The following is a 64992-nucleotide window of genomic DNA, read 5'->3' as shown; positions in this document are numbered from 1 at the left end:
ACTATTCAGACCTGAAAACGTGTCAGAAAAAGTGCATGGGGGTGGAAAGAGGCATAATGTTAAAACCACCGTCTGGTTTCCCTAGACATTGTGCTAAGCTAGGGAGAAGGTCTTGGGAAATTTGGTGCTTCAGCAGCATCTGCTGGTGGAGGGAAGGGGCAGGGGAGGTGGGGCAGTGGGGGGGTGTCTTGAAACTGCCATTCTCCCTCAGAAACGCTGGTGAAAATCGATCCCTAGAATGGCGGGGATGGACAGTTGGTTAAACCAACCTGGGAAATGCAAAATGGAATCAGGAGAGGTTTGTCATTTCTCGAGGAAGACCTTGAATGTTTCTTCTGAAAGGCGAGGAAGGCTGAGTGGTCTCAGGGGTTAGCCCGAGAGTCCCAGGGGTTCAAGGAGAGGTTGACGGAAGGGTGCCTCAAAACCACAAGAGAGTAAAAGATTGAACTGTCCATTCAAATAAAGCCCTGAAAGGAGGGTTTGAAACCACTGAGGCAGAACAAGTGGAGAAGGAAAACCTTTAGGAGAATTTGGGTATTCTCGAAACTGCCAGTCTGCAGCTTCACTACCCCTGAGAGGTGATCGGGAAGGAAAGAGGATTTGACAGCACTGGGGAAGAGGGCGAGTGCTTCTTAGGCCTGCAGCAGGACAGAGAGAACTGGGATTCCTTGACAGCCACTCAGGCCAGTGATGTGTGGAATGGAGGTCCTGGAAACTGCCATTCAGTGGGAGGCACATGGTCAGTAGTCCCGGACAGGGGGTGGGGGTCTTGGGGGCTGGACTGTGCTGTGTGTGGCCCCATAGGAAGGAGGGGGAGCGGGGGGAGCCCCAGGAGGCTCAGCCTCATCCTCCATATCGCTTTCATCGCTGCCAGCCAGCTGGTCGTGGCCAACGAAGCCACACTTCTCCTCACTCATCTCCTCAGGCTCGGCCCACGGCTGCTTCTCTCCAGAAGCGAAGACCCCGTAGAAGATGACACCCCCATAGTGCACCAGAGAAGCGATTAGGAAGACGTACTGCCACTCCTCCCGAGTCTGCGGAGGGACAGGGGGGAAGTGAGGTCAGAGGACAGAGAAACAGAAGGTGGAGCGAGAAACTGAGTGCAGAGCAAGGGAGACAGGTCCAGAGAGAAGCAGAAAGAGACCAGGAGAGGGCAGGGATGGAGGCCAGCGAGGGTGAAGCCCAAACTGGGAGGGCGAGCTGGTCGGGGCCAGCGCACGGACCTTGTGTTTGGTCATGGCACCCACGATGATGGGGCACACCATGCCGGACAACGTGCCCACGCCGTTGGAGATGCCCATAAGGATGCTGGCGTAGCGCGGCGCGATGTCCAGGTGGTTCACGTTGAACCCTGGCGAGGCAAGTCAGAAGGCGGCACTCCCGATTGAACCTCACTCGAGTGACTCCTGCAGAGCCGCTCCTCCTCCCCCCATCGCAAACCCCACCCCCACCCCGTCCCTCCCGCTCTTTCCAGGCCACCTTCCTGAGCCAGGAAGTTCCCCACAGAGCTGTCCAGAGTCCGCCAAGCGCGGAGGCGGTTCTCACCAGAGATGGCGAAGCCGCTGAAGCCCACCGCGAGGACCAGGAAGGAGATGGCCACGCCCTTGGAGTGCGAGTAGCCGACCACCAGCAGCAGCGTGGCTTCCATGCCGAAGCCTGCCGAGGGCCGGGCGACCGTGTCATCTGAGCGTCGGCCGCCCCACACCGCCTCTCCAGCCCGCCTCCATCCGCCCCAGGCCGCCCCCCACTACACCCGTCCCTGGCTTGGTGCGGGTTCAGCCTGCCTAATCCCTCATTCTGCCCGCGCCCACCCTAACCCCGACCCCCACCTCCCTAATCCTCCCTAACGTCCTTGACCACGTGCGCACAAGAGTCCCCACCGCCCCGGCTGGGCTCTCCTTGGCCCCACTCCCTGATGAAGCCGCGCCCTGAAGACGCAGAGTCCGAGCCCCACCCTTGCACCTTACGCACCGTCCCTCGGTTCTCATTGATTAGTCACCGCGCCACCCAGACCTCTTCTCTCCGGGTGCCCCCCTCGCACAGCCCCTAGTTCCGGTCCCGCTGCGCCCAGTCGCGTGTAGGCCCGGTCCTGCCAGTTCCAATTTGGTCTCGCTGGTGCCCCACTCGGATCGTCACACCCACCCTGCCCTTCCACCCGGTGGGCCTCGAGAGGGCAGCGGGAGACCATTCCATCCACTACCGCCTCAACCCGGCTCCGCCTTTTTGGACACGCCCCTGACCTCATTTCAGTCCTCCCAGGGTCCTGCCGCACAGCCCGGCTGTCCCGTAACCGGCTCTCGGCTCCGCCCCACTCACCTCCGCAGTTCATCAACTTGCGCACGTTAGTGGTGGACATGATTCGGCGGCTCCTCAGGAAGTCCGCGATCTGGCCGCCGATGGGCACGATGATGGTCATGACCAAGTGGGGCAACGCTGACACCAGGCCCACCTGCACCAGGAGCGTACAGAGCGAGGCTCGGAGGCTCCCAGCCAGGCCTCTCCACACTGTTCCTGCACTTCTGGCTCCTCCCTGTCCCCCGTTCCAACCTCTTGGGATCCAGGCCTGGCTGCTCCATCTCCCCCTGCAGCGCCCCCTGCCTTCCCTTCCCGGGCCCCACCTTGCTGATCTCGAAGCCGAACACCTCTTCGAAATAGGCGGGCTGGGAGATAAGGAGTAGGTAGAACGTCCAACTGCGGCAGAAGTTAGCCACGATGATGGCGTAGACTGGCATGGACGTGAAGAAGCGCCGCCAGGGTGTGTTAAACTTCTGCAGGGCGGGGAATGGAGAGGAGAGGCCGCTAAAATACAGATGGGGCCGGGGGGGGGGGGCGCTCTCCTCGTCCCTTCAGGGACTCAATTATAGTCCCACAGAGACCCAGGATTTCCAACCTCATGGTGACGCTTTAGGGCTGCTAGGGTCCGGACCCCGCGATGACCCTCAGAGACCCATCAATGTGAGCCCAGAAATCTCTTTCCGTTCTATTATGCCCCCTAATTCCAGCCTCACTCACCCAAAGGTCTAAACAAACTCCCCACATTCTAATCCCGATTCTGCTGGTTTAAACACGCCCCATAGTGGTTCTGGACACTTCGCTACCTATTCCTGCCCTCAGCATCTGCTAATCCGTCCCCCCACCCCGCCCCGGGCTTTAGCTCCGCCTCCTGGATTCTAGCCCCGCCCACTGCGCTTCCCCATCCTGTCTCCTCTGAGAGTCCACAGGAACCCACCACCATCTACACACTGTGGAGGTTCGGAGCCCCCTTTTCTCCTGCCTCCCTGCCTGGATATCTTTCCTTACCCCACCACCCACCCCCGGCGGGCTTGGGCCCTGACCGTGACTGGGTTCATGAGTTTGGCGCTCTCGCCGATGGCGTCCTCGATATACTTGCGCTCCTCTTCGGAGATGCTGGGGTGCAGAGCCGGGGACTCATAGGAGACGAGCAGCCAAAACAGGTACCAAAAGATCCCGAAGCTGCCTGGGGGGTGGGGTCAGGAGGGGGATGAAAGCGAAGTGACCACAGGCCTCGCTCCGCCCCAGCGCCACCCGGACCCAGGCGTCAGGGCCCCTCACCGTAGACGTAGAACACAGAGCTCCATCCTGAGTACTGCACCAGGACCCCGGCGAGGGGCATTGCGACCACCGCCCCAGCATAGGAACCTGCGAGGGAGGACGCAAGATGCAGAACAGGCTCATCTATTCTCAGATCCGGGAACGCGGCCTCCCAGCCCCTGCCATTCTGGGACATAGAAGTACAGGTCACGGTCCCTCCTCCCTTAGACCCGAAAGTCTGGATCCCAGCCCCTTCCTCTCACCGCAAAAGGCTGTGGTTGCCAAGCGACTCCGCTCTAAGGGCGGGGCCCATTTGCTCCAGATGCCGTGGCAGGCAGGGTACGTGACCCCCTAGGAAGGAGAAAACCAAAGTCAACGAGAAGAGGCTGAGTCAGAATAGGCACAGGATCATATGGAGCAGGGCTTTACCTCTACCAACCCCTGCAGGATCCTCACGAAGATGACACAGCCATAATGGACTCGGGCAGCCGAGGGGATCAGCATGTTTAGAGTGGATGTGGCCACAATAGCAAAGCCGAAAACCCTGGTGGGAAGAGTCCATAGTACGATAACAGGGTCCAGCTATCCCGCCAGAGCTAGGATTCTGTTCTTTCTGCCCACACTGCACCAGGCCTTGTGTTTCCCTAGGACCCCTGCCCCCACCTCCTTTGTATCTCTCACCTTCCACAACCACAAGTCCCGCCTTTCTCTAAGACCCCGCCCCCGAACTCAGGCTCCTTCCACTTCTCCCTCCCAGTCTGCCGCGAAATGCCAGGCCACACCTGTAGTCTACCCACACACTTGTAGCTCCCGCCCACCTCGGGACCCCAGCCCTGTACCTGTTGGCTGCGAATTTTTGGCAGATAAATCCTCCAGGAATCTGGGTGACAATGTAGCCCCAGAAAAAGGAGCCGTGTATGAGGCCAACAGTCTCTGGATCCCAGTTAAATTGAGCTTTCTGCGGGCCAAAAGGCACATCAATCCAGAGGCCGGACCCCAGGCTCTACCCCTCCCCCAATCAGCGCAAAGATATTTCAGCCCTCAGCCAATCAACAACAAGGACCCCTCTTGCGCCCAAACCCCTGCCAAGTCGTCCTCCCTATTCTGCTCACCCAGGCTGCCAGGGCTGCCCTACCCTAGCAACGGGACCTGTCGCTGCCTAAAAGCCTAGCTCTGCCTGCTTCCTTGCATCGGTGCCTTCTTTGAATGTGGAGGGGCCCATCAATAGGGTGGGGACTCTGTCTCCACTTACTTCTCTTAACCAACTTATCACCTGTTTGCGGAGTGACTGGGTGGGGTCTAGTCAGGGACAGGAAGTAGCCAAAGGGGCAAGGTAGGCCAGTGCCTAAATCAGACATTTTTCCTGAGGCAAGGGCACCGCCTACACGGAATTAAAATAAGGAGAAAGTGGGAAGCCTAGGTGGCTCAGTCGGTAGAGCATGCAACTCTTGATCTTGGGGTTGTAAGTTCGAGCCCCACCTTGGGCATAAAGGTTACTTAAAATTTTTATATCTTTAAAAACATAATAATTAAAAATAGGGAGAAAGTCTGAGATAAGGTGGGCTTTAGGTAAAGGCCAGAGCAGATGAAGCAGGATTTAGCAGCGACTAAACTTCAGAAAAGCCCGGATCAAAATTCAGGGTGGAGCCTGCGAGGGGACTGGGATTAGGATGTAACACCGGGACAGGCGTGGGTGGCAGATGGAGCAAAGTTGCTAGGAGGCCTACAATGGAACAGGGGCAGCACGTAGGAACTCTAATGCCAGGGCAGAGTCTGCATTTGGAAATCAGGGACCTGAAATAAACAGGGGCGGAGCTTCATTTAGATCAGGGCCGGGCTTAGGAAGGGGAGAGCCGTGAGGCGTGAGGCGGAGGAGAGCCAGAGTGGGCGCACAGTTGCGCGAGGATGCTCAAGCTGGAGTTGGAAGGGGCTCGGCAGGGGGCCTCGCCCGGCGGAACGTGACGTCATCAGCGGGAGTGGGCAGGTGGGCCCCCGCGCGCCGGGCCACGCCCCCAACTACCTGCACCACCACGTGGCCCCCGCGGTGGGTCGTGCTGTTGTTGACCATGGAGACGATGGCCACGCCTAGGTTGCAGCGGATCCCGAAGCTAATGCAGAAGCCCAGACCGCTCATGATGGCGATAATGTAGCGGCGAGGGAGACCGAAGCAGGTGCAGTCCACTACCGGCGGGTCCCGGGTCTGCGTCGTCACGGGGCGCCCGTCAGCACTCAGCTCGAGCGTCTCTGCACCTTCCTGCCGCTTCTCCAGAAGGCTGCAGGGCCGCAAGAGTCAAAGACTCCCTAAGTCCAGGTCCCTGGCCCCCTCCTCCCCATGACACAGGAGTCCAGGGCTTTTCAAGACTCCCCCTCACTCCCTCCTTCCCCAGGAGTCCAGCCCCTAGTTCCCATCTCCCCCCAGGATCCAGGAATCTGGACCCCCTCTCTCCATCCCCTTCAGGCCAGGAAATCATGCTGCAGTGGACTCAGGTGTGGAAGCCCTCAATCCCCTTTTCCCTCAGCCGCTTTATCTCTCAACTCAGGAGTTTTAGACACTTTGTGATTCAAGGGCCTCTGCCCCAGTCCCCACCCCAAGGCCCAGAGACTCTCTCGGGCTCCTTCTCCCATATATGAGTCTATTTGAGGAAGCAAAAGGCACTAAGGAAATGCTTCAGCAAAGGTGTCAAAAGAACAGATGCTTCTCAGCCACGTCTGCTATATATACACCGACCGCCCTCCTCCCCTGCCCCCTGTGGCATTCCCTTCCCTGCTTCCAGGACCCAGGTGTGGGGCAGACATGCAGTCGACTCCCTTTGGACACGGGAAGCCCACTCCCTGAGGGTGGAGAGAAGTCAGGCTCCCTGGAGTCCAGCAGCCCAGCCAGACAGCCCTGGGGAACCTTGAGTTCAGGCTGTCAGCTAGAGGGTAGGGAGGGGGAGTGGCAAGTGGTGTCCTGGCAAGGGACAGATGGCCCTGGTAGGGGGATTGGCTCAGTCCCCAGCGAGGCTCTCGCCCCCGCCCGTTCTGGAACCAGGATTGAGTCTGTGATGACGGAGGGTATTTGGAGAGCCACCTCACACCCAGAGAGAGGCTGCTGGGAAAAAGAGGTGCCCTGAAACAGGTGTGGAAAGACCCAAAAGGAAGAGGGCGACAGAGATGAGAGATGAGAGGGGAGCAGAGGCTTTAACATGGGTGGAGACAGTAACCTGAAAGAGAAGACATAGATGCAGAGACCCAGAACACTGAAAGATGGAGAGACCGGAGGACAGAGGAGAGACAAGCTGGGGACGTGATTTGTGAGATGCGGCCCCTCTCTGAGGCGGGTACGCAGCCAGGGGATCGGGCTGGATCCCAGGAAGGGGCTAGAACAGATGGAGGCGAGGGAGACTGGGACGGGGGAGGAAAGAACAGCCAGACGGTCTGGGGGGGAGGAGGGTGGAAGAGATGAGAGAATACAGCCACCCTTCCCATCCTAGAACTTAAGGAGGTTGGGGGGGCAGGGGGGGCGGCTAAGAAACAGGGGTTGGAAAAAGAGACTGGGGGAGTGGACAGAACCTAGGAGGGAGGAGGAATGAAAGCCAGGGGAAGGTGGGAATAGATGACCCAGAATGAAAGTGCAAGGTGGTAGGGACTGCCCCCCACCCCACATCAGAATGGGCCACCAGTGTGATTAGACTTGGTCAGTGCGATTAGACTTTGACCCAGGCCGCTATCAGGTGCTATTTGACCCTGAAACTCAGGAGGTGATGGCAGCCCCTGAAATTTGATACTCCGTGGTTCATACTCCAGTGTGTCAGATCTCTGACCAAGGCTTTGTAAATGGGATGTGGCATGGGGCTCCGGGATCCCCCATCTATAAAATGGGGGCAGGGGTAGAATGTGAGGTTACAATCAATGAGGGAACTTCCAGGTGATACTGATCATCTTGGGATAAGAGAACCAGGGAGGATTGGCCCAAGGGCTTCCCAGAAGACAGGAACAGAGACAGGAGAGCCTCGAGGGAGGTCCTCCTGCCCTTCCTGGGTGCCTGGAACTCAAGTCTGAGGACTGGAGGAGGAGAAGCCGCGCTTAGGAAGCAGTGCACCAAAATGGAGGTGTCGCAATCTTTCTGGGCCTCTGTGTTTGCTCCTCTGGGGTTATCTGTCCGCTCCCCCTTCCCCCCAGGCCTGCCTTTATGTCCCTGGGTACTCTTCCCATTATACACCTAAGGAAAAACTGAGGTTCAGAAAGCAGGAGTAGCATGTCCAAGGTCACACTCCAAAGTCGTAGTGGATCCTGATGGTTTCCTGGCCCCCAGTATTGCCCCATCCAAGGCCTGGCTCTCTGAAAGGAGGCACATTGGCTCCTGTCTCTCCTGCATCCCCCTTCCTCCCAGGTCCTGATCACAGGTGGCTCTGGGTTAACATCTGTTTCCTGGGCTGAGAGAGTTCCCCACCCACTCTGGGATCCTGTATCTTGAGGAAACCAGCCTCAAAAGATGATGGCACTTGTATTTATCCATGGATTTCTCCCTCTTCTCAAACTGAGCCTCAGTTTCCCCAGCTTTGTCTAAAGGATTCAATGGAATCAGGGCGCTATGTCCAACACGGGGCATTCCTGTCTCTGTCCAACTATCAGAGTGAACTGCAAGGTTCAGACGCAGTGTTCTTCTCAAACTCCAGCTCTTTGGTGCATGGCCTGGTGGGAGCTCTGAGCTCTGGGGTCTCCAGGGGCTCAGGAGGCAGCTCGAGAGGTGAAGGCACAGAGGAGAGAAACCCAGACACAGATGAGAAACTGAGAAGCAGGGACTGAGGGAGGGGGCCTGAGGCACACATCCCTCCTGCCACCACCCTCCTTCCAGCCCCCTCCATCAGCACGTCTCTCTCCCTCTCCTGACTTCGCACTGATGTATTTTGAGAAACTCGTGAAAGGAGGCGAGAAAAAGGGTGGGGAGGGGCTGGAAGATTAGGAAGAGAAGGGGTAAGGTTATCTCCACTCTCCCCTCCCCACTGCATCATCCTCCTGCCCCCTCCCTTCTGTCCAGCTTACTCCCATCCCTCCAGTTCCTAGAGGGTGGGAGACCTATGGAGCTAGGAGGTGACCTGCAGTGAGCAGGACTAGTGTTTGTCTCAGAGGACTTGCATGGTCTAGGGAGATGGACAAAGGGTCAACTAAAGATGAGGTCGGGGCCAAGGGGACAGGGTCCAAGGGAATGGCAGCAGGGGCATGGTGCTGATGGGGCCATCTCCTCCCTGCACTGTGGCCAGATATTTTTAGGCTTCTCCGCAGCTGAGTAATTTCTCTGACTTGGAGCCAGGGATGGGGTTGGGGGTGAGAGGCTGGGGTGGGGAGGTGTTCAGACTGCCCTGGAGACACCCAGGTCACTGGGGTCATCTCCCTGGATGAAAGGAAGTCCTTCTTCTCTCTAACCTATATCCTCTGGAAAATCTGCCATACCCCAGGAGCCTAATTTCTGGCCTGCAACTTCTTTCTCCTCCAGAGACCCAGGATACCCTGCTTCCCCTCCCAGCTTAGCTCTCCTCAAGGACAAGGACCAATGGGCCCCAATCCGCTTTAGCTTCAGATTAAACTCTCTGAGAGGTGGAAACTGAGAAGACACAGGAAGATGGAGACACCCAGGGTGGGGGATAAAAACCCAGAGCGAGGGCAACAGACATCCGAAAGGGGGGGAGGGTCAGAGACCCACAGAGGGGGCAGAGGTCCGACAAAAAGAGGCAGAGTGAAGAGAAGTGAAGAGAAGAGACCCAAAAGTGGGGAAGGGGGTTAGAGACCCAAAGAGAAGGAGATAAGCGGTCCAAGGGAAAAAAGGAAAGAGTCTGGGATGGGGTGGGGCAGAAAAATGAACGAGATGATGGATGAGACCGGACCAGGGAGAGGGTACGGGAGGAAAAGAAGGGAGAAAACCGGACAGATGGGTGGAACCCCCATCCACGAGTATAGCCTGTCCATCTGTCCGTCTAGGCTCAGGTGGGAATGTGTGCCCTCGTCGGACACTCGGGCTCTTCCCCGCCCAGGACCCTCACCACGCTCACCGGTGCAGCCTCCCGAGGGCACGACCCGCTAGCTTCCGAAACTCCTCCTGACGGAACTCCATGGTGGCTGCCCCTGCCGCCGGTCCCCCTGCCAATCCCCCCGCCCGCGGGCCCGGGCGGCCGCGTCCGGGTTCCCGGGGTCCGCCCCGGCCCGGCCGGCCCCGCAGCTCCGCTCGGGGGGGAAGGAGGCTGCGTGTGCTGGCTGCCTAGGGGCTGTAGCGGGACTCAGCGTCGGGGGCGGGGCGGGCGGCTGCTAGGCCCCGCCCACCCGTGACAGACCACGCCCATATGGTTCTGGCCCCGCCCCTCGCAGCCCTCAGCTCCGCTCTGTCCCCGCCCTTCCATTCCAAGGCCACGCCTCTGGGCTCTGAACTCGCTCCCGTGAGTTGCATCGCCCCAATTCTCTCCCTTCCCGGAGTTACTACCCCCGTCCTCCATCCCCACCCCCCAGCTCCTTCTATCCCTTTTCTCTCCTCCCGAGCTCTCTTGTCCACCTGAGGTTTCCCTCTCCTTTTTAGTTCGCCCTAATTTCGTCCTTGCGTTCTCGTCCCCTACGGTTCCATCTCCTGCGTTTTCATCCTCCCAGCCCTACCCCTGCGATTTTCTGTGCCCTCCAGTTCCACATCCCGCCCCCCCGATTTCCATCCCCATCCATCCCGCACCATCCTCAGTTCCAACTTCCTCATCCAGAGGGTGCTTTTCTCATTCAGGGGATTCTTTCCCTCTCCCCCCGAAATCCGACCCGCATTTCGATCCACCCATCGTCCCTTCTAGTTCTTCCCTCATCCGGTTTCTTCCCTCTTGACTTCATTCACCTGTTTCCATCTTTTTAAAATTCTATCCCCTTCCAGTTCTATTTCTCCTCGGGGTGCGTGCCCCCCCTCCCCGGTTCCTTCGTCCTGGATTTCTTTCCCCTCTAAGTTCCAGCCCTGATAGTTCCACACCCGACCCCAGTAGCGAGCCCCATAATTCCCAACCACCCTGGAATCTGTATGGCCCTTTGGGGTTTGTCCCTCTCTCCCGAGTACTCTTCCTGCCCCTTGAGTTCTCACCCCTCCCTTGGGATCTGTCCCTGCCCTAATTTTTGCCCCCTTCCCCTGGAATCTGTCCGAGTTCAGTCTCCACCGCCCCCCAGGTTCTTTCCCTGCCCCCGCCCCCGTTGTATCCCCTCCTGCTGGGGGCTGGCCCCGCCCTCTTACTCCATCTCTGCCAGCCCTGCCCTTGGGGATTGAACCCAGACTATTTCTCGGGTTCTGGCGGACAGGTAGGTCCTGCCTCTGCTCCTTTCGCCACCCCAGCCCGCCATGCTCCCCAGCGCTGAGTTCCCCTCCAGATCCAAGCCCCAGGAGGGTGCGCTGCTTTCCTCACCACCTCCCTGAGTCGGGCCGCAAATGCATTTGGGATTAAATTTTCATGATGTGGCATAAGCCCTCAAGGGGGTTGGGAGGGAGCAGCCGGCGCGGCAGGCGGGCGCCACGGACCCAGTGGCTCAGCAGTCACTGCCCACCACGGCCTCCCGTTTCACGCCTTGTCCCCGTTTGTGTCTCTGGGTCTCGCAATTTTGCCCGTTTGCGAAATCCCCGGATTCTCAGGTAGGGTGTGGCTGGGGGCTGCGACCCCAGGGTCTGAGGCAGGAGGGACTGGAGACCCGGACTCTTGGGTCTGAGGGAGGAGTAGCCCGCGGAGCCGTCCACGAGCGCCACCCTGTGGCGGCAGAGTCCCCGGCGCGGGTGCGGAGGCGGCGGCCGCGGCTCCGGGCCAGGTGTGGTGGAGCAGATGGTGAAGAGGAGGGAGTAGGAGGGGAGCCTCGGCCGCTGCCAAATCCCGGGCCTTCGTCGGAATCATCACCATGGAGACCGAAGAAGGCGGAAAGGACCCAGCTTCATACTTTTTTGGGGACCTGGGAATGAGTTTCTCGGCCTCCCACGGAGGGTCCCTGTGTGAACTACAAGTCCCAGCGGCCACTGGACCTCACCGTTTGCTTCGGAAGAGCCGCGCTCACCGAGGGCTGCTAGGAGTTGTAGTTCTCTGAGACACCAGGCTGAGGCTGCAAGGCGCCCTCTGGTGGACACGGCGCCACTTCGCTCCTTCACAGGTCCATCTGAGCCTACCTTTTCACCTCCTCACCATCTACCCCTACCTCCCTACCCAATTCAGTCCGTTCTAACCACACTGATCTCGCTGTTCTTGCAATATTTACCACAGAGGCTCCTCCATTTACCTATCCTCCCAGTACTCATTATGGAAGGAGAGAGTTGTCAATCATTGATTAATGCAACATTCACTGAGTTCCTACTAACTCTAAAGCGACATCACACCACAGGGGCATACATACAATGAGGTAACAGTGGATACCAGACACTGATGGAGTAGGATGCTAACTCAGCCCGGGGAGATCAGAGAAAGCTCACTGAAAGGGATGACTTGGGAGGCAGGGGAGGGGGCGTCCACAGTACTTGCAGAGTCAGGAAGTGGGACACAGTTTGTGTGATGGTGATGTGAAAGCACCATCCCAGGAATGGGAAGCTTGTCAGGACGAGAGGTAGGAGAGGGTAGAGATGATGATGCCATGCATCAGATCACCAAACGGACTCAGGAAAGGGCAAGACAATTCGACGTTTCCTGGGTTTCACTGGAAGAGACAACACTGAGTAGAGGGAACAGCAGAAACTAAGAGAAGGTGCAAAACACAAATGTGGTCAGGATACCCTTCAGTGTGATGGGACTGAGTGAGAAGAGTGGGAATAAATAAGGCATAGGGGTGTCTGACAGCTCAGGTCATGATTTCAGAGTCCTGGGATAGAGCTCTGCATTGGATTCGCTGCTCAGCTGGGAGTCGGCTTCTCCTTCTCCCTCTGCCCCTCCTCTTGCTTGTGCTGTTTCTCAAATTAAAAAAAAAAAATCTTTAAAAAAAAAAGGGCATAAAGAGGGCCACACCAAACATGCCCTGGGTGCTAGGCTGAGGTGACCTGAAGAGGAGAGGGGATATTAGCTCTGGGACTGTGTGGGACACAAGGGGAGAGACTGGAGGCCAGGAGGCCAGAGAGAGGATCTAGAGGGGAGAGGCTGAGGCCATAGCCGGGGCAGTGATTTCTCTATGACTCCAGGACACAGTCCCATGTCCCTCTTCCCTCCCACTCCCCACATATTCCTAGCCAGACACAGAACAAAGGCAAAAATCTTTTATTTCAACTTTAGAGAAGCCACTGCCAGCCTCTTCTCCATGTGGAAGCACGGAAAGAAACACAGTCAAGAAGGCACCGACAGAAGAGGCATGGCCACCATCAATTGCTGAGGAGAGGCAGGAGAAACAGAGAAGGAGGATTCAGGAGTCTGGGCCTCCCCAGTGCCCCCACTTCCCTGCACACCTCCCCCTATCTCCCCAGGTACCTTCCTCTTCCTATGGAAGGCTGCCTTGCTCTCCTCAGAGTTGATCCGCAGGGGAATATAGGCATCGAGATGGTAAAGCTGCTGGGGGCCCCCCATCACCAGGCGGTTCTCCCCAATCTCCAGCGACAGCCCCAGAGCTCCATCCTGGGAATATAGTGAAATAAGCCCACCCTTCCCTGCCCAGCAACAGGACAAAAATAATACAGACCAGGTACCAAAGACTCCTGTGTTGGGATGCCATATTTAAAGGATCCAATCTGGGATCCCTGGGTGGCTCAACGGTTTAGCGCCTGCCTTCGGCCCAAGGCATGATCCTGGAGACCTGGGATTGAGTCCCACATCGGGCTCCCTGCATGGAGCCTGTTTCTCCCTCTGCCTTTCTCTCTCTGTGTGTGTCTCTCATGAATAAATAAATTTTAAAAATCTTTAAAAAATAAAAAAAATAAAAATAAAGGATCCAATCTCCCAGGAGAAGGGTGGTGAGAGATAGGAATTACAAGTCCCTATGACTGAGGACTTAGAGTGTCCCAGGCACCCTCAGGGCAGCTCCAGAAGTCAGCCTGAAAGACTCATGGGGCAGACAGCTGTGCTCAGGGGGCAGGGCTAACCAGTCTCGCACAGGTGTGACAGGGGGCCCCGCTCATTCCCCCTCAGAGACCACCAGACCCTTCTAGATCTCATTCCCCAGCACTGGCCAAGCACACACTCACCAGTTTGGGGAGGTCAATTTCAGCCAAGAGGAGGTCAGGGGCTTCCAGCCAAAGGTTCAGGTGAGGCTTTTCAGGGCTGAGGAGGAACAAGACCCAAAGTTGAGGAGAGCCCACCAGGTCCTTGCCGGGGCTAATCCTTCCCGAAATTTCCCCCTCCTATGAGCCCCGCTGCCTTGCGGGACTTTCTCAGTGGGAGTCCTGCTTCTCCCGGTCCCCAGAGCCCCAGGATACTGCTTCCTACAGGGAGAGAGACAGGAGAGAGAGAACCCACGGAAGGCCCACCCTTCCTCAGGTCTCAGGGAGTCAGGAGTATACAGGTTTCCCAGCTCCTGGATCCGAGGACGCTGCTGGGACCGGATATTTTGCTGGGAGATGGAGCCCAAGAAAGGCCGGTTCTTCAACATGCGCCATTCTGCGGGTAGGAAGCTCAAAGTCAAAGGTGGCACTGGTTAAGGGTTCCCTTCGTTCGCTTCCATAGGGGGTCTGGCATAGCAAGAGCTTCCAGGGAAAGGCTCCGCCCCTCCGAGGCAGCCAGGGACCTGGCCACACCCCGGCCTTCACAGGGTTTTTTTTTTTTCTTTTTTTTTCCCCCAGGGTATTCTCAAAAAAAAAAAATCTGTCCCCTGGAGATGCTCCTGGCTCCGCCCCCTGGCTACCTAGACCCCGCCCCTTACTGGTTCTTGGGCCAGCCCCACCCTCGGCTCCATCCCCAACCTTGGAAAGTTTCCCCTTCTCCCAGTCGTCCAGAGCCTAGGGACCAAGAAAATCCCCGCCTACCCTAGCCCCACCTTTCCCAAGCCCCGCCCCCCAGCTGCTCCCGCCCCCCTAGCTCCCGCCGGCCCAGGCCCCGCCCCTCACCTGGATTCAGCTGCAGACTGTATTTGTCCTCAAGGCCCTCCCTGGCGATGGTGACCACGAGCTCGCGCAAGAAATCACTGTTCTAGGAGTGAGAGAGGGAGGCTGCGGGAGGGCTCCGGGTGGAGGGAGAGGCCCCGGCCCAGGCCTCACCCGCAGCCCCGCCCCCAACCTGCATCCTCCGGTAGAAGTCGCTGTTGACGGCTACGTCGTAGGCGGTACAACCCTGGCCTTCTGTAGGGAGAGAAAGGGGGTGAGACCCCCAGCCCTCCGAGGGAACCCCACCGCCGGATACAGACAAGGCTAAACCAGTAAAGGCCAGCGGCCGCAAGAACCAGGGAGATCCAGAGACAATTACAAAGTAAGGCCTCAAGACTCGCATTTGTCAAGTCTGACTCATACCACTCTTGTCTCTTCCTCTCGGGTCCTTTCCCACCACGTCCCAGCGCTGACCTCGCCCCTTCCCTGCTCACAGCCCTCCCATGGCTCTCCAGTGCCACAGATAAAGGTCAGTGTCCTTCTGCGTAGTGCAGTGTTGGAGGGCCCATGTGGTCTGCTCTCCCCACCTGGAGAGATGCTCACTCCTCTGTTAGGTACCTGGTCCCTTTAAATTTCTTCTATCTCTCCATTACTGACCAACCTAATTCAATCACTCTCCAACCTCTGGACTTCTCTATCCCCTCTGCCTAGAAACCTCTTCTTTGTCTTGGCCTGATGAACTCCTCCTGTGCCTTCAAATCTTCTGATGCCTCTTCCTCCAGGAAGCCTTCCCTGACCCCCCACGGTATGGGGTGAAGCGCCCCCTCCAGACCAGCAGAAATCACACCGTCTTGCAATTGCATCTGTTTCCTCCACCCTCAACTAAGACGAGGAGTGTCTCAAGGGCACTACCCAAAGCTGGACCCATGAGGCTTCAGAGGACATATGTGAGTTGAAAAAACGAGCTACTGAGACAAACTCAAGCGAGACAGGTGAGTCAAGGCATAGAAATAGAGATGGGAAGAAAGGTGAAGGAGCAAGATTGAGAGCTGGTCCAACACCTGCCCAGCTCTCCCTTACCATGGGGTAGGGCAGGGGAGAAGTGCCAGCTTGGGCAGGTGGGCAGAACCAGGACTGCCCCACACAGAAGGTACTGGAAGCCCAGGAGGCTAAGTATATGTCAAGGGAAAAGGATAAGGACAGGAGGGCCAGATTTCTGAGTCCTGAGGAAGGAGAGTCCTGGATCTTGGATCCTCGGGAAGAAAGGATCTAGGGAACTAGATCCCTAGGTCCTTCAAGGGCACTGACTTGCATCCAGTTCGGCATGAGGCTCTCCCAGGCTCATGGGGATGCGAAACCCAGCTTGGTCTTCTTCCAGCATTTGAAGCAGCTCATCCTCAGTCATGTCAGCCGGAGGAGGGATGGAAGGAGAGTGACAGATGTTGATGAAAACCTTCCCTTCGGAAGAGTTGGTCTTTATGCAGAAACCTGTTAGAAATGGGTTTGTCCTGAGTGTCTGCATGCATCTCGATTTCCAGCCTTTCCCTCCTCAGTCTCCATTCTTCTCTTGATCTGTTCTCTGCTTTCTGGGTCGGCTCCCTACCCCACCCCTGGGATCTCTCTCTCTCTCTCTTTGTGTTTCTGTCCTCCTAGTCATGCCTGTCCTGCTCCTCTTCCTCTCTTTCAGATCTTGGTCCCTTCCCTGCTCTCTCTGGATTTCTGTCCCAAGCCCTTGCCAAGGCCTCTGTACCCCATTACTGTGCCTCTCTCTTGCCTCCTCTGTGTCCCCTGCCCCCAGTCTTTGTCCACCTCTCTCTGAGACTCCATCCCTCTCTCTCTCTGGGTTTCTGCCTTTCTCACCAGGTTGAGGTTGGATCTGTGTAGATTCTGGTCTGCTTGTCTGGACTTGCTGGAGCTCCTTGGAGGCCTGTGTAAAGGTAAACAACCTTCAGGCATGGCGTCTGTGCTATCAGACCCTCATTTGTTCTTCAAAGTTTTAAGAGAAAATTTTATGCATATAAGATGTGTGAAGAATAAAACATACCATGTCCCTCTCCTCCTTTGGGGACCCCTGAGAACAACCCTAGGCCCACTTGCATTTCTTCCAGAGCCTAGCAAACCCACAATCCCAAGTAAGTTGAGCATCCACAATCCCAAATTGAGCAAATCCACAACCCCAAGTAAGTGCGTTCTGGGCATGAAGTTCCATCTCTGAGCACCCGCAGGCATGCATGTGCATACACACACACACACACACACACACATCCCCTGAACACTCAGAGACCCAGGAGCCCATCACTCCGCACCTGCAGGAGCAGCTCCTCAAAACGCGCGGTCTCAGCACCCATCTTCTCTGCCTCCCTCAGCTCCGGCACCAGCAGCTTCGAGTCCGCCATGGCCCTACAGGAAGAGACCTAGGCGTCCTCAGCAACCCCGACGTGGCGCGGAAAGCCTCGCCGGGATCAAACTGTGGCCTGCGGCCAGGCCCACAACCAACTCCCGTGACACCCACTATTCTGTATGAAAATCTAAGAATCCGGCCTGAGACTATGATTCCACTCAGCCCAGATACGGTTGTCAATCTGTTGGGAGTCAATAGTTTCAGATGCTCTCTAAGTCCTATGTGCTAAACTTGTAAGTGACATGACAGCCAAACTTCCAGTCTGTAACCAAGGCCTTGGGCAAACCACGCTTCCGTCTACGGCGAAGGCTCAGACATCAATCCTACAACTTCATAACGTCCCGACCAATCACAGTCTAAGGCTGAAGGCACGCCCCTCACTTCAACCAATCAAAACGAAATTCTGAACCTAAATCTGAATGCCACACTTCCTGTGTCGATTAAAGCCATACTTCTCTTTTTTTTTTTTCATACTTCTCTTCTCCACGCATCTTGCCAAGCTACTGAGCAGTTCAGGTTGGCACACTTTTAAAACCTTAATATCAGTGTCCATCCTAAAGACTCCCTTCTGATTTCTGAACTATCGCTTCGTCCCAGAGCTCAACTAGATTCTCTAGCAAAGGTACTTCGGACGAAAAGCTTAAATTCCTGCCCTCAATATGAACAGAGTGAAGAGAAGACACACCAGTACGGCCGCCCTTCTAAATCTGGCGCCTTCCTATTTGCAAGGGACCCACATTTCCGTCCCGTCCCCGCTCCCCGCCCCGCCTCGGTTTGAGGACTGCGCATGCTCCAAACCACATTTCCCAGCTCGGGCGCATGGGCGGGGTCACCGGACCCAAGGCGGGCTTACACTCTATCTCCTGTAGCCCCGCCCTCTGGGCTGGAGGGGGCGGTGCCGCCCTTCGACCTCAAAGTTCCTCTGGGCAGAGCGCCCCGCACTCCTTGGTGGAAAGCGGCCCGCCCGGGTGATGGCTGCGACGCGTGCAAGGCCCAGCGCCCGAGAGATCTTCGCCACGCTGGAGTACGGACCCGTGCCTGAGAGCCACGCATGCGCACTGGTGAGGGCTTGCCGTTCGGCGCTGCCCATCCCCCCTCCGCAGGCTTCTTGGGTCTTGTTTTGCGCGCGGACTCCCGTGATCCACCGCGGCAGCCCAGCAGCTCCGCCCCTCTCGGCTCCTGTGACTCCGGCCACCGCTTAGGACCCACCCTTGAAGGGCGTTCCCTTGATCCTTTGCGGCTGCCCTCCTCTTCACCCTTGTTTCGGGGTAACCCTCGAACCCCCTGCGCCGACCTCAGGGCGGTGTTTCCCCCATTCCTCAGAGCCCCGGGAGGGGCTCCTGTGATTCTTCAGGGCCCCCGCAAGAACCTCCCGTGATCCTCCAGGACTCGGAATTCCTGTGGGGCACCCCCGCTCTTTCCAGGGACCTTGGGAATCGCCGTAGATTTCCTGTGATCCCTCGGAACTTCCTGTGGCTCCTGCGCCCCACCCCGCCGAACTCCCGTGGGGGCCCCCGTGATTCATCGGGGCCCTCATCAATACTTGCGGGGCTCTTAGGATCTTAGGAGCCCCAGGATACCTCACAACTTACCGTCATCACCCGCAGCCCCTCCGAATATCCCCGTGGGGCTCTGGGGCTCCCATGATCCTCCAGGGCCTCTTCAAGTCCTCGTGAGGCTCCTGTGATGCCTGGGGTCCCCCAGAACCTCTGTAGTTCCTGTGGATGAGTAGGGTGCTTCGCATTCTGTAATTACCGAGGCCCTTCAGAATCCACCCCAACCCCCAAGGGGCTCTCCTGAACCCCCCCCCCCCGGGGTCTTCTAGCACTCCGGAATGAGCAGCTTAGGCTTCTCTCTCTCTCTCTTTTTTTAAGATTTTTATTTATTTAGGGGATCCCTGGGTGGCGGTTTAGCGCCTGCCTTTGGCCCAGGGCGCGATCCTGGAGACCCGGGATCGAATCCCACGTCGGGCTCCCGGTGCATGGAGCCTGCTTCTCCCTCTGCCTGTGTCTCTGCTTCTCTCTCTCTCTCTCTTCCTCTATCATAAAAAAAAAAAAAAACACCTTATTTAAAAAAAAAAGATTTTTATTTATTTATTCATGAGAGACACAGGCAGAGGGAGAAACAGGGCCCCCACCCACCCATCAGGAGCCTGGACTTGATTCCAGCACTCTGGGATCACGATCTGAGCCGAAGCAGACGCTCAACCACTGAGCAACCTAGGTGCCCCGCTTAGGATTTTCTTCAAGGAGAGAAGAGGAGGCTGGAACAAGGGTCCAAGTGGAAGATGAGGCCAGAGCCTGGAGCGGACTGTGATGGATAGGAGCACCTCAGGCAGAGATAGAGGAGAAGCCGTGTGGGGGGTGGAGAGGGCAAAGCAATGTTTGGGGTCTGGCTGTCTCTGTCCCCCCTTCCCCACCGCCATTACCACCAGTAGTGAACCCAGGAGGGCAATGGTTCCAAGGAAGGGCCTTGAGCTTTATTAGCGCAAGGTGAGAGTGTGAGGGACCCGGGGACAGCCTCAGGCAGGAGTCACATGCTACTTGGGCTTATGTCTTCACCTCTGGAGACAGGGACCTGGGAGTCTCCAGTGTAGAAAGATAGCTGAACAGTGAGAGTGAGGATCTGGGATAGAGAACAGACAATTCTCACACTTGGAGGTTGGCTAGAGATGGAATATACTGAAATAGGGATAATGTGATCGTAGTTTATATTTCCTGGGTGCCCTCTCTGTGCCAGCTTCTGTGCACAGTGTGATCTCATTTAATACCCAGAACAGCTATGAGAGGGGATTAGTGTTATTATTTTAGTGTTAGCACACAGAGGCCTAGAAGGATAAGTAATGTGCCCACACTCAACAGTTTAAAAGGGATGAAGCTGAGATTGGAACCTGAGCCCTGGGATTCCACAGCCCACAGTTCCCACACCACCTCCCAAGAAAAGGTCTCAGACTTAGAGTGTGTGGGCCAGAGCCAACCAACAAACTGTTTTCTTTGGCCTGCACTTTATTTTTTTAAATGTGAATTAGTGGTCAAGCCCCTGCAAACATCCAGATTCCAGCTTCTTTTGAAAATAAAATCCCAAAATTTGGCAATGTTTGGCTCACATTCCCTGACAAAAATCATCTGGATTCAATAGTGACTATCTTTTTAGACAAATCATGTGTTCCCAGTTTCCACCAGCCCCTCTTCTCACACTATCATGACGTGCCAGGACTCTGTGGACATTGTTTTAGGGTTTTGTTTTTCTTTGGCAGGGGGCAGGTAAAGTTTACAAACTTCCACAGGGTACTTAATACTATGAACTACTTCTTACCTGTCACTCAGCTTCGGGAATCACCAACATTTGATCCAGTGTTGTCTTTTGTTTTTTTCTGGAATGATTTAAATCCCAGATGTCATGTTAGTTTCCCAGAAATATTTGAATCCCCATTTGTAACACATGAGGACTCATTTCATGACATAACTATCTAGCCTTTTTTTTTTCTTTTGAGAGAGAGAGAACATGCACCAGAGAGCAAGCATTCAAGCAGGGGAGTAACAGAGTCTTAAGCAGGCTGCACACCCAGCACAGAGCCTAATGAGGGGCTCAATCTCGCAACTTTAAGCTGAAATCAAGATTTGGATGCTTAACTGACTAAGCCACCCAGAGCACCCCTTCCTAGCTATTTCTCACTGTTCACATTAGTGGTCATTCTTAATATCCTCCAATGCCCAACTCAGATTCACACATCCCCAACTGTTTCAAAAATGTGTCTTTCTCTGGGGATTGTTTTTTTGTTTTTTGGTTTTTTTTAGATTTTATTTATTTGAGAGAGAGTGAGAGAACACAAGCCACAGGGAGGGGCAGTGGAAGAGGCAGAAGCAGACCCCCTGCCTGCTGAGCAGGGAGCCTGACTCCAGGCTCCATCCCAGAACCCTGAGATCATGACCTGAGCTGAAGGCAGACGCTTAACTGACTGAGCCACCCAGGCACCCTCTCTGGGGGTATTTGGATTTGAAACTTCTGACTCACCATTTTCCTTCAAAGAAAAATGAGAGAACCAATTGGCAGGGTAAGAGGAAAATTGGGAGAATGTGGCTTTGGGATGCTAAGAAGAGAGCAATTGTAGAAGGAAAAAGTGGAAAGTGTGTCTTGGATTTTTCCAGGATTTAGAGAAGACAGGATCAAGGGGAGAAACATGGAGCAGACATGGAAGGCTAGGTGCAGTAAGATTAAGAGGAAGTCCTACATGGTGCTGCTCTGAGTTTATTGTGTGCACTGATGCACTTAATCCTTGCCAGAGCCCTGTGAAGTAGGGAGGGGCTGTGATTATCCCCATCTTCCAGATGGCTTAGCCAAGGCCAGGGTATTATAACACCCTGGCTAGGGTTGCACAATAGTACCAGAGCCAGGATTCAAATTTGTAGCTCTAGGGACTTCATAGCAGGCTTACCATGCCTGTGTGCTATGCCTTGGGCTCAGGTAGACACATAACAGCCAAATAAGCTGTGCCTGGCAGGCCTGTGTCTTCTGTCCATATCACTCCTCAAAGTGATGACTGCTAAGGGGGGAGGGAATGGCATCACACCGTTGGATGCATAAGCCACCTGGCTTAAAAACCCCACCTCCTAAAAAAAGGACCTGATAACTGCCTGATACAGTGTTACGGGCAATGCTTCCAGGGTTGTGACAAGGTATGTGCCCAATCCCAGGAATGCAGAGCACTCCAGAAAGCCCCAATGCCTTGGCTTCCCACTGATATCTATGGCGTGTTCTCAATTGTCCTAGTCAGGTGTGGTGGACCATTCACGGGTCACTGATGACTGGTAATGCAGCTGAATTGTCTCAGGTTTCCTGAGAAATAGAAACCTGACCTGAGGTCATTTCTCCATGGAGGAGAAAGGGTTTTATTAAGCCACATTTCAAAGTCAGTAGGACAGCCATTACATGTTGCCGGTGAGGGGGTAAAACTGTGCAGCCACCATGGAACCCAGTTTGGTGGTCCCTCCGTAAGTTATACATGACCTAGCAATTCCCTTCCTGGGTACATAAGCCCAAAAGAAATTGGGACGCTTGGGTGGCTTAGTGTTGTGTGTCTGCCTTGGGCTCAGGGCATGATTCCAGATCCCTGGATGAGTCCTGCATCCGACTTTTCTGCGGGGAACCTGCTTCTCCCTCTGCCTGTGTTTCTGACTCTCTCTTTCTGTGTCTGTCTCACATGAATAAATAAATAAATAAATCTTTAAAAGAAAAGTGAAGACAGGTGTTCAAACAAAAACCTGTACATGCATGTTCCAAGCAGTACTATTCACAGTAACCAGAAGGCAGAAACAAACTGAATATGCATTAACTGGTGATAAATGGATAAACAAAATGTGACCTATCTAGACAATGGAATATCATATAGTCATAAAAAAGGAATGAAGCCTTTTTTTTTTTTTTTTAAAGAGAGAGAGCTGGGAGGGGCAGAGGGAGAGGGAGAGAGAATCAAGCAGGCTTCCAACCGAGCTTGATCTCAGACTCTGAGATCACGATCTGACCTGAAATTGAGAGTCAGGTGCTTTAGTTGACTAAGCCACTTAGGCAGGCACCCCAGGAATGGAGTTTTGATACAAGCAAATCATGGATGAACCTCAGAAACACTGTGTTGGATGAAAGAGACCAGTCAAAAAGTCACAGATTGTAAGGTTTCATTTCTGAGAAATAATCCAGAGTAGGCAAATCTGGAGAAACAGGAAGCAGATTAGTGGCTGCCAGGGACTAGTGTCAGGGGGAAGGGAGACCGAGTTTCCTTTGGAGGGGATGAAAATGTTCTGGAACTAGATCATGGTGATGGTGGCACAATGTTGTTAACATACTAAATGCTAAGAAATTATATGCTTTAAAATGAGGGGTGCCTGGATGGCTCAGTCGATTGGGCATCTGCCTTTGGCTTTGGTCGTGATCTTGGGGTCCTGGGATCAAGCCTCACGTCTGACTCCCCACACAGTGGAGAATCTGCTTCTTCCTCTCTTCCCCTTCCACCTACTCATGCTTGCTCTCTCTCTCTGTCTCAAATAAATAAAACCTTTTTAAAACATTTTTTAAAACTTTTTAAAAACTTAAAATGAGGGATCCCTGGGTGGCGCAGCGGTTTGGCGCCTGCCTTTGGCCCAGGGCGCGATTCTGGAGACCCGGGATCGAATCCCACGTCAGGCTCCCGGTGCATGGAGCCTGCCTCTCCCTCTGCCTATGTCTCTGCCTCTCTCTCTCACTCTCTCTCTCTGACTATCATAAGTAAAAAAAAAAAAAACAAAAACAAAAACTTAAAATGATTAATGTGATGAATTTTAGATTATAATGTATCTTACACTTTTTCTTCTACACAGGAAAAGAATTAGGGGGGCAAAGGGGTGCAGGTATCCCCCTCCCAGAGGATTCTAGGTGGGGATTGAGCTCCCCCATATGCCTCCTAGAGCCCTTTCCAAACCGTCTTCACCTCCCCCAGGCCTGGCTGGACACCCAGGACCGACGCTTGGGTCACTATGTGAGTGGAAAGTGGTTAAAGCCAGAACACAGGAATTCAGTGCCTTGCCAGGATCCCATCACAGGTATGAGGTGACCCCCAGGGGGAGAGAGGCATCTGTATCCCCGGCCAGCCTTACCTCCCAGCAACCCCCCATTCCCTTTGCTCTGAAGGCAGGGTGGAGCCAGTGGGAAAAAAAGGCTCTTCCTGTTAGCAGTCATCCTAATTACGTTCTATGTGCCTGTCAATGCTTTTTGAGATCACTCTCTACTAAGATCCTTTCCTTGATTATGGGGGACAAGCTTTTCTGCCTTGGGGTGCACCTGGGCTCTGGAAATCTGAGCCCCCTCCAGTTCTGACATGGGATCCCCCCACTCCTCTCATCTGGGGTGCCTCCATTCATCCCCCCAGGAGAGAGCTTGGCCAGTTGCCTCCAGGCACAGGCTGAGGATGTGGTGGCTGCAGTCGAAGCGGCAGGGAAGGCTTTCGAGAACTGGAGCGGACTCCCTGGAGCTTCCCGGGCCCAGCATCTGATCAGGTGATGGAATTGAGAGGTGTGGACCATGGGAGGTGGGAAAGGACTTCATCCTCCAGCACCCACTTGAAACTGTGAGGACCCTCTATTTCCCGATATCTCACTGAGTTACTTGGGGGCCCACGAGTGCATGGGCCTCACCGCGCTGCGGTCGGACCAGGCTGCATCCACAACACCCTCCACCGCGGAGTCCACATCCGCTGCCTCTGTCAGCACCAGCAGTGACTCGGTCCCCAGGGCCAGGCCCAGCTCGGCACCCTTACCTGCCAGGGTCCGCCGGAGGGCACGTCCTTCCTGTAGGACCCCCACCAGATTCAGTAGAAGGAGGGGCCTCCGGGCCTCCCAGCCACATCCTGTACCCTCCTAACCCCGAAAATACCTCGACAGCTCCACAGAAGGCCACCTTCTGGACTCTAGGCTGGGAGGCTAGGACAGGGCCCAGGGATGCAGGGCCACTGATCACATTGAGGATTCCTGGGAACGAACCTAGCTCCCCTGCCAGCTGGGCCAGCAGAAGGGGTGTAGCCTGAGGGTAGCTCAGGCTCCTATGCCCAGCATGCCTTGGTGCCTTTAGCAGTGAAAACATCCATACACCAGGACTAGTAATGAGGAAGTTCTAGTTCCCAGAATATCCCTGGGGTTTATCGATGCTCCATCTTCCAGCACACTCTTGGGCCACCTAGAGACAAACATTCCATTTTCTAGAATACGACTGAGATTAGAGGTTAAACTTCAATTTCCCAGCACCATTGGGGGTTGCGGGTGGCCCATATCATCACAGGGCACCCTCAGGCTTTGTGTTTTTTGGACTACGTTTCCCATGAATCTTTGTTGTTCCCCCCCCCCCCCCCCCCCCCCCCCCCCGGTAAATGACAGGGATGCCCCAGGAGATCATAAGGATTGTAGTCCAAGTACAGAGGAGGTGTTCCGGGACTGTGTGATGGAAGGGCAGTGGGAAATGACTATCCCCCTGGCTTTCTCTGCAGGCTGGCCAAGATGATCCAGAAGCACCAGCGGCTGTTCTGGACCCTGGAATCCCTGGTTACTGGGCGAGCTGTTCGAGAGATTCGAGACAAGGATGTCCCACTGGCCCAGCAGCTGCTCCAGTACCATGCAGTCCAAGCATGCACCCAGGAGGAGGTGCTGGCAGGCTGGGAGCCCATGGGTGAGAAGCAGGAGTCCTGGCTCCCAGCCCCTTCCTCCCTCACGACCTAGCAGTACCTGTCCCAGTCCTCTTATTTATTCTTACAGGAGTGGTCGGTCTCATCTTGTCACCCACATTCTCCTTTCTTGAGATGATGTGGAGGATTTGCCCTGCCCTGGCTGTGGGTAATTGATGGGCTGGGTCTGAGGGAGGAGGGAGCTGGGGGGCTGAACTCCTGGGTCTGAGGGATGAGGGGGCTCGGGGTGAGGACTTCCGTGTCTGAGGGAGGAGGGGCCTGGGGGCCCAAACTCCAGGGTCTTTGAGCTACCCACTTTTTCCAGGCTGTACTGTGGTGGTCCTCGTGCCCCCAGCCTCCCCGACACCCCTTCTGCTGGCCCAGCTGGCAGGGGAGCTAGGTTCGTTCCCAGGAATCCTCAATGTGATCAGTGGCCCTGCATCCCTGGGCCCTGTCCTAGCCTCCCAGCCTAGAGTCCAGAAGGTGGCCTTCTGTGGAGCTGTCGAGGTATTTTCGGGGTTAGGAGGGTACAGGATGTGGCTGGGAGGCCCGGAGGCCCCTCCTTCTACTGAATCTGGTGGGGGTCCTACAGGAAGGACGTGCCCTCCGGCGGACCCTGGCAGGTAAGGGTGCCGAGCTGGGCCTGGCCCTGGGGACCGAGTCACTGCTGGTGCTGACAGAGGCAGCGGATGTGGACTCCGCGGTGGAGGGTGTTGTGGATGCAGCCTGGTCCGACCGCAGCGCGGTGAGGCCCGTGCACTCGTGAGCCCCCAAGTCCTGGGACCCCTGCGTGTCCATCTCCAGACCTCAAAGCATCATGTCTCTCCACTGATTGTAGTTTTTGGTTCTTTGTGTCTCATATTCTCTCTCTGCACCAATACATGTGTGGAACTCCTCATCACTTTGGATTTCTGAATCTCCATGTCCTGGCTCTCCTGTTTCTGCAGGAGGCCCATGTCTCTTGTTCTTAAAGATTCCCTCCATTTTTCTGAGTGTGCATGTCCCTAGTTTTCCAACCTGTCTGCATTCTGAATCACCAACTTCTCTAACTCTGCCTCCTGCCTGGATGTGGGGCCTTGGTGAGTCTCTAGGGTCCCCAGCCATCCCTCCTTGACCCTCCTCTGATCAGTAGACATCCCCAAGTCTCAACCCTCTGTGGGGGCACATCCCCTCAGTGCTGGCCCTGACCTTGCCTGCCTTGACATCCCTTCTCCTGACAGGGGGGCCTCAGGCTCCTGATCCAGGAGTCTGTGTGGGATGAGACAATGAGGCGGCTCCAGGAGCGGATGGCACGGCTTCGGGCTGGTCGAGGACTGGATGGGGCTGTGGACATGGGGGCTCGAGGGGCTGCCGCACATGACCTGGCCCAGCGCTATGTGCATGAGGCCCGGAGTGAAGGCGCACAGGTGGGCAAAGGTCACAGACTCCAAGGTGCCAGGGAAGGGGGAAATCTGATTCCTGGGTCTGAGGGTAAAGAGATTGGTGACCTGGACTCCTGGGTCTGATGGAGGAGGCTGGGGGGCTGGACTTCTGGGTTTTTGGGAGGAGAGGCTAGAGATCTTGATTCCTGGGTCTGAGGGAGGAGAGATTGGAAGTGAAGTTGTAGATCTGTTTCTTTCTCTTTAGGTGTTTCAGGCTGGTGATGTGCCTTCAGACAGCCCATTCTTCCCCCCAACTTTGGTCTCTGACCTGCTCCCGGCTTCCCCATGTAGCCAGGCAGAGGTAAGCCCTCTAGGGCCCTAGAGATCCTGTTCCATCCACCCATGTGCAGCCAGACCTGGGCAGCAACACCACACCTGCAGAGGCCCCAGTGGGGGCTGGGTCTGGCGGCTGCTGATGACTGTTAGCCGGTTCCCTAATGGGTAGGGTGTTGGAAGGAGGAGCTGGCCAGGCCACCTGAGCTCCATCATCACCTCTTCCAGGTGCCCTGGCCTGTGGTGGCAGCCTCCCGATTCCGCACAGCGAAGGAGGCCCTGGCCATGGCCAACAGGACGCCCCGAGGAGGCAGTGCCAGTGTGTGGAGTGAGAGACTGGGGCAGGCCCTGGAGCTGGGCTACGGGTCAGTCAGCACCCACTGGGGCATGAGAGGCAGCCTGCGGGGGGGCCCAAGCTTCTGCTCCTTCTTTCAGCCTTGAGGTCTCCATCACATTCTCTCCGAGTCTCTGCCCACCCCAGCTCTGACTCCCAGGCCCCTATACCTTTGTTCCTGCTCATGTGGTGTCCATGCCCCCTCCCCCCTGCCCAGGCTCCAGGTGGGCACAGTGTGGATCAACGCCCATGGCCTTAGAAACTCTGAAGTGCCCACAGGTGGCTGCAAGGAGAGCGGGTCTTCCTGGCACGGGGGCCTCGACGTGAGTGAACCCCTCCTCCACCCCATCATCATCCCCTTTATCTACCTTGTGCCCACCTTGTGTGCTTTTGACACTACCCCTCTCACAGGGTCTGTATGAGTATCTGCGGCCCTCAGGAACCCCTGGCCGGGTGGCTTACTTTTCCGAGAGTATGAACTATGACACCTTTGGTCTCGCTGTCCCCTCAACCCTGCCAGCTGGGCCTGAAATAGGACCCAGGTGAGCTGTTCCAGGGGCTGCAACTCCCAGAATCCCTGGAGATGTGGAAGGGGAGAAGGGAAGTTATGGCAGGCTCCCTGTGGCCTGGAGGGGGATTTGGTAACACTGTCTTGAGGGCTCCCTGGCTGCTGCCCAGAATTGCATTCTGGATCTCTTGGCTCCACCACCTGTGCCTATGAGAGCCTCAATTCTGCTAAATGATGGACCGTGCTCTCCCAGAGGCTCACTGGGGTAGAGCATGGGGTATGAGTGGACCAGGCCCCAGGACCCACCTCCACACCTCACCCCACTCCAGCCCAACAGCCCCCTATGGGCTCTTCATCGGGGGCCGATTCCAAGCTCCTGGGGCCCGGAGCTCCAGACCCATCCAGGATTCACAAGGCAAACTCCACAGCTATGTGGCTGAGGGTGGAGCCAAGGATATCCGAGGAGCTGTGGAGGCCGCTCACCAGGCTACCCCTGGGTAAGAGGAATCACATGGGAAAACCCAGAGGTCATGGGGCATTAGAGAGGGTGGTCTGAGACCCCCAAGGGCTGATGGTATATGGGGTCTGGGTCCTGAGGACTGGTGGGCTATGAAATACAAGCTCCCAAGGCTGACACCCTTGCTCCCTTCCCCAGGCAGTTGGGCCATGGGGCCAGAGCCCCATGGCAGAGGTAGCAGACAGAGGAGGGATAACTGGAAAGAGCCAGGACCAATAAGCTAACCCCTAACTTGCACTGTCTCCCCTCCACCCCAAGCTGGGTGAGTCAGTCCCCAGGGGCCCGGGCGTCCCTGTTGTGGGCCTTGGCAACTGCACTGGAGCGCCGGGAGTCTGCCCTAGCCTCGAGGCTGGAGAGACATGGAGTGGAGTTCAAGGCCGCCAAGGTGGAGGTGGAGCTGAGTGTGAGGCAGCTTCGGGCCTGGGGGGCCCGCGCCCAGGCCCAAGGCCATGTGTTGCAGGTGAGAGGGTTCTGTGAATGGGCAGACAGGGTGGCAGTCTAGGGTAGGGGTTAGAGCAAGGACTTTGGAGTGAGGCTGACTTAGGTGGAGAGAATGAGAGAGAATACGAGCGGGAGGGCAGAGGGAGAGAGAATCTCAAGCAGAGTCTGTACTGAGTGCAGAGCCTGACATGGGGCTCAATCTCACAACCCTGAGATCATGACCTGAGCTGAAACTGAGAGTTGGATGCTCAACCACCTCAGCCACCCAGGCACCCCTTATTCCTAGGTTTTAATCCAAGAACAATGAAAGCATATAATCCATACAAGGATTTTTTTTTTTTAAGATTTAATTATTTATTCATGAGAGACAGAGTGAGAGAGAGAGAGGCAGAGACACAGGCAGAGGGAGAAGCAGGCTTCATTTAGGGAGCCCGATGTGGGACTTGATCCCAAGACACCAGTATCACGCCCTGAGCTGAAGGCAGGTGCTTAACCTCTGAGCCACCTGGGCGTCCCTAATTCCTAGGTTTTAATCCAAGAACAATGAAAGCATATAATCCATATAAGGATTTACACTCAAATTTTATAGCAGCATTATTCACAGTAGCTAAAAACTGGAAGCAATCTAGCAGCTTCTGGCTGGCTGAGTCAGTAGACCATGTGACTTGATCTTGGGGGTAGTGAGTCTGAGGCCCATGCTGGACATAGAGTTTATTTTTAAAACAAATAAATACAATAAGTAAAATAAAAAGCTGAAGTAATCCAAATGTCCTTTGATAGATTAATACATAAACAGTGTGGGGCGCCTGGGTGGCTCAGTGGTTGAGTGTCTGCCTTTGGGTCAGGTCATGACCCCAAGCTCCTGGGATGGAGTCCTGCACTGGGCTTCCTGCAGGGAGCCTGCTTCTCCCTCTGCCTGTCTCTCTGCCTCTCTCTCTCTCTCTGACTCTCATGAGTAAATAAATCTTTAAAAAAATAAAATAGAGTGTGCTACATCCATAACAGTAGCCTCCTACTCAGCAGTCCTACACTGTGGATGAATCTCCAAGTCACTGTGCTGAGTGAAAGAAGCCAAATAATGGGCAGCCTGCGTGGCTCAGCGGTTTAGCACCGCCTTTAGCCCAGGGCCTGATCCTGGGGACCCGGGATCGAGTCCCACATCGGGCTCCCTGCATGGAGCCTGCTTCTCCCTCTGCCTGTGTCTCTGTCTCTCTCTCTGTGTGTCTCTCATGAATGAATAAATAAAAACTTAAAAAAAAAAAGAAGCCAAATTTTAAAAAAATAGTGCAGAAATATGATTTTGTATCTAAAAAATTCTAGAAAATAGAAATTAACCTATAGTGAGTGGAAGCAGATCAGTGGTTGAGGACTGAGAGTGTTCAAATAGGAAGGAAGCATCACAAAGGTGCAGATGAAGATTTTGGGGGGTAAAGTTCATTACCTTGATTGTGGTGATGGTTTCACAGATACAGATAGATGTCCAAACTTATTAAATTGAGGGCATCTGACTGGCTTAGTCGGTAGAGCATACAGTTCTTGATCTCAGGGTCATGAGGTCAAGGTGTAGAGTTGCTTTAAAAAAACTATCAAATGTACTCTTTAAAATGTGTGTGGTTTAGTGAATGTCAATTATATTCAATAAACGGGTGCGTGGGTGGCTCAGCAGTTGAGTGTCTTTCTGCCTTTGGCCTAGGGCATGATCCTCAGTCTGGGGATCCATCCCCACTTCGGGCTCCCTACAGGGAGCCTGCTTCTCCCTCTGCCTGTGTCTCTACCTCTGTGTGTGTGCTTCTCATGAATAAATAAATAAAAATCTTCTAAAAAATTATATTCAAAAATAAATAAAAATAAATTAAAAATTATATTCAATAAAGTTTTTTTTTTAATAAAGATTTTATTTATTGATGAGAAGCACAGAGAGAGAGAGGCAGAGACATAGGCTGAGGGAGGAGTAGGTTCTATGCAAGGAGACTGATGTGGGACTCGATCTGGGGACTCTGGGATCATGGCTTGAGCCAAAGGCAGGTGCTCAAACACTGAGCCACCCAGATGCCCCTCAATAAAGTTTAAAGAAAAAAAAAATCACATACACACACAGAAACCAACCTGGGTCATGTTCTGAGCCCTCTACACACATTAACTTATTTCATTTTAACAATAAATCTCTGAGTTAAACACCATTAGCCTCATTTGAAAGATGGAAAGCTGAGGCCCAGAGAGGTTAAGTAACTCAACCAAGGTCACACAGCTGGTGAGTGGCAGAGCCAACCATCTATCTCCAGTCTGCTCTGCCTTGTTACCTGGTGAATCATCATTAGAATTGTTACAGAGAAGCAAAGATGGGGAGAGGAAGAAAGGGGCAGATGATGAGGCTCCTGTGCCCAGCCTGTGACCTCATCTGCTTGTCCCTGCAGGTGGCAGAGCTGAAGGGCCCCGTGCTCCGGCTGCGGGAGCCGCTGGGCGTGCTGGCCATCGTGTGCCCTGACGAGTGGCCCCTGCTTGCCTTCGTGTCTCTCCTGGCCGCCGCCCTGGCCCACGGCAACTCTGTAGTCTTGGTACCCAGCGGGGCCTGTCCCATCCCCGCCCTGGAGGTCTGCCAGGTACAACTGCTGCCTTCCTGGTGCTGCTCCCAGCAGTCCCTGGGGCAGCAGATGGGTGGAAGGTGCCCTAAGGCCTGCACTCACCCCACCCCCTTGGTAACCGCGGTAACCCCAACCCCCGGGGTCCAAGCCCGCATTGTTCATGGACCCAGTGACTGTTCTGTCCAGGCCTCAAGCGTTTGCCAGTCATGATCCTGATCCCATTCCTTCCAGGAGCCTCAAGGGCCCTCCCTGGATGCTCATTCCTCACCCAGACTGTTGCCTCCAGGGTCTCTGACACCCTTCCCCCCACAACTCTCTCTCCCATCCCCTAGGATATGGCCACCTTATTGCCAGCAGGCCTGGTAAACGTGGTGACCGGAGACCGGGACCACCTGACCCGCTGCCTGGCCTTGCACCAGGACATCCAGGCCCTGTGGTACTTCGGATCTGCACAGGTACGCTTTGTTGTGCTGTCTCTTCAGCATCTTAAACCTCACCTACAGCCTCTTCCTTTTCTGGAAGCAGAGCAATGCCCCCTCTAAGCTCCCGTTGCTAAGGAGGAGAGACTCCTTGGCAACCAGGTTCTGAGATCCCGCCCCTTTAGAGCCCCATTGCTAAGGAAGGGGATCTCCTTAGCATAGCAACAAGGGCCTGGTATCCTGTCCAGCCTAAAGACCTCATCTCATTGGACAACCCATTGCTGAGGACCACACCTCAATAGCAGAACCAGAGGCCCACATTCCACCCTCTGATGGTAACAGGGGAACTCCTTGTCACCAAGAACATTAGGCAGGCCCCATTCCTTTGAATGTAGGCTGTTAATGGGGAGGAAATCCCCTAGCCACAAAGGTCAGCCTTGTTTCCCTCAGCATCTGGAAGGTCTGCCGGTGACAGTTGAGCATTGTAAGCAACAGAACCTAGGTCAAGGAGTCAGGCCCCTCAGTGATAGTCCTTATTGTCAAGGAAACAGTTGCTTGGCAAGAAGCTTATGGAAGTGCCAATCCCCCCCTCCCTTCTCATACCAGGGCTCCCAGTTTGTGGAGTGGGCCTCAGCAGGAAACCTGAAGCCGGTGTGGGTCAACAGAGGCTGCCCTCGGGCCTGGGATCAGGAGGCCAAGGGGGCAGGCCCAGAGTTGGGGCTGCGGGCAGCACGGACCAAGGCCCTGTGGCTGCCCATGGGGGACTGATGCCCGAGTGCCACCTGCTCCATCTTGGACACGGGAGAGATGGACCCTGACAGACACCAGAAGCCTGGAACTTTCTTTTTTTATGACTCTCATGCCCTCCAATAAACTCTGTCCAACCTTGGCTGTGCTTCTGAGGGGAGGAAGTGGGGGAGTAGCAACTTCTGGTCTGTTTGAGGCCATTTGAGTTCTGAATCTCGGCAGCCGGGTGGGCTGGCTCCAGTACAACACAGTGTTTGTGCAACAGATAAAGGGAACTCTGAGAAGCCCCGGGCAGGGCCCCAGGGCCTCTTGTTTTCCTCTGGTCCTCTCCATCCTGCCACTCTTGCTCTTTGACTTTCTCTGCCTATGCGTTATTTCAGGACCCATGGTGTGCTGGTATAAAATAAAACACAGTGGCTCTCTGGGATAAAATAAAAGCCCTGGTAAGTAACATCTGCCAATTCCTGCAGTGTAAATGCTCCCATCATGTCCGATTGCAAGCTCTAGATGATTGAACAACAAACAAGCTGACAGAATTCCTGAATTTTTAGCAGTCACTCCATGAGCCAATCTGAGTGGCTCTGGCACATCAGTCGTAGAATTCTTTTGGATGCAAGGCACCCACTCCTGCTAGCTTAGGATAAGAGGGAATTTTCTGTAAGATGTTTCTTACAGAAAATAGAGCAAGACGCACATCTGAGGTGCCCCAGGTTCCCGAGAACCCAAATGTAGGCAGGAACCAGAACCAGTCTTTTGTGGGCACATGATCTTTGGGGTCTTTTTTCTTTCTTTTTCCTCTCCTTTCTTTCTTTCTTTCTTTCTTTCTTTCTTTCTTTCTTTCTTTCTTTCTTTCTTTCTTTCTTTCTTTCTTTTTTTTTTTTTTATTTTATTTATTCATGAGAGACCCAGAGAGAGGCACAGACATAGGCAGAGGGAGAAGCAGGAAGCAGGCTCCCTGTGGGGAGCCTGATGTGAGACTCGATCCTAGGACCCCAGGATCATGACCTGAGCCAAAGGCAGACTCTCAACCACTGTGCCACTCAGGTGCTCCTGTCTTTTTTACTTTCTTAAGTAATCTTTATACCCAACCTGAAACTTGAACTCCTGACCCCGAGGTCAGGAGAGTAGGATGCTTCATGGACCGAGCCAGCTGGATGCCCACCTCCGGTGTTTCCTAGCCCTACCTATCTGCCTCAGTCACTCCTTTCAGCGATGTGACTTTATAGGAAAACTGCTTCACTGCTCTGAGCCTGTTTCCTCATCTGTAAAATGGAGCTAATAGCTCCAACTGGACTGGTTGACTCCACAGGTACACGGGACTTGCATAGTGTTCACTGTTAACTAGAGGTTGATTCGGTCACGAAGCAAGTGAGAATAGGCAGCCTCCTGTCAGTATCTGAGGCTGGACCGAATAATTACCCTTCCCAGGATCTGGACATTTGTTTGGAAAGAAAAGACACCAGGATGGCAACGCTGGAGGAAAATCCCTGGAAGGTTCTAGTTCCTATAGTTTGACAGTTCCCGTTAGGATCCAATGGGCTGTCTCGGTGTCCTTCCTAGGAATCCCATTGCTTTAACAAGGCAACCACCAGGGGCCACACACAACACCCTTCTCCTTCCTCCTCCTCCTCCACCACTACTGACAGGTGTCTGTGGAAGTAGCGCGGGGAATCTGATTGGGCAGCGTGAGTCAGGCGTCCACCTCTGAGCCAATCATCTCTGGCCAAGGCAGGAGCTCCTAGTCTGTGCAGCCCTCCAATTGGACAACAAATACCCACTGAGCGTCCACTATGAGTGAGGCGCTGTTCTAGGTGCTGAGGGGACCCCCAGGAGCAAGACCACCTGGCCTCAGGAGCTGGTGATGTCCCAGTGGGCCAGAGGTGTATCAGGCGCCTGTCGCTGCTATAACAAAGTGACTTAAGTAAAACAATACAAATGTTTATTTTGCAGTCCTGGACATCAGCCATCTGAAATGTGGCTCGGTGAGCTAAAATCAAGGTGTCAGCAGGGCTGCGTTCCTATCTGGAGCACAAGGGGAAAATATATTTCCCTACCTTTTCCAACTTGGAGAGGCACCTGCTTTCGTTGACATGTGACCTTGTGTCACTTTTTAAAAGATTTTATTTATTTGAGAAAGTGAGAGTGAGTAAGAGTAGGGGGGGCAGGGCAGAGGGAGAAGCAGGCTTCCCACTGAGCAGGGAGCCCAATGTGGGACTCGATCCTGGTACCTTGGGATCATAACCTTAGCGCAAGGTAGACACTTCACCAGCTGAGCCACCCAGGTGCCCCCCCCCCCCATCACTCATTGCCAGCGATGGCTGCTCCCAAGGCATCACTCTGACTCTGATCCTCTCGTCTCTTTCCTTCACTTACTAACACTCAATCCACAATCATCTCCCCATCTCAAGAGAAGTAGGTCATATCTGCAAAAGCCCTTTGGCCATGTGAGGGAACATTCACAGGTTCCAGTGGACATCTTCAGGGGGCCATTATTCTGGCCCCCCACCATGAGAGGAGACAGATTGAAAACCAGTGAATAATAGGGAAACGTCTCTTCAGTGTGGTGAGGAAGGTAAGGCAGGCTGAACAGGTGAACAGGCGGTGAGGTGCGGAGGGCAAGGGGCAGAGATGGACGGTATAACAGAATGGGTCATTCTCTGCTGCAGCAACAAAGACCACACCTCTTGTGGTCGACAATCACAAAGTTCATTTCTTGCTCCCACTACCCGCCCATCAGGGGGTGGCAGGGGCCATCTGTTCATCAGAGCCACACAGGGACCTGGGCTGACGGGAACCCCATCTCCATGTGGCTTTGGCCATTAGAGTTCTGCTCCCTGACCTGGTAATCCCCACCCAGAAGTGACTTTTGTCACTTCCACTCTTCTTTCATTGGCCAAAGTGAGTCATGTGACCAGTGCCTGAACTCTACAGGGTGGGGTCTCAGACTCTTGCAGAAAAGGAGGGCCAGCGGATGGTGTGGACCAAGCAAGAGATTCAAAGAAGTGCAGATGTAGAAGGACCTTATAGTTTCTCATTTGCCACCTCAGCCCCCATTTTGGGGTTGAAGAGATTGGGGCTTAGTGAGGATAAGGAGCTGGCCAAGTTCCCACAGTGACCCAGCCAGAGCTAGAAGTAACACTTGCCAGGCCTGATGCAATGAGACATATCCCCTGAGTCCTCTTGCATGCCTGGCCCTAGAAGGGCAAAGCTGGAGGCCCAGAGAATGGTCAGACTCAGCAATGCAGCAAGCCCCCAGCCTGTACTGGGGAGACCCATAATCTGTGCAACTATGGAGGGGATACTTGGAGGACCCAGAGGAGGCCTCGTGCCAGGCTGGATTTGGAGCTGAGGATTGAGGATCTTATTAAGGGTTTTGGGGGGGTGTAGGGGATGGGGATCAGATAAAGTGGACAGGGTTGCAGAAAGGCTGGGAATTTGTACTAAGGGCAATAGGGAGCCACAGAACGTGTGTGAGCAGAGGAGAGGTAGGTTTAGCTCTGGGTGGAAGACACATACATAACCTAAGGTGACATGTACTATAATAGAGGAAGCTCGGGGCACTTGGAGCACCCAGAGATGGCACTCTACCCACAAGTGTGTGTGAGGGAGGGTAAGAGGGGTGGCAGCCACCTTCCCAAGGAAGATGCCATATGTGTTGAGGGTTTTTTCCAGCTTTATTGAGGTATGATTGACAAAGAGTATACATATTTCAGTTGTACAACATGCTTTTTAAGTGTATACAACATGATGACTTAATATACCTGTACATTGTAAAATAGTTACCACAATTAAGTTAGTGAACACATCCATCCCTTCACAAAGTTACCCTTTTGTGCCTGATGAGAACACTTAATATCCACTCTCTTAGTTCAATCAAACTGGAAACAAAATTCACATATATCCAAAAGCAAAACAAAGATAAGCTTCTCTCCTAGGGAATTTCAAATATACAATACAGTATTGATTGTTTTGTTTAGAGAACCTTCTTTTTTTTAAAATTTATTTATTTATGATAGTCACACACACACAGAGAGAGAGGCAGAGACACAGGCAGAGGGAGAAGCAGGCTCCATGCACCGGGAGCCCGACGTGGGATTCGATCCCGGCTCTCCAGGATCGCGCCCTGGGCCAAAGGCAGGCGCTAAACCACTGCGCCACCCAGGGATCCCTAGAGAACCTTCTTTATTTTTTGAGAGAGAGAGTGGGAGCAGGAGGCAGAGGGAGAGGGAGAGAGAGAATCCCAAACAGGCTCCACGCCCAGTGCAGAGCCCAATACTGGGCTCGATCCCACAACTCTGAAATCATGACCTGAGCCAAAATGAAGAGTTGCTTAACCAACTGAGCCACCCAGGCACCCCAATACAGTATCATTAATTATAGTCACCATGCTATACATTAAATCCTCAGAATGTACTCATAACTGAAACTTTGTGCTTTTTTAAAAGACTTTATTTATTTATTCATGAGAGAAGCAGGCTTCCTGTAGGGAGCCTGCAGGACTCCATCCCAGGACCCCAGGATCACGGCCTGAGCCAAAGGCAGACACTCAACCACTGAGCCACCCAGGTGCCCCAACTTTGTGTTTTTTTTACCAAAATCTCCCCATTTCACACACACACACACACACACACACACACACACACACACACAACCTCTAGCAACTACTACTCTACTCTGGCTCTATGAGTCTACTTTTTTTAGATTCCATGTATAAGTGATACCCTACAGTATGTGTCTTTCTCTGTCTGGCTTATTTCGCTTAGCATCATGTCCTCCACATGTTGCTACGTTGTTACAAACAACAGGATTTCCTTGTTATGGCTGAATGATATTCTATTGTGTGTAAATATCACATTTTCTTTTTCTGTTCATCTATTAGCAGACAGTTAGGTCTTATTTTGCTGCAGTGAACACATGAGTGCAGAAAACTCTTTGAGACTGATTTCCTTACCTTGGGATAGATACCCAAGAGTGAGATTGCTGCATCATAGGGTAGGTCTCTGATTTTTGTATTTTTTTAATTAATTAATTTATTTATTTATGATAGTCACAGAGAGAGAGAGAGAGAGGGGCAGAGACACAGGCAGAGGGAGAAGCAGGCTCCATGCACCGGGAGCCCGACGTGGGATTCGATCCCGGCTCTCCAGGATCGCGCCCTGGGCCAAAGGCAGGCGCTAAACCACTGCGCCACCCAGGGATCCCTGATTTTTGTATTTTTTGGAGGAAAACTTCATACTGTTTTCCACATTAGCTGCACCAACTTACCTTCCCAGCAGCAGTACCCAGGGTTCCCTTCTTCCCATATCCTCACCAACATTTCTATATTTTTTTCTATCATTTTTTAAAGATTTTATTTATTTATTCATGAGAGACACAGAGAGAGGCAGAGACACAGGCAGAGGGAGAAACAGGCTCCCTGCAGGAGCCCGATGTAGGACTCGGTACCAGAACTCTGGGATCACGTCCTGAGCCAAAGGGAGATGCTCCGGCAGCCCGGGTGGCTCGGCGGTTTGGCGCCGCCTTCGGCCCAGGGCATGATCCTGGAGACCGGGGATCGAGTCCCATGTTGGGCTCCCTGCATTGAGCCTGCTTCTCCCTCTGCCTGTGTCTCTGCCTATATGCCTCTCATGCATAAATAAATAAAATGTTAAAAAAAAAAAGGGAGATGCTCAACCGCTGAGCCACCCAGGCATCCCCACTTCTGTCATTTTGACGACGGCCATCCTAACTTGTGTGTGAGGTAATATCTCATTGGGTTTTTTTAAAGATTTTATTTATTTATTCATGAGAAACAGACAGAGAGAGAGAGAGAGAGGCAGACAGAGGCAGAGGGAGAAGCAGGCTTCATGCTGGGAGCCTGACGTGGGACTGGACACCAGGATCAGGCACTGGGCTGAAGGTGGTGCTAAAATGCTGAGCCACCTGGGCTGTCCCCCCATTGTTGTTTTGATCTGCATTTCCCTGATGATGAGTGATGATTGGACTGAAGCTTTATTTTTTTTAATTTTTAAAAAAGATTTATTAAAGAGAGACACATAGAGAGAGGCAGAGACACAGGCAGAGGGAGAGAAGCAGGCTCCATGCAGGGAGCCCAATGTGGGACTCGATCCTGGGTCTCCAGAATCAGGCCCTGGGCTGAAGGCGGTGCTAAACCGCCAAGCCACCCAGGCTGCCCTGAATCTTTTTTTTTTTTTTTAAAGATCTTATTTATGTATTTGAAAGAGAGAGAGAGCACAAGCAGAGTGGAGGCACAGAAGAAGAATCAGGCTCCCCAATAAGCAGCGAGCCCAATGCAGGGCTCGATCCCAGGACTCTGAAATCATGACCTAAACCAAAGGCAGACACTTAACCGACTGAGCCACCCAAGCGCCCCTGCACTGAATCTTGAAAGGACCATGAGGCTCTTATGTGGCTGGAGAGCATCTGCAGCAGAAGGGACAGCATGTGCAAAGGCCCAGAGGTGGGAAACACCCTGGCAGGAACTGTACTGGTTTGAATGGTGGTCCCCACATCTCACCCCTGGAACCTATGAATGTGACCTTATTTGGAAAAACAGTCATTGCAAATATAATTAAGTTAAGGATCTTGAGCTAAGGTTGTCCTGGGTTATCCAAGTTGGCCCCACATCTAATGACAAGTGACATCAAGAGGAGAGACGCTTCTAGAGAAGAAAGCAAGTGAAGACAGAAGCAGGGATGGAGTTATGCAGATACACCAAGGAACCCCGGAGCCCCCCAGAAGCTAGCTTTGCCCACACATCCAAGGCGGAGGTGGGGCTGTGCCCCAAGGAGCAGTCCCGGAGGCCAGGGCAGAGCCGCAGCAACAAAGGCAGCAGCAGGGGGGTCAGTGAACCCAGCTGGGGGTGGGGGTGTCCTCGGTTGGCTCTCTATGTACCTGTCACCTGCCCCCCACCCCAGCGCCAGTCTGTCTCTCCTTTTCCAGATCCCATTCGCCCCGGGCCAAAGCACAGCCCTCCTCCTCCTGGCTCCCGTGTGCATCTCGGACCGGCCTTCCCTGTTGGAGGCGAGGAGGCAGGGCCCCAGGCCGGCCCCCTTCCAGCTGAAGGCAGCCCCCCACTCGCCTGTGTCCCAGCCTCGACCCGCCTCATTGCTCTGGGGAGCGAGTCCCGCGGAGGCGCCCTCAGCAGCGTGAGCCGCCACCTGTCACCACCAGGTGGCGCCCCGTGCCTCAGCCAGATCCACCCCAGCTCGCTATCGCCCCCCAAAATTTCCTTTCGCTTTCGATCTCTGGCTGTCACCCGGCCTGGCCCCTTCCACGCCCAGCTGGGGCAAGCCTGGTGCGTGCGGAGAAACGGACTCCGGGTCCCCGAGGGGCGGGGCTGGGGTCCCCCTCCTGGCCGAGGGAGGAGGGATGGGGGTCAGGTCGCTGGGTCCCTGGCCTGGGGAGGGTTCCGGGGACCGGACGTCGGGGTTCTTAGAAGGGGAGATGCGTTTTCACCGTAACTGGGGCTCATGCAGGAAGCCCGAGGGAGTAGGAGGCGGAAACTTAGCCACATCAAGGAGTCAGGGGAGGGGTGGGGAGGTGAAGGGGCGGGTGAGGAAGGGGCTGGGGTGTGGGGGTCTGAGACTCCCTCTTCTGTCCCTTGCAAGATCTGACCATAGGCATGAGGGGCCTCCGGCCGAGATGATAGTGCTGGCGCCAGCCTGGAGCCCAACTGTGCGTATACCCGGGGGACAAGGCGGGGGACAGGCAGAGCGCTACCAAGCTGGGCAGAGCTGAGAGAGCAGACGGACAGAGGTGGGGGACGTGCGCAGGGGTGAGGGCAAGGGTGGGGACATGGGCAGAGGACGGGACATGGACAGGAGTGGAGGACATGCGCAGGGGGCAGGGGTGAGGGACATGGGCAGGGGCGGGGGGCATGGACAGAAGTGAGGGAGAGATGGACAGGAGTGGAGGACGTGCACAGGGATGAAGGACACGGGCAGGAGCGGGGAACATGGGCAGGGGTTGGGACATGCACAGGGGTGAAGGACAAGGGCAGGAGTGAGGGACATGGGCAGGAGTGGAGGGGGTGAAGGACAAGGGCAGGAGTGAGGGACATGGGCAGGAGTGGAGACATGGGCAGGGGCAGGGACATGCACAGGAGCGGGGGACATGGGCAGGGATGGGGACATGCACAGGAGTGAGGGACATGGGCAGGGGTGGGGTCATGGGCAGGAGTGGGGGAAAGGAACGGAGGCGGGTGGGTACACTTGGGGAAGGCAGGCCCCGGCGGAGGGCGGGGGCCAAAGCGGACACAGGGACCGAGAGGGCCAGGTGGGCGGCGGGGGGAGCCGGGCGCGCCGAGGTGAGCAGAACCGGGAGCCGACCCGGGAGCCCGGGCGCCGCCGGCCGGTGCTGAGAGCAGGCGGGGAGGAGCGGCACGAAGGCAGAGAGGGAACCGGGGAGGAACCGGGGAGGAAGCGGCGGGGGCCGAGCCCGGGACGGGAGGGAATGAGACCTGGAGAGGGTGGAGGGGGCAGGTGAGGACCGCGTGCGGAGCCAACAGGGGGCGCCCCCACCCCGCAGGCCTCCCTGTTGCTGCTGCTGCTGCTCAGCCCCGGCCTCCGCGGGACCCCCGACTGCTCCTTCAGCCACAGCCCCATCTCCTCCACCTTCGCGGCCACCATCCGCAAGCTGGTGAGGCCCCGTCCCAGCCTCCCGGACAGCCTCCCCGACAGCCTCCCCGAGGCCCGGGTCCTAGCGCGGGGACTGAGCTCCCCTGGCTCCGTGTCTCTGTGCGGCTCCCTGGGCCCCCTTCTGGGGGCCTGTCCCCACCACCACCACCACCACCACCCCCGTCTACTCCCTGTCCCACCTCTCTGGGTTCCTGTCCCCCCCTCTGGCTCCCTGTCCCTCACTCCCTGGGTCCCTGTCCCCTTCCCCCTGGGTCCCTGTCCCTCACTCCCTGGGTCTCCATAGTTGTGTTTTCTCCTGTCTTCGGCCAGGCCTGACCCTGTTTTCTCCCGCAGTCTGATTACCTGCTTCAGGACTATCCAGTTACTGTCGCCTCCAACCTGCAGGACGTGAGTCACAGATGGGAGAGGCTGGGGCAGAGGTGGAAAGGAGAGACTCTAGCGCACCACCCCTCAGGGGGCCAGGCCTCCCCCGGGGCTGTGGGACTCCTAGCCCCAGCCCCTCACCCTCCCAGCCCCACCAGTCCAAGCTCACAGTCCCCTCTGCTGGCACCCCCCTTGCCCCCTTCTCCCCACCCCTACTGAGCTGGGCGGTCTCGCTCCCAGGACGAGCTCTGCGGGGCGTTCTGGCGCCTGGTCCTGGCCCAGCGCTGGATGGTGCGGCTCCAGGCTGTGGCTGGATCCCAAATGCAAATCCTGCTGGAGGCTGTCAACACGGAGATACACTTTGTCACCTTCTGTGCCTTCCAGGTCAGCCCTGGACTTGGGGGACAGGCTAGGGGAGCGGGTCGCCTTCCTTAGGGCCTGAAGCTCTGCTGGGCATTACTGGAGATTTCTTTTGACTAGCAACCCGAGGGAGGTGCTCTAACCCGGTCCCACAGGTGGTGGGGGTGGGGTGGGGGTGGCGTTGGGATCTGGGGCCCAGTGCACCGATTCTGAGTGTATTTCCTAGCTGGACACCACAAAGAGGTCCTCCCTTCTGAGACCCAGCCCCCCCCCCCCACTTCCGCGGGGCCCTGTAGGCGTGGCCGGGCAGGGAAGGCCCTGGCCTGAGCAGACAGCGGGGGTGATGCCCTGGTGACATCTCCCTCCCCTGCCCCCAGCCCCTCCCCAGCTGTCTTCGCTTCGTCCAGACCAACATCTCCCACCTCCTGCAGGACACCTCCCAGCAGCTGGCCGCCCTGAAGCCCTGGATCACCCGCAGGAATTTCTCCGGGTGCCTGGAGCTGCAGTGTCAGCCCGGTAAAAGCCCCACTCCCTGGGCCCCCAACCCCCACCCCGCACACCCCTACCTTCCCTAGCTCACAGCCCCTCACCCCCTCTGCTCAGGCCATCCCAGACCCACCCTGCTCCCTCTGGCTGTGTGGCTTTGGGCAGGTTCCTCTTAAGTTTAGGCCTCAGTTTACCCATCTTGGGCAAGGGTAATTGCTCCCTGCTTCTCTGAGGCAGCCCTGTCGGATAGAAACAATGACAGCCACGTGCTTGAGTGGAAATATTCTAGTAGCCAAGTTTTTTTTTTTTTTAAGATAAATTCACTTTTTTTTCCCCTGGAATTTTAACGTTCATTATTTTTGGTAGCAAATGATTGGTTGTTTTAGTTGTATTTATTTTTAAAGATTTTATTTAAAAAAAAAAAAAAAAGATTTTATTTATGTGGGGCAGCCGGGATGGCTCAGCGGTTTAGCGCCACCTTCAGCCCAGGGCATGATCCTGGAGTCCTGGGATCGAGTCCCACATCTGGCTCCCTGCATGGAGCCTGCTTCTCTCTCTGCCTATGTCTCTGCCTCTCTCTCTCTCTCTGGGTCTCTCACGAATAAATAAATAAAATCTTTAAAAATAAACAAAACAAAAAAAATAAAAATAAACAAAACAAAACAAAAGAGGGTACAAAGAAACATATGAGGAGGTCCCAGACACCCTTTCCCCAGCCCTCCCCAGCCCCAGGGTTACATTTTGCTTAATGTTGCTTACAGCACAATAGCAAAACCAGAAATATGACATGGGTCGCAGTCCATGCATATAATCCACAGGGTTTATTCACATTTTACAAGTTATGTGGGCACACTCGCGTGCACTTGTGTGTGTGTTAGTTTGTTAGGGCTCCCCTAACAAAGTACCACAAACTGAATGATCTGAACAACAGAAGTGTTTGTTTCACAGTTCTGGAGGCCAGGAGTCTGAAATCAATGTGTGGGTAGGATTGGCTCCTTCTGAGGCCTCTGAGGGAAGGTTCTGTTCCAGGCTTCTCTCCTTGGCTTGTCGATGGCCATTCTCACGTTCACAGGGTGTTCTCGCTCTGAGCATATCTTCACATCTGGATTTCCCCTTTTTATAAGGACACCGGTCCTATGGGACAAAGGACCTGCCCTGATGACCTCATTTTAACTTGATTATCTGTATATATATGCTATCTCCCAATAAGGTCTCATTCCAAGGTACTGGGGGTTAGGATTCCAACATAGGAATTTTGAGGAACATAGTTCCCTTTTTTTTTTTAAAGATTTTATTTATTCACGAGAGAGGCAGAGGGAGAAGCAGGCTCCATGCAAGGAGCCCCATGTGGGACTTGATCCCAGATCTCCAGGATCATACCCTGGGCTGAAGGCAGCGCTAAACTGCTGGGCCACCGGGGCTGCCCCACAGTTCCCTTCCTAAAAGTGTATGTGTGTTTTTTGCAATGTTATCACGTGTGGCTTCTTGCAATCACCACCACAATCAAAATACTTTACTGGATCCCTTTGTAATAATTCCCATCCCTAGCCCCTGGCAACCACGAATCTGTTCTTTATGATGATGTTATTGGACTTAATCATTTTATAATCACTCTTCATAGTTAATCATTGAAATCATACATTTTTATTTAGCCAAACGTCTCTTAAATAGCGCTGTTTGAACACATAGCTAATATTTGATTTGATTTGATTCTATTTTTCTTTAATTTTTTATATTTTTTATTTTTATTTTTTAAAGATTTTATTTATTTATTCATGATAGTCACACACAGAGAGAGAGAGAGAGGCAGAGACACAGGCAGAGGGAGAAGCAGGTTCCAAGCAGGGAGCCCAACGTGGGATTCGATCCCGGGTCTCCAGGATCGCGCCCCGGGCCAAAGGCAGGCGCCAAACCGCTGCGCCACCCAGGGATCCCATTTTTTTTTTTTTTAATTCATGATAGACAGAGAGAGAAAAAAAGAGAGTCAGAGACACAGGCAGAGGGAGAAGCAGGCTCCATGCCAGGAGCCCGATGCGGGACTCGATCCTGGGTCTCCAGAATCAGGCCCTGGGCCAAAGGCAGGCGCCAAACCACTGAGCCACCCAGGGATCCCCAGATTCTATTTTTTTAAATGTAATCCTATCCCCAATGTAGGGCTTGAATTCACAACCCTGAGATGAAGAGTCGCATGTGCCACTGACTGAGCCACGTGCCCCTGAAAGGGATACTTAAAACCTCCCGCTCTGATTTTCTCACTTTCTCCCCACACTTCCGATCATTTTGCCATCTATTTTAAGCTTCACTTGTCATTTGTTTTTTTTAAATTTTTTTATTTATGATAGACACAGAGAGAGAGAGAGAGAGAGAGAGAGGCAGAGACACAGGCAGAGGGAGAAGCAGGCTCCATGCACCGGGAGCCCGACGTGGGACTCGATCCCGGGTCTCCAGGATCCGCCCTGGGCCAAAGGCAGGCGCTAAACCGCTGCGCCACCCAGGGATCCCTTCACTTGTCATTTGTACTTACATTTATGACGATTCATTTGACCACATTTTATTAGCCATCTCCTTGGTGCCTGGCTTTGGTGACATGGCTCAGAACAAGACCAAGTGCTTGCACATGTGGAGCTGATTGAGGAACAAACGTATTAGCAAATAATTAACAGGAAAAAATATCTGAGTGTAATGAGTCCTATGCAGGCAAATTACAACCAGGTGATGGAGTCATGGTCTGAGGTGAATGGCTTGAGTCACTGAAGGTTGGGAATATGAGAACAGCCAGTGCAAAGGCCCTGAGGCAGAAACATGTCCCTACATGTTTAAGGAACAGTGAAAAGGCTCATGTGGCTGGAATCCAGCAAGTGAGGGGAAGAGAGAGCTGGGTGAGGGTATAGAGGGAACAGAGATTGGGAAGGATCTTTGTTTTATTATCTGTCCACTTGTCAATTTTTCATTTGGTCAAATATTTAGTTTATGAAATTAAGCTATTATAAAATTATGTAACAAGCACCAAGTGGTGGGTTCTGGCAATAAATAAGACAGATAAAGTTCCTGTTGCCCACGTGAAGCCCACAGCCCACTGGAGGAAAAAGAGGAATAAACAAATTGATACAGAAGCACTAGAAATAACGTTGTCCAACTGTAAAAAAAAAAAAAAAAAAAAAAAAGGCAAGGGCACCCAAGCGGCTCAGTTGATTGGGCATCTGCCTTCAGCTCAGGTCATGATTCCAGGGTCCTTGGATCAAGTTCCACATCAGGTTCCCTGCTCAGTGGGGTGCCTCTTTCTCCCTTTCCCCCTCCCCCTGCTCATGGTTGCACATGCTTTCTCTCTGAAATAAATCTTAAAAAAGGGAAGCCCCAGTGGCCCAGCGGTTTAGTGCCACTTTCGGCCCAGGGCATGATTCTGGAGACCCGGGATCGAGTCCCACGTCGGGCTCCCTGCATGGAGCCTGCTTCTCCCTCTGCGTGTGTCTCTGCCTCTCTTGCTCTCTCTCTGTCTGTCTCTCTCTCTCTCTGTCTCTCATAAATAAGTAAAATCTTTACAAAAAAATTTTAAAAGAAAAGGCAAACTTACCAGATGCCACACTGTTCTAAGGACTGTGTGGTCACGTATTTAATTTTTGTGACCGCCTTATGCGGTAGGAATAATGGTTATCCCCATTTCACAGATGAGAAGACTGAGGCACAGAGAGGCCAGCAGCCCACCTGAGGTCACACAGGTTCCACCAGGCCTGCTTGGGTTTCCTCCTCTCCCCTGGCCTCACCAATCTCCTCAGTAACCCGGCCACCCTCTCTCCTCCCCTCAGACTCATCTACATTGGTGCCCCCAAGGAGCCCCGGGGCCCTGGAGGCCACTGCCTTGCCAGCCCCTCAGGCACCTCGGCTGCTCCTCCTGCTGCTGCTGCCCATGGCTCTCCTGCTGATGTCCACTGCCTGGTGCCTGCATTGGCGAAGGAGGCGGCGGCGGAGGTCACCCTACCCTGGGGAACAGGTGAGTCAGCAGGTGGACAGAGGGGATGGGCAGTCTGAGGCGGTGGGGCTGACCCTGTGGTGGCCACAGGTGACCTCCGCCCCCGAGTCTCCAGGACAGGCTGCCCCTGTGGCTCGTGCAGCACTGACTCATCCTGGTGAATCCTTTGGTGGGAGGACCTAAGTCTGCCCTGGATGAGGAAGGCCCCTCTGGGGCCATGACAGGGGACAGACTGGAGGCTGGGTGGTGGTCCAGGGAGAGAGGACAAGGCCTGAGTCAGAGCCAGGATGAGGACCATGGGGAGGCCAAGGAGCTGACAGGCAAAGTCAGGGGTCAGGGATCAAGGACAGGGCTGGAAGGGCACCTGGCTGGCTCAGTCAATAGAGCAAATTACTCTTGATCTCTTGGTTGTGAGTTTGAGCTCCACATTAGGTGTTGAGATTACTTAAAAACAAAATCTTAAAGAAGGACAGGGCTGGAGACTGACAGGCTTGGGCCAGTGACACAGATGACCCTGGGTCTGGCCCAGTGGGAAATCTGGGGGAGGATGGAGATTAGGAAAAGGTGAGCTCAGTGGGAACCTGGGGGCATGAGGGGGGCCAAGGGGAGGCATTTGGCTATAGGAGTCTGCAAGCCAGGAGACAGTAGTCTCCTGAAGCAGGGGGAGAGGACCACCTTTGCAAAGCCCTCCAGGTGTGAAAAAGCTCTGGGTGTTCCAGTAACTTCATTGAGCCTGGGGTGGGTGTGAATGTGGGTGCGAAAGATCTAGGCCTCAAACACCAAGCAGGGGAGCTGGAACTTCCTGCCCAGGGCAGCAGGGAGCCAGGGGAGGTGAGTGATGGAAGAAAGAACTGGGGGTGAGGTCAGGGGAACAGGTGTGGAGGCAGGAGGCAGGTGGCCAGGAGGGAGGAAGTTGGGGAGGCCCTACTGGGTTCTTGATGGGCCCAGTGTTCTTACAAGAAATATTTTGCAGTAATTGCTCACACATATAAGGCCTCAGTGATACAGGCCTTATGCTAGGGCTTTCTATAAATTAACTTAATTGAGAAGCTGGTACCATTATTATCAAATTTCATAGAGGCTGAAACCAAAGCACAAAGAGGTAAATAATTTGCCAAAGGTCATACAGCACATGAGTGACAGAACCATAGAGGCTGAAACCAAAGCACAAAGAGGTAAATAATTTGCCAAAGGTCATACAGCACATGAGTGACAGAACCAAGATTTGATTCTGGGCCTTCGGGACATCCAAGCTTTTCATTCTTCTGCCTCAGTTTCCTTATCTTTATAAAAGACTCTAATAATAGTCTTCCTACCATAGAGTTGTCTGGAGGTTAAGTGATGCAGGCAAAGGCATCAGTGAGGCTGTCCAACAGAAATAGAACACAAGCCACACATGTCATTTAAAACTTTCTAATATTGGGGCACCTGGTTCTCTCAGTTAGTAAAGCATGCGACTCTTGATCTCAGGGCTGTGAGTTCACGCCCCACATTGGGCACAGAGATTACTTAAAAAAATAAAAAACTTTCTAGGGGCACCCAGATAGCTCAGTAGGGTGAGCGTCCAATTCTTGGCTCTCAGCTCAGGTCTTGATCTCAGGGTCATGGGTTTGATCTGCGCTGGGCTCTACAGTGGATGTGAAGCCTACTTAAATAAACAAAAAACTTCTCCACATATTTAAAGTTCTTGAAATTTACATTTGCAAAAAAGTAGATTCACCTGCTCAAATGGTTCCAAACAAGTTTCCAAAAAGAAACAAGTTGGTTTTTGCTATTTTTTTAAAGATTTTATTATTTGAGAGAAGACAGAGCACCCACAAGTGGAGGGGGAGGAGCAGAGGGAAAGGGAGAAGCAGACTCTCCACTGAGCAGGGAGCCCATGGGATCATGACCTGACCTGAAGGCAGACACTTAACCAACTGAACCACCCAGGCACCCCTCCTTTTTTTCTTTTTTCTTTTTGATAAAGAGCAGGGAGGGGGGGACAGAGGGAGATGGTGAGAGAGAATCGTAACCAGTCTCCACTTCTACCATCAAATTGACTGGGGACTTGATCCCCTCACCCTGAGATCAGGACCTGAGCCAAAATTAAGAGTCAGATGGGGTAACTGACAGCCCCCCCCCCCGCCCCAGGATCAGTTTCTAAGTTTATTTTATTTTATTTTTAAAGATTTTATTTATTTATTCATGATAGTCACACAGAGAGAGACAGCGAGGCAGAGACACAGGCAGAGGGAGAAGCAGGCTCCATGCAGGGAGCCCGATGAGATTCGATTCTGGGTCTCCAGGATCGCGCCCCGGGCCAAAGGCAGGCGCCATCCCAGTTTCTTTTTTTTTTTTTTTTTTTTTAAGATTTATTTATTTATTCATTCAGAGAGCCCGATGCGGACTGGATCCCCGGTCTCCAGGATCACACCCCAGGCTGCAGGCAGCACTAAACCACTGTGCCACCGGGGCTGCCCGGGATCCCAGTTTCTAAGTTTAAATAATTTTTCACTTTAGCACTTGTTTCTGTACAATAATTTTTCAAAACAATTTTTAAATATTTTATTTATTTATTCATGAGAGACACACAAGAGAGAGGCAGAGAGGCAGGCAAAGGGAGAAGCAGGCTCCCTACAGGACCCCAGGATCACACCCTGAGCCGAAGGCAGACCCTCAACCGCTGAGCCACCCAGGCTTCCCTTGTACAATAATTTTTATTACAATTTTTTTTGAAAAGGTAATCCATTGAGAAGTTTTCCTCCTATTCTTGCTTCTGTCCACTCGGTTTTCCTGCTCTCCTAAAACACACTACCAGTTAAGTTTAAAGTAGGTAAGATGTAAAACTCAGTTCCTCAGTTGCACTGGCCACATTTGGAGTACTCAGTATTCACCCGTGGCTGCTCTGCGGCTGTGTGGGAGCGCAGGGATCTCAGGGTCTCCATCTTTGCAGAGTTAGTTCTCTTGGGCAGTGATGCCCTAACACACAGTGGGCACTCACTGGAAAGGGAATTGTTCTCAATACTGAGTCTGTGCCGAGCACTGAGCTTGGTGCTCTCCTTCCTCTCTTCTGTCCACGGATCCCCAGACAGTCCACTGAGACAGACACATCTCTCATCCCGTTTTACAGAGGACACTGAGGCCCAGCGAGCGGAGCCATCTGCCCGAGGACACAGAGCTGGGACCTGGAGGGAGTCAGCTAGAGACTGGTCCCTTCCTCGACCACGCAGCCCCGCTAGCTCCCTCCCCAGGATCAAGGCAACGCCCGCCCCCAAAGCCAGCCCCAGCCCCACCTCTCCCCCTCTGTACAAAGTCCTTGCCCCCAAGAAATTGTATATAAATCATCCTTTTCTACCAGCTCTCGCCAGGCCTGTCTGTAGATGGGACAGGATGTGGACGGGACAGTTTGGGTGCGGATCCTGGTTTTTCGGGTAATGCAATGCTTCATTCAGTCCCTGCTCTCTGAGGCCGCCTGGGGTGCAGAACCAGTGCGCGGCAGCGCCGAGACCCAGTCGGGGGGGGTCAGGACCCGCCGGCCCGGGGCTCCGGATCTGAGGGGAACAAGACCCTGGGCGCCTCCGTGCAGCGGCTGCAGTACAGGCCTTCGGGGCCCGCGGCGAGTACGCCCCCGGCAGCCTGAGATCCCGGGGGGCGCCCTGGAGGAGAGGACTCCTCCGCAGGAAAGCACTGGGACTGTGACAGTCTGAGACTTCAGAAGGTGGGGCTGGAGGGGAGGACATCCGAGGCCAGGGACGCAGCCGAAGCGAAAACCTCGAAGCCGCCTGGTAGTCATTCCCTCGTACGCTCTTAGAGCTCAGAGGGCAAACTATTTCCATCTGTTTTACAGACGGGGACACTGAGGCCCAGACAGGGTCTGGCGGGTGGGGGGGTGGGGTTCGGCCAAGTCACAGGGAGGCGGACCAGCCACTGGAATCCAGACCATTAAGCCTAGACTGCGCGGTGAAGAGAGAGCCCACTGGCCCCCTGCGGGCCACCGCGTGCCCTGCAACCTGCAGTCGCTTCAGCGAGTGACGGCGCTTCCCTCCGCTCCCCGCAGACACCCGACCAAGCCCCCAAGGCGGAGATTCGCAGCCCCTCAAAAATATGGCGGCCGAGGCTGGACAGTCCCGTCCCAGCGGAGCCGCATCATACCCCACGTGACCTCTCGCCCCGCACAGCAATGGCTGCTTAAGAGCCGACGAGGACTGGGCGCGGATTGGACAGTTAAAGACAACCCGCCTTCTAGCGGCTCCCTTTGCGCACGCGCAAAACACTCTAGCCAATGAAAACACGGAAAGCTGCCCGTACAGCCCATGCGGCGTCACTTCCTCCGCCCCTGTTTCAAGGGATAAGAAACCCTGCGCCGAGGCTTCCTCCTTTCCCAGGCGGCTGCCGAAGATGGCGGAGGGGCAGGTGCGGGCTCTTCGCGGGCCGGGGAGGCGTGGGGCCGGGTGGGTTCCAGGCCGGAATGGGGTAGGGCCCTCTTTGCCCTCATAAGTGTGTTGTGAAACCTAAACTCGATAATTGAACGAAAGGAGAAGCTTTCGGCCTAAGGAATCTGCAACGAGGAAGCAGGAGATAACTAGGATGGCTTCTTTTTGTCCGGGGCTGGCTAAAATGCGGCATTACCCCTTTTCTCTTAGGGGCATAATGGGGGCTCCCAAAATAGAAAGCTACTTTAAAAGTAGGGCTCGTTTGTCTTCCTCTCGGCCAGGCCTTGGCCGAGTTGGGCCCGTGTGTCCTTAGCGACGGGAAGCACGCGGAAAGCGCCTGGGCTGTGAGAAGCCAAGGATTGGCCAAAATGGAGGGCGCTACCAGCCTGCTCGAGGCGCGCGTCCCCTCGCCCTCGTGGGAGTTCTCACCCGCCGCCTGCAGCTCTGGACGCTTTCGTAGAAGGTCTTAGGCGGTGGGTCCAGAGCGTTCCTGCCTACTGGACGTCCAGGAACGAATTGCTCTTTTCGTTGCTCCTTGGGAGCAGAGAACTGATGAAAGGCTCCGCTGCCCATGGCCACTTGAGGGACACCGCAGAAGCGGTGGACTCCTTGTCTTGATTTTTTAAATATGAAAGCGAGGATGGTTCCGGAAAGGGTGTCCATGTGAATTTATGTAATGAGTCTGAGCGGTAAGGGGAGGAAAAGGCACGTTTGTGGAGTCAGGAGAGGTGGTAAGGTTCTCTGAACACGTGTTTGCGCAGTCAACTGTGCCTGGCACCATTGGGTTTATATTTAGTGTAATTCGGTTAACATACCATAATGTTCCTGAGGCAGATATTGTTATCCCCATCTTCCAGGTGAGGAAGCTGGAGATTTTTAGCCAAAGTCACATTGTCAGGAAGTCTGGCTTTAGATTCTGTATCCTTCTGCCTTCCAACAATCACAAGTATATAACAAGCACTGGGTAAGAGTGGGGACTTGACTCGTGGTGAAGAAGCCAAGGATTTGACTTTGAGAAGTTCGCCCAGGGATGCTGAGCTAAATTGGACATAAGATCTGGCACCGGCTCCTGACTACTCTGCAGAGCCTCTCCCACTAACTGGATCAATGGACAGACTGTTGCCAGCCTTTGTTCAAATCCCAGCTCATCCTCTCACCCTTGAATGTAATTGGGGCTTAAGACTTCCTGCCCTTTAGGCAGCTGAGATGTGAGGAAAGGCCTTTGTTTTGATTCTATTCACGGAAATCGTGAGTCAACCTTTGGTTTCTTGGCCACATCTGTTCGGTGGGCCTTGGGTCCTGGCTTTCAGGCCTGCTAGTGGATAGGGCACTCTGGGGGATAAGGTGACAAACCAGCAGCACTCGTTGCTTTGGGTGGGGAGTCAAAGCTGAAGATGCATCTAAGCCTTTTCATCATCCTATCTCCACCAGGTCCTGGTGCTTGATGGCCGAGGCCATCTCCTGGGCCGCCTGGCGGCCATTGTGGCCAAACAGGTGCTTCTGGGTAAGTCTGCTCTGCCCACAGTTCCTCTGGGCATGGGTCCCATCCAGCGGTCAGTGATGAGCAACAATCACCATCTTTCGTTTGAGTCTCACGACCATGAGATCAACCCCATGCACCGCTCTGAGACCTACCAGCTACTCCCTCTCCTGGGGTCTAGGAGTTCGAGATGGAAAATTTTCAGTCAGGCTGTAAATATAAGCATAAATCAAGCTCTGCTTGGGGCAAGAGGTTCCCCTGCAAGAGGCCTTGGCTTTCTTGAACGCTGTGGTCAGCTCCACACAGAAGGATCCATGTTCCAGGGTCTTCAGTAGGTGGGTGGTAACCAGTTTATATGTAGAGTCGTTTGTAGCCTTTGTTTGCACTTTCCTTTTCCTCTAGGCCGGAAGGTTGTAGTCGTGCGCTGTGAAGGCATCAACATTTCTGGCAATTTCTACAGAAACAAGTGTAAGTTAGGACCTGGGAGGAGGGCTGGAAGGTGGACCTGGGAGATTTGCAGTCTTCATTGGCTCCAGGAGCGAGCCCACTGGTGGTGGGAAGTGCTCATTTGCGTTCCCGAACAGGCCCAGGCCCTTGGGAGCATGGATGTGTGTTGGAAGAAGTTAGCCTTTGGCTGGGGGCTGAGGTTTCACACCCTCTCTTTCCCCAGTGAAGTACCTGGCCTTCCTCCGCAAGCGGATGAACACCAACCCATCCCGTGGCCCCTACCACTTCCGAGCACCCAGCCGTATCTTTTGGCGGACAGTTCGAGGTGAGCGGGGCCTGGGGACTGCAGGTGGCGAGGGGATGGGTGGCCAGTGATGAGGACTTCTCCCACTTGTATTCGAGTTCCCCGACTATGAGATGACTCCACATGCACTACCATCTGAGGCCACCACTGTGACCGTGGGGTGGGGTGGGGTGGGGTGGGGTTGGGTTGGGTTGGGGTCGGGTCCGGGTCCTCACCAGCCCTGCTGAGCAAGTCTGTTGGTCCTCCACCCACAGGCATGCTGCCCCACAAGACCAAGCGAGGCCAGGCTGCCCTGGACCGCCTCAAGGTGTTTGATGGGATCCCACCACCCTATGACAAGGTGAGCTCCACAGCCTCCTGTACAGCATTCATGTGTCTGGCGTCCGTGATGTTGCACAGTTGTACCTACATTGTTTGATCCTCATGAGAACAGCATTGGCTGAGACGCTGTCCCAGCAGCCTTCTTCCCTGTCTGTCCCTTATTCCAGGGCTCTTAAGCTCCTCTCCTTCTCTAACAGAAAAAGCGAATGGTGGTTCCAGCTGCCCTCAAGGTGGTACGCCTGAAGCCTACACGAAAGGTGAGTTCCAGGTTAGGTTGGGTACTCTGGATAGGGGACAAATCTGAGGTCCCTGAAACTGGCAAATGATGGCTCTTTCTCACGATGGTCTGCGGATGCCACAGTGGGCAGTGCCGATAATGCCAATGGCTAAGCTGATGCCAGGAGGAGCAGGGAGCCCCTTGGGGTGGCTGTATCTTTAGCTTATACCTGCTGAGAAAATTTGGGTCCTCCAGGACAGCTTGCCACCCTGGCTCCACTTGGCTTAGAACATTATTCTCCCCACTCCCACACAGTTTGCTTACCTGGGGCGCCTGGCTCACGAGGTTGGCTGGAAGTACCAGGCAGTAACAGCCACCCTGGAGGAGAAGAGGAAGGAGAAGGCCAAGATCCATTATCGGAAGAAGAAACAGCTCATGGTGAGGATGGGCTGGAACCAAAGGGTACCGTGTTCGTGGGCAGGGCCTTGAGGATGATCTCTCTGGACAGAGTGGTCTTTGTTCAGCCCCAGAGGCCTCTGCTTGAAGCCCGACTTGGCAGGGAGTGGAATTGGGCACCTAGGATGAGGAAGGTCTTGGGCAACACCCATTGACCATTGTCTGTTCTCTTACCCCACAGAGGCTACGGAAACAGGCCGAAAAGAATGTGGAGAAGAAAATTGACAAATACACAGAGGTCCTCAAGACCCATGGACTCCTGGTCTGAGCCCAATAAAATTGACTTATTCATCATGCTTGGCCTGGCCTGCCCTTCCTCCATCGCCGCCCTAGGATATGGGGGACTCCCAGGGGCTGCTGCCCTCATCCCTCAGGCAGCCTGGGGCTTACAGTACTGGGAACACAAGGCTTTAGTCACTACTGTTAAGGTCTTCTAAAAAGTTTAAAACAAAAAAACTCTTAAGAGTTCTGAGGCATAAGTGCCTGTGACTCGTTTCTGAGAGTTATTAGTGCCATTTCACTGTTCGCAAGAAAGATCTGGAAAATGGAGGGGAGCCCTTCATTGAGAATGGGGTGTATTTAAACTTGCCATGCACAGTCAGGCGCTATACTCGGCAGTTGTTAGGGTGTGAGGATGCTGGGGGCCAAGCCTGGTGTACAGAGGTAGTTCCAGATGCATAGATGGGGGAACAGCCAAGGGGTCACAGGCTCTACCCTTGTGCTATCCCTGTAATTCTGTGATCCAAACCTAATAAATTATTTTTAAAGAAACTTGGCGTCTTGCAGTGTGTGTCTGCTGTGGAGGCAGGCCCAGGGGAGTGAGGCCCTCAGCAAGAAAAGGGGCTGGGAGGATAGGACTGGCCATGCTGGAGTCCTTCCCACAACAGTTGCATAATAACCTGTTCTTCATGGAAGAGCTTCTGCCTACCAAGGAATTTTGAGTCCTATGTAGTTGAATTTCTCAAAACCATCATGGTTGCCCAGCAGATTGTCTAATTCAGCTGCAAAGTATGAGATTGTCACTTTTTAAAAAATATTTTATTCCTGAGAGGTTTCTCTACAAGGGGCCAATGTGGGACTCTTCCCTGGGATTGGAATTCCACCCCCCGCCACGAGCCACGAGCCACCCAGGCGTCGCTAAACAGTCCTCTTAAAAACAGTCTCCTCACTGGCGGTTGGTCTTGAGCCACAGCAGGAGGTTCATGAGACAGGAAACATTGAAATTAGCATTAGCCACGGAACTAGGAATATGAGATCTAAAGCTTTTATAAAGCTAGATTTGGGAGGGGGTGGAGGGAGATGGAGTCTTAAGCAGGCTCCACACCCAGCATGGAATACAAGGTGGGGCTCCATCTCACAACCTGACATGGCCTGAGCCAAATCCAAGTCATGCTTACCTACTGGGCCACCCTGGTGCCCCTAAAATTACACTAATTAGATCTGTAAGGCTGAAGAGCTTTGAGCAGATACCAAGCTTTCCTAGTCGTCTGTTCTGTGCTGCCCTTGGGATTAGTGGGTAATAATACTTGGAAATTTTAAGATTTTACTTCTTCATGAGAGACATGGAGAAGCAGGCTCCATGCAGGGGGCCAGATGTGGGACTCCCAACCCAGGACCCTGAGCTGAAGGCACTCAACCACTGAGCAACCCAGGGGTCTCAATACTTGGAAATTTCTAATTTAGGAGTTAAGTATTCAAATGTCTAACGACGCAAAAAAAAACCTAGTTGAATGTGATACATATTTGACTAATTCACAGGGCATTCCACTTTTTTTTTTTAAGATTTATTTATTTATGATAGACATAGAGAGGCAGAGACACAGGCAGAGGGAGAAGCAGGCTCCATGCCGACGTGGGATTTGATCCCGGGACTCCAGGGTCACGCCCTGGGCCAAAGGCAGGCACTAAACCGCTGAGCCACCCAGGGTATACCCTCCACTTTCATTTAGGGGGCAAATTACAACTCACATGTTCTGTCATTCATCTCCCCAAAGTGTCCAAGATACCATGGTGACATGTTTTCTCTGAGAATCCATTAATAAATGGGTGCTATCTTAACCCCTCCTGGGGCTCTCCCTCTACCACAGGAGCTGCCTCCAGAAGCAGCTAAAATTAAACACTTAAAATCTAACAAAACTGCCTGTTAAAGCAGCATAATATAGTCCCACCCAAAGCACAATCCCTCAAAAAGATAAATTCAGCTTTACAAACACGTAAAAACTTCCCACTTCAAAAACAAACCACAGACTGAGGAAATATTTGCAAGGACTACCTCTTTTGAAGAACTTGTATCCTGGGTATATTAAAAACAAAAAACAAAATATTCTCAAAACTCCACAATAGGGATGGATGCCTGGGTGGCTTAGTGGTTGGGCGCATCTGCCTTCAGCTAGGGCGTGATCCTGTAGTACCGGGATCGAGTCCCACATCGGGCTCCCTGCATGGAGCCTGCTTCTCCCTCTGCCTATGTCTGCCTCTTTCTGTCTTTCATGACTAAATAAATAAAATCTTAAAAAAAAAAAAAAAAACTCCACAATAAGAAAAGCCAAGTAAAGACTGGGCAAGAATTTGAAGAAATAGTTCACCAAAGAAGATCCACAAATGGCCAATCAGCACGTGAGAAGGTGTTCAACATTGTTCACCATTAGACGATGCAAATAAAATCTCTGGGCACCCCCTTAACCCTTCCTGGAGGGCAAATATGGAGACTCATAGAGCCTCTGGATCATTAGCAGGAACATTTTCAAAGCTACACCTTGCGCCTTACCCAACTGCCCACCACCGAAGCACCCTCCCAGTGACCGGGTATGCCTGGCCCATCTCTGCCTCAGCCTCCAGGGATTTTAGCACCTCTTCCCACCCTGGTCCATGGGCGGGGCACAAGGGAGGGTCTTACTTTGCTAGGCATCAGAGTGCATATGGGAGCATGAGCTTCTCCAGGTCAACCAGGGCTTGCGTTTTCTGACACTGCAGAGCAGAAAATCAATGTGGTGGGTTGTAACCAGCCTTAAAAAATTTTTTTAAAGATTTTTTATTATTATTTTTAAAAGATTTTATTTATTCATAGACACAGAGAGAAAGAGGCAGAGACACAGGCAGAGGGAGAAGCAGGCTCCATGCAGGGAGCCCGATGTGGGACTCGATCCCCGGTCCCCAGAATCACACCCCAGGCTGCAGGCGGCGCCAAACCGCTGTGCCACCGGGGCTGCCCCCAGCCTTAAAATTATAATGAAATTGAGTAGAAATGAAAAGAAAAAAAAAATCAGTGTATTGCAGGAAGGAAAGGAGAAAGTTGAATTAGAAAGCAAGAGGAAGAGGGTGCCTGGATTCAGTCAGAAGAGCATATGACTCTTGATCTGGACTGTGGGCTGTGGTCATTAAAAGTTGTGGACCTAGGGACACCTGGGTGGCTCAGTGTTGAGCGTCTGCCTTCAGCTCAGGTCGTGATCCTGGGGTCCTGGGATCAAGCCCCACTTCTCCCTCTGCCTATATCTCTGCTGTGTGTCTTATGAGTGAATGAACGAATAATAAATATTAAAAAAAAAAAAGCTGTGGACCTAAGTATCTCCAAACTGCCCCCACCCTTCACGGTGAAGCAGTATGTATTTTGTTTTGTTTTGTTTTGCTTTTCCCTTATCATCAAAATCTCACCAGCTATTCTGAGCAATTTGCAAAATACTGAGCATTTAAAAAAACAGAGAGGAAATAACACCTAATCTCACCACCTGGAGATGCAAACCACTAGGGGAGTGTCATACATTTCCTTCCAGGGTTTTTTCTAAGTCATCTTTGTACATAACACACATTCCAAATAACAAATGTGGGGCCTGCTGTTTTTGTTTTCTTTTTCTTTTTTTTTTTAAACTAAATACCATAAATCCTTATCAAGTCGTTCAAAAACTCCAGAAATTACTTTTTTCTTCAAAATAAAGCTACTACAAGGTCAGTGGGGTGGGGGGAGACATAGGTTTTAAAACAGAAAAATGAAAACTCCTTCCCTCTTTTAACACTACCCCCAAAGGGACTGATGCAACTACAATTAAAAATGTTTCATTCCGGGGATCCCTGGGTGGCTCAGCGGTTTCACGCCTGCCTTTGGCCCAGGGCGCGATCCTGGAGTCCCGGGATCGAGTCCCACATCGGGCTCCCTGCATGGACCCTGCTTCTCCCTCTGCCTGTGTCTCTCTGCCTCTCTCTCTCTCTCTCTCTCTCTCTCTCTCTGTGTGTGTGTGTGTGTGTGTGTGTGTGTGTTTCTCTCATGAATAAATAAGTAAAATCTTAAAAAAAAAAAAAAAAAAAGAAAATCAATTGTTTAAAAAAAAAAAAGTTTCATTCCGGGGCACCCAGGTGGCTCAGCAGAGCAAGAGACTCTTGACCTCAGGCTTGTGAGTTCCAGCCCCACACAACAATAAAATGTTTCATTCAGAATTCACAAAGCTATTAAATGTAAAAGGAATTTAAGGGGGCACCTGGGTGTCTCCGTGGTTGAGCGGCTGCCTTTGCCTCAGGTCATGATCCCAAGGTCCTGGGATAGAGTCCTGCATCGAGCTCCCCGCAGGGAGCCTGCTTCTCCCTCTGCCTAGGTCTCTGCCTCTCTGTGTCTCTTATGAATGAATAAATAAAAGATCTTAAGAAAAGAAAAAAAAGAAGAGTCAGTGGTTGGAAACGCCAGGGCTTAAACTCAGGGATTCCTAAAAGCCAAACATGGACTGTCTCACTTAACTATACCCTGTCACACAATTTGAATTTAAATAACCACGTGTAACTATTGTCAACATTACTGAATAATAAAGTCTGTGATACTTACAAGGATACAGTCCACAATTACATCACGTAAGGAAATTTTTTAAAAAGGCAGTCATCCTACAGATTGTCAATAAATATTTTTTAAAGATTTTACTTATTTATTCATTCATTCATGAGAGACACAGAGAGATAGAGAGGCAGAGATACAGAGAGGGAGAAGCAGTTTCATGCAGGGAGCCCAATGCGGGACTCAATCCCAGGACTCTGGGATCACGCCCTGAGCCCAAGGCAGGTGCTCAACCGCTGAGCCACCCAGGCGTACCAATCAATCAATATTTTTTGAATAAATGGGTCGTATTATGCCTTCTGTTCCACAATTTGCTTTGTCCACGTACAAATTCTACCAAAGGTAATATAGTGTGAAGGACACATTGGAAACTAACAGGATGACAGCAGTGGCTTCTGGAGAGGGAATACTGGGTGTGGGTGTCTGGGGAGAAGAGCAGGAGGGAGGTCTATTCACTTTAGTACTTTTTGAATTTTGCACCTTGGGCATGAAATACCTATTCAGAACTAACTACAAAAAACATATATTTTTAAAGAATTTATTTATTTGACAGAGAGAGAAAGAACACAAGCAGGGGAGAGGCAGGCAGAGGGAGAGGGAGAAGCAGGTTCCCGCCCCAAGCAAGGAGCCCAATGTGGGGCTGGATCCTAGGATCCCGGGATCATGACCAGAGCTGAAGACAGGTGTTTCACCGACTGAGCCACCCAGGCGCCCCACTCATTGCAAATTTAAAAATGAAATATGGCCTGCAATCTTTTCATTGATCAATTGATCTACCTAAAAAAAAAAAAAAAAAAAAAAAGATCTACCTAACGTTCATTAACCACTTGCATAGTATTCCATGGTGGGGCTATGGCTTTATGGATTTATAGAGCTGCCTGTAAGGATAGACATTTTGGTATATCCTAATCCTCTGTTCATTTATTTGGTTATTTAGTCAATTAGAAGAAATTGGGCACTTACATGACAGCTGCCAGAAGCCCTGGAGAGAAAGCAGGTACAAATTCCTGCCTTCATGGGATGCCTGGGTGGCTCAGTGGTTGAGCGTCTGCCTTTGACTCGGGGCATGGTCCTGGAGTCCCAGATCGAGTCCCACATCGTGCTCCCTGTGTGGAGCCTACTTCTCCCTCTGCCTGTGTCTCTGCCTCTATTCTCTGTGTCTCTCATAAATGAATGATTAATTAATTAATTAATTAAATCTTAAAAAAAAAATCCTGCCTTCACTCTAGCAGAGAAACGGAAACAGGATAAGTAAGAATACACCGGCATGTTAAATCCAGCCAGCTAGCAGAGCTATGAAGGAAACCTCATGCTCTTAATAGTGGGTCACAGTGTGGATCCTGGGGGGCAGTTTCCATGGGAGCCTGAGAGTAGGCTCTGAATAAATAATTCAATTGAGGGAACCACAAGTTGAAAGGTCCCAAGGCCAGAAAAATCTACAAGTTTTAGAAGCCGCAAAGAAGGAGGAGAGGAGATGCATTCAGATGTAAGAATGTAAAATAAGGGCACAAGGGAGGATTAGTGAGTTAAGCATCTGCCTTCCGCTGGGGTCATGACCTCAGGGTCCTTGGATCCAGCCCCACATCAGGCTCCCTGCTTAGCAGTGTGTCAGTCTCCCTCTCACTCTTTCTGTGATCTTTCTCTTTAAATCTTTAATTTTAATCTTTAAATAAAATCTTTTAAAAAATGTAACACAGACGAGCTGCATCACAAGAGAGTAAGGCCCCTTTTTAATCTTTTATTTTAATTTTTTAAAATTTTTATTTAGTTATGATAGTCACAGAGAGAGAGAGAGAGAGGCAAAGACACAGGCAGAGGGAGAAGCAGGCTCCATGCACCGGGAGCCCGACGTGGGATTCGATCCCGGGTCTCCAGGATCGCGCCCTGGACCAAAGGCAGGCGCCAAACCGCTGCGCCACCCAGGGATCCCTAAGATTTTATTTTTATTTATTGAGACACACACAGAGAGAGAGAGAGAGAGAGAGAGAGAGAGAGAGAGAGGCAGAGACACAGGCAGAGGGAGAAGCAGGCTCCATGCTGGGAGCTAGTAAGGCCCCTTTAAAAAATTTTTTTTTATTTACTTATTCATGAGAGACACACAGAGAGAGGCAGACACATAAGCAGGGGAAGAAGTAGGCTGCGGAACTCGATCCCAGGACCCCGAGATGATGCCCTGAGCCCAAGGTGGAGGCTCAACCACTGAGCTACCCAGGTGCCCCTGAGTGAGGCCCTTTATTTTTTTAATTTTTTATTTATTTATGATAGTCACACAGAGAGAGAGAGAGAGGCAGAGGGAGAAGCAGGCTCCATGCACTGGGAGCCCGAAGTGGGATTCGATCCCGGGTCTCCAGGATTGCACCCTGGGCCAAAGGCAGGCGCCAAACCGCTGCGCCACCCAGGGATCCCGAGGAAGCCCTTTAAATGTAGTCTGTGCACCAGGGCCCCATGCTACAGGATAAGTACACAAATTGAGAGGGAGCATTGGGACACTTTGATAGCAATTCTTTGTCAGTTGAATCTATAAACAAACAAACCTTTTTTTTGGGGGGGTGTAGAGATTTTATTTATTCATGAGAGACACAGAGGCAAAGACACGAGCAGAGAGAGAAGCAGGCTCCCTGCGGGGAGCTCTATGCGGGACTCCACCCCAAGACCCTGGGATCACGACCTCAGGTCAAGGCTGACGCTCAGCCTCCACCCAGGCGTCCCAATTAAATCTAGTAACGTTAAACAGAGGGCAGCCCGGGGGCCTCAGCGGTTTAGCGCCGCCTTCAGTTCAGGGCCTGATCCTGGAGACCCAGAATCGAGTCCCACGTCAGGCTCCAGGCAGGAGCCTCCCTCTGCCTGTGTCTCTGCCTCTTTCTCTCCGTGTCTCATGAATAAAATCTTAAAAACAAAACAAAACAAAACACTAAACAAAGTTAAAAATTCAGGTCCTGTCTCATGCGCATTTCCAGTGCCAGCTGCATCCGTGTCTGATGGCTCAGATATAGAACATTCCATCATTGCGGGAAGTTCTACTCGACGGTGCTGTTACAGACAGAAAACCAGCAGAAGGGTTATGTTTTTGTTTTTTCACTAAACCATTGGGGCTGAAATAGGGCATAAAGGACAACAAACTTCATTAAACTTGAAAAAAACTCATGGTCAATGCCGGCCCCTCACAAATATGGCGGCGCCATTGCTCATGCTCCTAAGACCTTCCGAAAGGCCGCCCCGCAAAAAGATGGCCGCCACCGCATCCCTTTTGGATTCTGCAGAAACACAGCCACGCGGTCCCCCTACCCCCACGTGATCTTCACTCCACCGAAAGATGCCCGCCTTCCTATAACTCTCGCGATAACGCTGGCCTCGCCTTCCCAACGTGAACTAACGGACCCAGCGCGTTCACCGCTTGACTTTCTCCGGAGGGCGTCGGCGGGTCGCGGGCTCCCGACCCGCGACCCTTCATCCTGTGCGGCGTCCGCTTAGTCTCCGAATCGAGTGCGGAGTTTGGGCCGCCCGTTAATCACAGTCGCGCCCGAGGCTCCAAATCGTGCTCCCGCCCCCTTTCGTCACTTCCTCCCTTGCCCCTGTGCAGTCGATAAGGAAACCCGGACGCCCTTCCGGCTTTCCTTTTTCCAGGCGGCCGGGAAGATGGCAGACATTCAGGTTCGTGCTCGGGGCCGGCGCGGATGCTTCGGGACCCACCCCCGGCCTCAGGGGCGCGTCCGGGAGAGAAGGACGCCCGAGCCCCAGTGTGGGGTTAATCCCAGGCAGCCTAGACACCCCAGGCCTTAATGCGGGAGCGCGTGTGTTTGAATTAAACTAGGTTAGCGCCTCCTAAATCCCGGGGGCTCCCCTTAGTGGAGGCTCAAACCTCTTAGGAGTTATTTTCTTAAAACTCAAGGTTTACGGGGTGGTTTTTCTGGAGGCCTTGGGCCATCGAGTTAATCCTGTTAGAACGGAGCCCTAAGGGCTAATCCAGGGAGCCCCGGGTTTGGTATTTATTTCTGAAGTCGCCTACGTTACATAAGGAGAGAATTCGGGGGGGGGGGTATCCTTATGGCTTGGAGAAGAAGCATTGCTGTAAGGTGTCCAGGTTAGAGGAGTGATTGTGCCTGGGTTTTAAGGAATGACTTCTGCAGGTGATGGGACGTATTTGGGTGCACAAATGCTGAAGTAATTCTGGCTCATAATTCGGACTCCGCTCAATTTCAGGGAGTGTTTTAGATGGTAATTATCCAGGCTCGGGAGGCTGCCATTTGGGGACCAAATGCTGGAGAGGATGGGGTTGGGGTTTCTGGGAAGGTTTCCAGGCCAGGTTGCCCGCCCCAAGCTCACCAGCTTCCTCCTCGTCCACCTAGACCGAGCGTGCCTACCAAAAGCAGCCAACCATCTTTCAAAATAAGAAGAGGGTCCTACTTGGAGAAACTGGCAAGGAGAAACTCCCGCGGTACTACAAAAACATCGGTCTGGGCTTCAAGACGCCCAAGGAGGTATGGGGGGATGGTATTCTGGGAAGGAAGGAGACCCCTGTGCCCCAGCACACGTGTGCCCAGACCGGGTTACCCTGCTGGCATCTGAGTGACTGATCCTGGGGCTGATGGGAATTGTAGTTCCTGTCCCTGAGCACCACCACCCCCGCGGTGGTTTCAGGAACAGCTTGTTCAGGGCTCACTCCTTTTTCTCCCTTACTCAGGCCATTGAGGGCACCTATATTGACAAGAAATGCCCCTTTACTGGCAATGTCTCCATCCGAGGGCGGATTTTGTCTGGTGAGTGAGGACTCTGGGAGCTTGGGTTCAGATTTTTGGGTCTGAGGGAGGATGGACTGGGGATGCTCAGATTCCTGGGTGAGGGGGGTTGGCAGCTTTCTGGGTCTAGAGGGCACTGGCAGATGATGTCTTTTCACAATGGTCTTCAGATGCCCACCGCGGGCACTGCTGAAAAAACCACTTGGCACAGCTGATGTCAGCGGGGCTTGGGATCCCTCCTTGGCAGCTCCCAATTCCCAGCATGCTCTGGAAGTGCCCAAGGCTCCCCTTCCCCAGGGGCTGACCTGCAATCCATGCCCTCTCCCCAGGTGTGGTGACCAAAATGAAGATGCAGAGGACTATTGTCATCCGCCGAGACTACCTCCATTACATCCGAAAGTACAACCGCTTTGAGAAACGCCACAAGAACATGTCGGTGCACTTGTCTCCTTGCTTCAGGTGAATATGGTGGGTGGGCCATCAGGTTCCCAGGCCGAGGGGAAAGAAGTGGTCTGTCCCCGGGTCTGAGGGACATGGAACCTGGCTTGGGTTGACAGGGCTCTCTGGCTGCTGTGTGGGTAGTAAACTATTGGGAGACAGTGTGAGGAGACCGGTGTGACCAAGCAGATAATTCTCAGGAGCCTCCAGTCCGTGTAAAGTGGAGGGGATTGAGAGAGGGTTTCTTTTTTAAGATTTTTTATTTATTTATACGTGAGAGAAGCAGAGGGAGAAGCAGGCTCCATGCAGGGAGCCCGATGCAGGACTCAATCCCGAGACTCCAGGATCACACCCTGGGCCAAAGGCAGATGCTAAACCTCTGAGCCACCAGGGATCCCTGAGGGAGGGCTTCTACCCTGAGAAGTCGCCAAAGGGGCTGGAGTATCCTCTGTAGAGCTTTGGGTTTGATATCTTGCACAGAGTTTTGTCCAATAAATAACCCAGGGAGGGGAGGGCAGGTGGAAATGGAAAGTGGAGCATGGGTAGGGTTTAGTGGAGCCAAAGCAGAGGCCTCAGCCTTTAGTGGCCTGCGTGGGACAGTCCAGCCTGTAACAGCCTCTGCCCACCTCTACAGGGATGTCCAGATCGGCGACATTGTCACAGTGGGTGAGTGCCGCCCCTTGAGCAAGACTGTGCGTTTCAACGTGCTCAAAGTCACAAAAGCTGCTGGCACGAAGAAGCAGTTCCAGAAGTTTTGAGGCAAGACTTCTGTCTACACCCCTGAAGAAAATAAAACTGTCTACACCCCTGACTCCCAGGTCTCAAAAACTATTTTCCCAGTTATGGGCTTGGCCCAGTGTATCTGTACTTTTGCTAGAGGGATTTTTTTTTTTTTTAAGATCTCATTTATTTATTCATGAGAGACAGAGGCAGAAGAAGCAGGCTCCTCAGGGGAAGCCTGATGTGGGATCAGGACTCCAACCTGAACCAGGGATCACTCCTTGAGCTGAAGGCAGATGTTCAATCGCTGAGCCACCCAGGCATCCCTTTGCTAGAGGGATTATTTCTGGGAGTTGAATGGGGTTGATGCAAAAGATGGGGTTCTCTTTCATCCTCTGGACCCCCATGTAAGGGTGGGGCTGGCTGGGTGCTGCCTCCTTTCTGTCTTTTCATCTCTGAAGATAGGAACCTGTATTAAGACACTGCTCCT

The 64992-nt window shown here is 53.2% G+C and overlaps 6 protein-coding genes and 5 non-coding genes across 13 annotated transcripts in view; 9 read left to right on the top strand and 2 right to left on the bottom strand.

Moving 5' to 3' along the window:
• The window catches only part of SLC17A7 (solute carrier family 17 member 7), a 10136-nt gene extending 376 nt beyond the window's left edge, over nt 1-9760 (bottom strand). The window contains exons 1-12 of the mRNA XM_055309464.1: nt 9582-9760; nt 5573-5825; nt 4392-4510; nt 3982-4096; nt 3816-3903; nt 3574-3660; nt 3336-3478; nt 2619-2768; nt 2317-2449; nt 1546-1656; nt 1224-1351; nt 1-1034 (exon numbers count right to left, since the gene is read on the bottom strand). The exon at nt 1-1034 is cut by the window's left edge and continues 376 nt beyond it. Of these exons, the coding sequence (XP_055165439.1) occupies nt 741-1034; nt 1224-1351; nt 1546-1656; nt 2317-2449; nt 2619-2768; nt 3336-3478; nt 3574-3660; nt 3816-3903; nt 3982-4096; nt 4392-4510; nt 5573-5825; nt 9582-9643 (1683 nt within the window). The 5' untranslated portion in view covers nt 9644-9760 and the 3' untranslated portion in view covers nt 1-740. The remainder of the gene's footprint in view (nt 1035-1223; nt 1352-1545; nt 1657-2316; nt 2450-2618; nt 2769-3335; nt 3479-3573; nt 3661-3815; nt 3904-3981; nt 4097-4391; nt 4511-5572; nt 5826-9581) is intronic.
• Nucleotides 9761-12749: 2989 nt separating this feature from the next.
• On the bottom strand, nt 12750-17672 carry PIH1D1 (PIH1 domain containing 1). 2 transcript variants are annotated; one of them, XM_055311349.1, is made up of 10 exons: nt 17602-17672; nt 16822-16915; nt 16376-16442; nt 15824-16003; nt 14709-14770; nt 14540-14621; nt 13964-14093; nt 13682-13757; nt 12972-13115; nt 12750-12872 (listed from the first exon to the last, which is right to left on the bottom strand). In XM_055311349.1, the coding sequence occupies exons 2-10, from the start codon at nt 16909-16911 to the stop codon at nt 12831-12833; spliced, it is 873 nt and encodes a 290-aa protein (XP_055167324.1). In that variant the 5' UTR covers nt 16912-16915; nt 17602-17672; the 3' UTR covers nt 12750-12830. The 2 variants fall into 2 exon arrangements, with proteins under 2 accessions (XP_055167324.1, XP_055167323.1); XM_055311348.1 differs by lacking the exon at nt 17602-17672 and having other exon boundaries at nt 16822-17246.
• A 102-nt stretch (nt 17673-17774) lies between these two features.
• ALDH16A1 (aldehyde dehydrogenase 16 family member A1) lies at nt 17775-32482 on the top strand. Its single transcript, XM_055311347.1, has 17 exons — nt 17775-17977; nt 23386-23488; nt 23815-23941; nt 24925-25103; nt 25190-25267; nt 25424-25605; nt 25691-25843; nt 26319-26504; nt 26725-26820; nt 27021-27157; nt 27344-27449; nt 27538-27668; nt 27964-28131; nt 28410-28611; nt 31007-31192; nt 31507-31629; nt 32200-32482. The coding sequence occupies exons 1-17, from the start codon at nt 17888-17890 to the stop codon at nt 32359-32361; spliced, it is 2409 nt and encodes an 802-aa protein (XP_055167322.1). The 5' UTR covers nt 17775-17887; the 3' UTR covers nt 32362-32482.
• A 7067-nt stretch (nt 32483-39549) lies between these two features.
• FLT3LG (fms related receptor tyrosine kinase 3 ligand) lies at nt 39550-49498 on the top strand. Of its 2 annotated transcripts, none has more exons than XM_055310829.1 (8): nt 39550-39637; nt 39951-40017; nt 40870-40980; nt 41313-41366; nt 41583-41726; nt 42134-42218; nt 45992-46176; nt 49268-49498. In XM_055310829.1, exons 2-8 carry the CDS (start codon nt 39985-39987, stop codon nt 49475-49477), a joined length of 822 nt encoding a protein of 273 aa, XP_055166804.1. In that variant the 5' UTR covers nt 39550-39637; nt 39951-39984; the 3' UTR covers nt 49478-49498. The 2 variants fall into 2 exon arrangements, with proteins under 2 accessions (XP_055166804.1, XP_055166803.1); XM_055310828.1 differs by having other exon boundaries at nt 42080-42218.
• A 981-nt stretch (nt 49499-50479) lies between these two features.
• RPL13A (ribosomal protein L13a) lies at nt 50480-54089 on the top strand. The gene is made up of 8 exons (XM_055312053.1): nt 50480-50550; nt 52002-52074; nt 52453-52518; nt 52721-52822; nt 53056-53141; nt 53320-53379; nt 53655-53777; nt 53977-54089. The coding sequence occupies exons 1-8, from the start codon at nt 50536-50538 to the stop codon at nt 54061-54063; spliced, it is 612 nt and encodes a 203-aa protein (XP_055168028.1). The 5' UTR covers nt 50480-50535; the 3' UTR covers nt 54064-54089.
• Nucleotides 52121-52204, top strand: LOC129501094 (small nucleolar RNA Z195/SNORD33/SNORD32 family). Its single transcript, XR_008662658.1, has one exon. It is a non-coding gene; the product is annotated as a small nucleolar RNA Z195/SNORD33/SNORD32 family (small nucleolar RNA).
• On the top strand, nt 52862-52946 carry LOC129501093 (small nucleolar RNA Z195/SNORD33/SNORD32 family). Its single transcript, XR_008662657.1, has one exon. It is a non-coding gene; the product is annotated as a small nucleolar RNA Z195/SNORD33/SNORD32 family (small nucleolar RNA).
• On the top strand, nt 53179-53251 carry LOC129501096 (small nucleolar RNA SNORD34). The gene has a single exon (XR_008662660.1). It is a non-coding gene; the product is annotated as a small nucleolar RNA SNORD34 (small nucleolar RNA).
• On the top strand, nt 53440-53526 carry LOC129501097 (small nucleolar RNA SNORD35). Its single transcript, XR_008662661.1, has one exon. It is a non-coding gene; the product is annotated as a small nucleolar RNA SNORD35 (small nucleolar RNA).
• Nucleotides 54090-62102: 8013 nt separating the features above from the next.
• RPS11 (ribosomal protein S11) lies at nt 62103-64613 on the top strand. Its single transcript, XM_055310807.1, has 5 exons — nt 62103-62259; nt 62955-63086; nt 63290-63365; nt 63674-63803; nt 64417-64613. The coding sequence occupies exons 1-5, from the start codon at nt 62245-62247 to the stop codon at nt 64538-64540; spliced, it is 477 nt and encodes a 158-aa protein (XP_055166782.1). The 5' UTR covers nt 62103-62244; the 3' UTR covers nt 64541-64613.
• LOC129501098 (small nucleolar RNA SNORD35) lies at nt 63483-63568 on the top strand. The gene has a single exon (XR_008662662.1). It is a non-coding gene; the product is annotated as a small nucleolar RNA SNORD35 (small nucleolar RNA).
• Nucleotides 64614-64992: the final 379 nt, after the last annotated feature.

The sequence above is a fragment of the Nyctereutes procyonoides genome, unplaced genomic scaffold, assembly GCF_905146905.1.
Source record: "Nyctereutes procyonoides isolate TBG_1078 unplaced genomic scaffold, NYPRO_anot_genome, whole genome shotgun sequence".
Taxonomy (NCBI): Eukaryota; Metazoa; Chordata; class Mammalia; order Carnivora; family Canidae; genus Nyctereutes; species Nyctereutes procyonoides.
This window is presented reverse-complemented; position numbering and strand designations above follow the sequence as displayed.

What these genes read in the sequence shown, in the direction of transcription:
- PIH1D1 (XM_055311349.1), bottom strand. Translation starts at nt 16,911, where the DNA reads ATGGCGGACTCGAAGCTGCTGGTGCCGGAGCTGAGGGAGGCAGAGAAG. An exon ending in AAATTGACCTCCCCAAACTG is followed by an intron (nt 13,116 to 13,681) that starts GTGAGTGTGTGC and finishes CTATATTCCCAG; the next exon opens with GATGGAGCTCTGGGGCTGTC. An exon ending in CCTTCCATAGGAAGAGGAAG is followed by an intron (nt 12,873 to 12,971) that starts GTACCTGGGGAG and finishes GCCTCTCCTCAG; the next exon opens with CAATTGATGGTGGCCATGCC.
- ALDH16A1 (XM_055311347.1), top strand. Translation starts at nt 17,888, where the DNA reads ATGGCTGCGACGCGTGCAAGGCCCAGCGCCCGAGAGATCTTCGCCACG. An exon ending in CCTGGTCCGACCGCAGCGCG is followed by an intron (nt 25,844 to 26,318) that starts GTGAGGCCCGTG and finishes TTCTCCTGACAG; the next exon opens with GGGGGCCTCAGGCTCCTGAT. An exon ending in GGTACTTCGGATCTGCACAG is followed by an intron (nt 31,630 to 32,199) that starts GTACGCTTTGTT and finishes TTCTCATACCAG; the next exon opens with GGCTCCCAGTTTGTGGAGTG.
- FLT3LG (XM_055310828.1), top strand. Translation starts at nt 39,985, where the DNA reads ATGATAGTGCTGGCGCCAGCCTGGAGCCCAACT. An exon ending in CGCCAGCCTGGAGCCCAACT is followed by an intron (nt 40,018 to 40,869) that starts GTGCGTATACCC and finishes CCCACCCCGCAG; the next exon opens with GCCTCCCTGTTGCTGCTGCT. An exon ending in CGGCCACCATCCGCAAGCTG is followed by an intron (nt 40,981 to 41,312) that starts GTGAGGCCCCGT and finishes TTTCTCCCGCAG; the next exon opens with TCTGATTACCTGCTTCAGGA.
- RPL13A (XM_055312053.1), top strand. An exon ending in CAATTTCTACAGAAACAAGT is followed by an intron (nt 52,519 to 52,720) that starts GTAAGTTAGGAC and finishes CTCTTTCCCCAG; the next exon opens with TGAAGTACCTGGCCTTCCTC. An exon ending in GGAAGAAGAAACAGCTCATG is followed by an intron (nt 53,778 to 53,976) that starts GTGAGGATGGGC and finishes CTTACCCCACAG; the next exon opens with AGGCTACGGAAACAGGCCGA.
- RPS11 (XM_055310807.1), top strand. An exon ending in GCTTCAAGACGCCCAAGGAG is followed by an intron (nt 63,087 to 63,289) that starts GTATGGGGGGAT and finishes TCCCTTACTCAG; the next exon opens with GCCATTGAGGGCACCTATAT. An exon ending in CACTTGTCTCCTTGCTTCAG is followed by an intron (nt 63,804 to 64,416) that starts GTGAATATGGTG and finishes CCACCTCTACAG; the next exon opens with GGATGTCCAGATCGGCGACA.